The sequence below is a fragment of the Triturus cristatus genome, chromosome 7, assembly GCF_964204655.1.
Source record: "Triturus cristatus chromosome 7, aTriCri1.1, whole genome shotgun sequence".
In the NCBI taxonomy this organism is placed as follows: Eukaryota; Metazoa; Chordata; class Amphibia; order Caudata; family Salamandridae; genus Triturus; species Triturus cristatus.
In genome coordinates, this window is record NC_140590.1 from 1,682,734,476 (window position 1) to 1,682,806,564 (window position 72,089).

Genomic DNA, 72,089 nt, shown 5'->3' on the forward strand with positions numbered 1-72,089 from the left:
TATTTCCTTTTTCTCTGGACATGCTATGCTGTTGAAGTTAGTTTCATGGAACGTTAGGGGATTAAATTCTCCTATTAAAAGACAAAGAGTATTAACCCATTTGGCCAAATTAGAAGCTGACATAGCGTTTCTTCAAGAAACGCATCTCACTGATGTTGAATCGTTGAAACTAAAGAAGGGATGGGTAGGCGAAGTTTACTTTTCACTTTTCCACTATTTGGGATGCTTTTAAAGCCTCAGCAAGAGATTGTATCATACATTATGTTTCCAACAAACGTAAAAAAAGTGCATTCGCACTACCACACTCTTTCAAGTCATAAAGGAACTAGAGCATTCATATTACACTTCTAATTCTAAAGACGTTCTTAACACTCTTTTAAAAGCTAAACTACAATTCAACAAAGAATCTGCTGATAATGCCTCACTATATTTGTTGAAATCGAGTGCAAAATTTTATGGAGGTAAAAATAAAGCAGGGAAAATTTTGGCTAATTACCTAAAAACTAGGAATAATAAACTGTATATTGAATCTATTTATGATGAACAATCTGTCCTAAAATTCAAAGATGTAGAAATTCTGACTGCATTCTCTTCATTTTCCAAACCATTATATTCCTCAGAAACTAACTCGTCACAACTATCAATTTCGCAATTCTTCTCTACCATACAAAAACCTCAACACAACCTACCTAATCTATCCTCCCTGGAGTCTGACCTAACACAAAAGGAATTGTTGGAGGCTCTTCAACACCTTAAAAAAGATGAAGCACCCGGGCCAGTTGGCTTCACTGTTGAATTCTTTCTTCATTTTTCCAAGTTATTACTACCTAAGTTACTTCTTTTGATTAATTCTTTTGGTTTTGAAAACAATTCTGTTGGCTCTTTTTCAGAAGCACATATTTGTCTTATTCCCAAAGATGGCAAAGATTTAAGGTATTGTAAAAATTATAGACCTATCTCTCTTGTCAATATCGATTATAAAAAAAATTCCAAAGCGCTAGCCCTACGTTTAGATTCCCACTTACCACATATATTAGGCAAAGAACAGTCTGGCTTCATCAAGGGTAGAGTTATCACTGATAACACTCAACTTTTTTTCAACATCCTTTCTAAAACATCGCATTTAAAAACCCCTCTCGCAGCAATAGCTTTAGACGCAGAAAAGACGTTTGATAGAGTTGAATGGACTTATCTGTTCTTTACTCTTAATTGGTTTGGATTTGGACCTAAGTTTATTTCCCTAATCTCTCTTCTCTACTCCAATCCTCGTGCTGCTGTCTGCGCCAATAGCCTAATATCTTCATTTTTTGACTTAGGCAGAGGAGTACGTCAAGGTTGCCCCCTATCCCCCTTTCTCTTTGATTTAGCAATAGAATCTTTTCTATCAAGAATCCATCAAAATCCACATATATATGGTTTTGAAACACCAACCTCTCACATTAAGCTCGCTGCATCGCTGACGATATTTTACTCTTTATCTCAAAACCAAGTGATACGATTCCTGCTTTTTTAGCAGAAGTACAATCCTTTCTAAAACATCGCATTTAAAAACCCCTCTCGCAGCTTTAGACTCAGAAAAGACGTTTGATAGAGTTGAATGGACTTATCTGTTCTTTACTCTTAATTGGTTTGGATTTGGACCTAAATTTATTTCCCTAATCTCTCTTTTCTACTCCAATCCTCGTGCTGCTGTCTGCGCCAATAGCCTAATATCTTCATTTTTCAACTTAGGCAGAGGAGTACGTCAAGGTTGCCCCCTATCCCCCTTTCTCTTTAATTTAGCAATAGAACCTTTTCTATCAAGAATCCGTCAAAATCCACATATATATGGTTTTGAAACACCAACCCCTCACATTAAGCTCGCCGCATACGCTGACGATATTTTACTCTTTATCTCAAAACCAAGTGATACGATTCCTGCTTTTTTAGCAGAAGTACAATCCTTTTCCTTACTCTCAGGCTACAAGCTAAATAGCGATAAGTGTGAGATTTTACCTTTGAATAAATTTACTTTTAAAGCGGATTTTGCCCTCTCTCGATTTATATGGAGCCCTAATCACATCAAATACTTGGGATTGCAATTTACGCCAACAGTTTCAGATACAGTAAAGCTTTGCATGAATAACTGCATTCAAAAACTCACGGAACTTACCACTAATTGGCACCCTCTTTATTTGTCCTGGTGGGGTCGTGTGGACACTATCAAGATGATGCTTTCTCCTATAGTATTATACACGATCTCCAATATCCCAGTTACCATCTCTGCTAAATTGTTTAAAAAAATCAACTCAATTTTAACCTCCTTTTTATGGAACAAGAAAAGAGCCCGTATGTCTCTATCAAAGTTATTTCATCCTAAAACGGAAGGAGGAGTTAACTTTCCTAATTTCCCTGCTTATCAAAAAGCCTTTTTATTACATCAAGCCTCTTATTGGTTGCTTGACTCCACTGATGATTGCCCTTTGTGGACGTCAGTTGAAAAATCATTTTTATACCCTTTTTCTTTTCAAGAATACCTCTCCTTCTCACGTACACCCCAATCTGTTTCTACCACTATAATTAAGTTCACTTACAAACTCCTCAAGCCATGTCACCCTCCAACTAATAAGACTTTAGACTCTTTTCTCAATACTACTATATGGCACAATACTTTTTTGTTAATACGCAATAAACCCTTTCATTGGAAATCATGGAGGCAAAAGAGTTTAGTTTGGATTTATCAATTATTTACACAAACGGAATTCATATCCTTCCCCACACTCAGGCAATTATTTGGGTTACCTGCCTCTTTCATTTCTAAATATTACCTTCTTAAGCAAGCTGTGCTAGATGCATGCGTTCAATTTTCCAATACAACCATTAATGCGCATACTCCTACTACATCTCCAGACTTACTTACCTTACTGCACACTACACCCAAAGCATCTATTATATATACATTTTTACAATGCACTGAAAGTATTAGACATAAATCGAAAATAGAGAATGCGTGGGAGCAGGATTTTGGCACATTGTGTCAAATTCCTATGTGGAAAAATATTTGGGGTAAGATAAGGAAATCCTCAAGAGCTGCAAGTATTACGCAAACACTGTTTTTTGCATATAATAGGCTGTTATTATCCCCGAATACTTTGAGCAAAAGGTTTTCTGCAGTACCAGATATTTGTTGGACATGTTCATCCCCACATGCTGACTTGCTTCATATGTTGTTCTCCTGTTCACTTGTACAAAGCTTCTGGAAACGTGTATGGTCTCAAATCAATTCGATTTTTGAAATGTTTCTTTCTCCTTTATTAACGTTTTTTAGGTAGCCTTCACCTGTATGGCGCAATCATACACTTAGGGGCCGATTCCGAACCTGGAAAAAGGCTGTACGAATCGTTGTACGGAGCGTTTTCCCCGTACAACTCGTACCTGGGAAACTTTTCTTACAACCTAGGAAGTACGATTCGTACTGAAAGCCTTTTTCCGTACGAATCGTACAAAAGACCATACGGTTAAAAAAACCAACGATTCTGATCCGGAACAGCTTGTACGCGACGTCCGTACGTCTTTAAGCAGCGGTTTCCGGCCCAGCAAGTACGATTCGTCCCTACGCACTCCGTACGGCTCTTTTCTTACGGGAGCCAAACACAGCCGGAAAAGCAGAGTCCTACGCGAACCGCTACGCAACGCAGCCCCGGTACGCGACGTACACGCCATGAACCCCATCGTACGTGTCATCCCGGTCCTCTTAGCCTACGACCTGGTGCACCTGACCTGACGCACACGCCGCAGAAGGTGAGAACAACACCCAGGGGCCAGGGTGGGGGTGAGGGGCACGAAACATACCCCATACCCAAAGCCAAACCTATAATATGGAGCCCATACATTACCACCAGGGTCTGGTCACTTGGGGGGGGGGGGCGTGTCCAGCAACCCCTGCGTACCGCAACAACGGAAGTGGATGTGCACTGTGCGTTGCACACGTACCCCTACTGCACCAGTACAATAGTGATACGGACTGTACACACGCAATGATTGCGGGTGTACGGTGCGTTTCACACGTACCCCTACGGCACCAGTACAATAGTGAAATGAAGCGTACACACGCAATGATTGCGGGTGTACGGTGCGTTTCACACGTACCCCTACGGCACCAGTAGAACAGTGATACGGACCGTACACACGCAATGAATGCGTGGGTACGGTGCGTTGCACACGTACTCCTACGGCACCAGTAGAACAGTGATACAGACCGTACACACGCAATGAATGATTGGGTACGGTGCGTTTCACACGTACCCCTACGGCACCAGTAGAACAGTGATACGGACCGTACACACGCAATGAATGCGTGGGTACGGTGCGTTGCACAAGTACTCCTACGGCACCAGTACATTTGGGATACGAGGCGTACACACGCCAGGAATGTGGGCTTACGGACTGGCCCTGCATGTTACCTTCAAATTGGTGTGTGTGTAGGTCCAGGCCAGCATTGTACTGCTCCAAGGGGGTGAGTGGGTGCAGAGGATTCCCAGCAGTGGCCAGCGATATGGGGGTGGCTGCAGATCAATACCAGCAGTGTCCACACATATAGGGGTGGGTGCAGAGGACTCCCAGCAGTGGACAGAGATATGGGGGTAGGTGTATATGACTCCCAGCAGTGGACAGAGACATGGGGGTGGGTGCAGAGGATTCCCAGCAGTGGACAGAGACATGGGGGTGGGTGCAGAGGACTCCCAGCAGTGGACAGAGATATGGGGGTGGGTGCAGAGGACTACCAGCAGTGGCCTGCAATATGAGGGGTGGGTGCAGAGGACACCCAGCAGTGGACAGAGATATGGGGGTGAGTGTATATGACTACCAGCAGTGGCCTGCAATGAGGGGTGGGTACAGAGAACTCCCAGCAGTGGACAGAGACATGGGGGTGGGTGCAGAGGACTCCCAGCAGTGGACAGAGACATGGGGGTGGGTGCAGAGGACTACCAGCAGTGGACAGAGATATGGGGGTGGGTGTATATGACTACCAGCAGTGGCCTGCAATATGAGGGGTGGGTGCAGAGGACTCCCAGCAGTGGACAGAGACATGGGGGTGGCTGTAGAGGACTCCCAGCAGTGGACAGAGATATGGGGGCGGGTGTATATGACTACCAGCAGTGGACAGAGATATGGGGGAGTGTACATCATAATCAGATGACCACACCTACATGTTGGTATGGACGCATCCCTAACTTTGGACTATGATGATAGTGCTATAACAACACATCACTGACAGCAGTGTCCCACTCCCAGGAGGATGGATGTCTTTCACACACTGCATGACACACCACATGTGTGTGTGAGGACATATAACACATGCATACCCACCCATGGCGGATGCAGCACAATACACACCATGATATCATGCCACAAGACTGTATAGTCATGTAACTGCCTACATAACTAAGATAGCCAAAGGGAACACACACTGTCACGCACATCCCAGGAGTGATAGGAATGTCCAGGTGCTGGTCCAGCCACCAAGATGTTGTCTCTCATGGAAGGAATAGGGTGGAATTCCCCTACATACAATGCCCACAATTGTGAGTCAGGTGGCCAAATGCCCTGCATAACAAGTACCATTTGTGTGGTATGCCGTGATTACACACATGCACAGTGCTGAAAAGGGGGATTTTGTACCTGAAGGCATTCCTACATACTCAAAACACAAGTACAGTGACTAGCAAGGATGACACAGACGATTCAGCAGGAGACATCAGTGAGCAGGCATGGCCATTGTTGAAGGGATCCGTCACCAACAAAGGAAATGTTGACACAGGTCAGCACAACAATAGTGCAACTGTTTGCAGGGAAGATGTCAGGTGCCACAGAGGAAGGAACACTCCTTGGGACAATGTCTCAAAACAAAATGAACACACACTACCAATGATTCTTTGCAGACACATTGTGATGGCACACAGATACCATGGTCCACCTCATGACCATCATACAAAAACATTTCTCAGAACCCTAACACATTACCAGAACACCAACTCCAGGAGTCTCATCACCAACATCAAGTACCTGAAATGCAATAGTGTTGAAAGTAAAACAAAAGGCTTTATTCAGCACCAAAAAAAAAAAAAGACTATGTACAGAGGCCAACGGCCAGTCCATATTTCAAGTCCAAGGGGGGACGTAGGGTTCCGCGTCTACCCCTAGCTTGCCTGCACAAAGAAACCTCAAAGTTTGTCGACCGGAGGGGGGGGGTCATCATCTGTGGCAGTACCAGGCACCGCAGGGACAAGAGGGGGAAGGGTACGTGTGGTGGGTGCAGGGGTGGACGTCTCCACCACAGGGGGTGGGGCAGCGCCGAAGGTGGAGGTGAGCGTGGCGCTGCACACTGCTGCTAGGACGTCCAGCCTAACCCCTGCACCTGAGGATTCCCCAGGGTCAACGGAGGGTGTGGTGGGTGAGGGATGGGGTGCAGCGCTCTTGGGGGAGGGGGTCGACACAGTGGGGGACTCAACTCCCGTGCCCGGGGACTTCCTCGCCCACTTGTGGGGTGGTGGCTCAGTGGGGGCGAGGTCCAGCCCACCCATAAAGATCTGCTTGGGTGAGCGTTTGGCAGGGGGGCCAAGGGGAGTGGTTTTGGAGGAACAGGGTTGTGAGGACTGCGGATTGCGGACTGCGACTGTGGCTGCGTGTATGTCATCTGTCCCCAGACCCTGTGGGTGTGCCTACATCCCCCTGAGTGTGCGTGCCAGGAGGTGTGCGCTTTGCCTTACTTGGGGGTGTGCTGGCTGTGTCTGGTGGGGTGTGTGCCCGTGAATGTCTGGGTGTGCGTTGGACAGGCATGGGAGAGGGAAGTGTGGATGGGTCCGGGGTAAGGGGGGGGTGAGAGCGCTGCAGGAGAGTAACTGCTGCCGTCAGGGAAGAGTCCATGGACCGCAGAATCCTGCGTTGGTCAGACATCATTGCTGACATGCCCTCCATGAACGACACCATCTGTGTGAGCAGTTTCATGTGTCCATGGAGGACATTCAGCACCGATGCCTGCCCAACCTGCAACTGCCGCAGTATGTCCACAGACTCTTCACTGAGGGCAGCAGGGGTGACAGAGGCAGGGGGTGCGGTGCCTGGGCCGAAGGAGACATGGTGGGCCTCTGCACGGACAGAAGGGACGGGAGCAACTGGGAGGGCGGAGATGGTAACGGAGGAGGCGGAGATAGATGTGGGGATGCTGCCAGGTGATGTTGCAGCCTCCGCCTCCCCTTGGAGGTCAGCGGCGGACCCGTCGGTGTCGTAGCTGGTATCGCCTCCAGACAGGTCCTCCGACTGACTCCCCTCGCCCTCCGTGCCACTGGCTCCTTCAGACTCTACAGCACTGGTGGCACTGTCGCTGGGTCCCTCCTCCAGGTCCGTGCAGGTGTCTCCCTCTGTTGCGGATGATGATGCTGTGGGCAAAGAGAAGAAACCGAAATGCATCAGTCACCTGTATACATCTGACACATGAGCACAAAAACAATTGGTCACAGTGCATATCAGGCAATGCATCATGAGTAACAGCTAGAATACTCCGCACATATGTAAGCCCTGTACTACCCAGTTGGTAGACCCACTATGCCACTTGGACACAAGGAAAAAAATAACACGCCAGGCCACAACTCGAATGAGAAATACACTGAGAAGCTAGTGTCTGTGAACCGGTGAGCACAGCAATACAATGAAGTCATGCCACCTCTTGTTTACCCTGAAAGAAACAGTAGTGGTGCACCCAAGGTAAACTAACACACCTCAATACTCAAGGTGTCACCACACTCAGAGACCTGTAAGTACTTTGGAACACAAAACGAAAAAATTTTGGTACCTTGCGACTCACAATACTTTACACAATCGACATGTTTTGAATGTGCCAATTCGCCATTTCGTGAAATGAACACTCATGTGCCTGCATGAAATATGTCTCACAAGGCAGTGCACACAAAACTACATTTACACTGTCATTGAAGAAGCTGGCACCTTTTCTAAGAAGTCACTGTTAGAAATAAATGGTGTTGCAGAAAGTACATATACATGGGCCCACTGAGCTCTTGATGTCTTGAGACTCGTTAGTTTGTATCACCAACAACAAAGGAGTCTCACAAAATCAAAGACCACTGTGGGAACATGTATATGGAGAATCTGCCACACCATTTAATTCTAACATTGGCTTCTTTGAAAAGGTGCCAGCGTGTTCCATGAAAGTGGAAATGTTGTTTGGTGTGCACTTCCTTGGGAGACATCTTTCATGCAGGCACATCAGTGTTCTTAACACAACACATCAAATTACCACATTTAAAACATGAAGAACTGTTGACAAGTGCTGTGAGTGCCAAGATAAAAATAAATTTGAGTAACAACTTGAATTATGTAAGTTGTCACATGGCCATCCGTCACCTGGGCTTGCAATTGGGTTGCAAAAAAGCATAGCTGTACTGTGGAGACACCCTCATGGCAAGCCAGAATGTCCACACAGATGTCAGCACACAAAGTCCAAACTGCGTTGCATCAGAACCACACACAGATGCCAAAAATGTCTGAGCAGGAATCATGTTTTGAAAAAACTGACACAGGCTGCAAAGCACGAACATTAAGCACTGGCCAGCATCACAGGGGCACTGCACGGTGAATCTTTGTACAGCCAATTCTCACACACAGGTCAGACCTGGCAAAGAAAAATCAGGGTTGCCCATGTAGGCCTCTCCCGCACAACCATCCATACCTGAGTCAATGTGATTGATACAGATCAAGAAGTGACACCTCTTATTCAGGGTTACAAAAACTGTGCAGCAAAAATTGCTACATCTACACGACATCACCTCCTGGGGCTGGCAACACATATTTGTGACAAACAACCATCAACAGATTGTTGTGAATAGCCACACAGGCACTGCCCAGTGTGAGTATGCACAAGCAACATGGTGTATCCCTGTCCAGTGGACACATGTAGCACACATTTGAAAAATACAAACTAGGCCAGGGAACAATGCCACAGAAGCAGACCTATGCTGAACCCACAGAGAATGTGCACAGTGTTGGATGACACACATGATTAGGAGGCCAGGGTGTCTCAGGGGACTGTAGTGGGCACACTGCTCTGTGTTCCTGGAATGAGCTGACTGTACCACGATCAACCGTCATGGCACTATGCATATCACCCACTCATGCACATCATATCTGAGGCCACAACATTGGTCATGCATGGTGCAAGGGTGTTCAGTTGAAACCTCACACTCCTATGTTGAGAATCATCATCAGTGCCAACAAATATGGACCTCCAACATAGTGAACAGGTCATGGCACAGGCAAGGTACCAACACAAGTCACAGACCACCCTCCCACATGATGCAGAAAGCAATGTGCACTTAGATTTACTGGCACCCTAGATGACCATGTGCAAATGTGATTACACACAGACCAGGGGACACATGTCAAGGAGGGGAAGGGATGAAAAAGAGCACCAGGTGACATTGGGGAACAGAAAATGCACTGCACATATAAACTCTGGGAGTGTATCCAGGCTACAGAGCACTTCCAAAAGCTGGTGACACATAACACAACAAACAGCCATGTACCTACCCCCTCCTTGCTGCAGTCTCTCCTGTAACTGCCTATCGAGGTCAGGGAAGACCACCGCCAGGACACGGGTCATGTGGGGGGGTCAGGCGTCGGCGCCCGCCGTGGGGGCGAGGAGTGTCGATCCCCAGCTGGACCGGGGCGATCCGCCGGGTCCAGCACCGGATGTCCTGCCACCTTTTGCGGACCTGTGGCAGCTGTGACTATGATCCCCCGCAGATCTCACGGCCCTGACGATGTCCCGCCAGATCTCCCCCTTCCCGTAGGCAGTTACCTGTCAGGATGACAAAGTGACACAACATCAATACACCTGCTCCATGTCCCAGGGACACACATTTGAACATCTTTGAAATGTTGAACAGGGCATAGGATGCTGACAGGAATTGCATCATTCACAATAAGAAATTGGCCTGTGTGCAAGCCCCAAAGCACTACATGGCATTGAAAGTCAACAGGTGGCATGAGGGGTGCGACACACTCACTGATCATGCCACACACTGTGCAGCACATGCAACAGCAGGCTGATGGCCAGCACGTGCCAAGCAGTCACATGTCCCACTCCACTGACGCACCCTCAGTAGACTAGACAGACACACCCAGGCACAGATCACTCGCCTGTCATTGACAACAGCGGATACAACCCTCACTCTGCACATGTGCCACTTGCCAGTGGGGTGTCACAGGTGTCGTGCTAGCTCTGCAAGTCAGACACACAGCATGTTTACTTGTCACATCAGATGGGTAGATCTGTTGCCTCTTCCATGCAGCTGTGGTGCAACACTTCACATAGACACTCACCCACATGACAAGGAACATTCACACACATCAATGTCCATGAGGTCGTACACATCATTTGGACACTCTCACCACAGGTCCACTCAACTCATACACATCTGTGGGTACAGTCACCTGTCACACCGGGGGGACCACTGAATCACCTCAGGACAATAGGAAAAAAAGCCACCAAGGGTTTGCCAGGCTGAATGTGTCATGCACTATGCAATCAAAGTCACAGTAAGCACAATGCATGTGAGGAGTGCACACAGGAACTACATCATTCTCTGCATGAGAGACATCAGCATGTCCCCCCCCGGGACCCACTATAAACAACATTGCATGTGTGTACCACCTGGACACAATATTGACAGTCACACAACAGGTGCATAGGCAAAGGTAGTGGAGTCAGCACTCACCTGCTCCCCTGGTCTCCCATACAGCTTTGTGTACTGTGGGAGGAGGCAGGCCAGCAATGGCTCATTCTCCTCCAGGGTGAATGGCTGGGCCCTCTCCACAGTATGTGACATGGTCCAGAGGAAGCAGAGACAGCAGATGTGTGGTCGACTCGAAAGTTGTGCAGGCAAGTGCCCTCTCATGGGTTCTGGCTGCCTTATATCTGTCTTGCTGAGGGGCATTCATTTTGAGGAGTACATAGTGATTGGTCAGACTCATTTGCATCGTACGTTTACTCCAATCCCTTTAAACATACACCAATGACACGCATTCGCATCCTTTCAAATTTTGAGCATCATGTCAAGTCAACAACAACTTTGCAACATTGTATTTTGTGGCCAACTGACTTTTCCAGGACACCTGATGGACACATTTCAACTGAAAACTCAGTATCCATGACAACCAGCATGCATTTAGGGCCTAATACTTGTCCCCTATGTGTCCCCTATGTAATTTTGAAATCCACACACAGGTACGGTGCGTTTCACACGTACCCCTACGGCACCAGTACAATAGTGAAACGAAGCATACACACGCAATGAATGCGGGTGTACGGTGCGTTTCACACGTACCCCTACGGCACCAGTACAATAGTGAAACGAAGCATACACACGCAATGAATGCGGGTGTACGGTGCGTTTCACACGTACCCCTACGGCACTAGATGTACGGTGCGTTTAACACGTACCCCTATGGCACTAGTTGTACGGTGCGTTTCAAACGTACAGGTACGGCGCCACTACAATAGTGATACGAAGCGTACACACGCAATGAATGCGGGTGTATGGTGCATTTCACACGCTTACAATGGTAATACAGGCGTACACATGCCAAGAATGGAGGGCTACGAGTCGCACAAGGATGTCCATCAAGTACTTGTCATTGCATACTTTCATGTGCAGGCCCTAGGTGTGGCAGCCAGTGATATTGCACAGGTCATCTCAACTAGTTGCACAATTGATGTGTGATGACCTGTGGACACATGTCATATGTGATGGGGCACTATGTGGCACACATCACCTTGACACTTGCCACATGTGTGTCTGTAGTACAACTGTGTCCTGCACAGCAGCAGTGGGATGGCACAGTCATCAACACATGCACCTGTCTCCTGATGACAGGGACAGGGACCCTCTATCAACTGACATGTCACGATCAGCGTGCCCCTTTGTGACTATGTCAGATGTGTGTCATATGTTCCCATGGGCTTGCTGTCAGTGTCCCGTCAACTGCATCTGCTGTTGGTGCATCCAACATGGGTCTGTGTGGAGATGGGCATGGCACACATCTACGCACACCATGCCACATGTGTAATCCCACGGCTGTAGGGTCTGTGTGCATCGGACATCATATTTTCCCAGGCATACATGTCTGCGTTGTCTCAATGCCTGTGTTTTTCTGTTGTCACGTGTACCCCTTCATCGCAATGTGTTTGATATGTACATTTGACATTCCATGTGACCTGTGCGTGTGCCTTGCAGTCAGCTGTCTGGATGAGATGACATCCTTCCAATGCAGCTATGTGGATGTGTGTCACTCCGGTGATATCTCTGGCTGTTCACTCAGACTGGCCCCCAGCTCATTTCAGGGCATGTCATGTAGACTTGACAATCAACAGGTGTATCTGGCTTTTCGTAGGAGTGCCAGCAAGCTGGCATATGTGTCCTGGATGTATTGCACACACCACACTCCATAGTTACCTGATGTGTAGTAGCAGTTTAGCATGTGCTATGTTCATTGACATTGATGTTGGCCGACTCTCAATCTTCATTCTTCCAAACAATGTCTTGCAGGGCACCGCCTGTCCCAAGACAAATGCCAGACTTGGCTGCCATGAGGGAACGTGCCTGCATCCGCCGTTACAGATTCACTCGACAGTTGATTGAGGACTTGACAAACAAGCTGGCACCACACCTCCAACCGCGACACAGGTATCCTACTGCGCTGACCCCCAAGATGAAGGTGATGGCAGCCCTACATTTTTTTGCCACAGGTACGTTTCAATTGACCATAGCTGATGTTGGTGGGATGTCACAGACAATGTTCAGCCCTGTCCTGCATGATGTTTTGGCAGCCATGTTGGAACACCTTGATGAATTCATCAAATTTCCAACTCCTAAGGAGTTGACAGATGTCAAGGGTGATTTCTATGCCGTGGGAGGGATGCCCCATGTAATTGGGTCCATTGATGGGACACATGTGGCTTTGGTACCACCATAGGAGCAAGCCTATCGCAATAGAAAACATTACCACTCAATAAATGCCCTTGTGGTGTGTCTTGCTAATATGCTGATTTCCCATGTCTGTGCATGTTTTCCAGGATCAGCACACGATGCCTACATCATGAGGCGTAGCAGGGTGCCACAAATGATGCTGCAGCTGCACAACGAACGAGCATGTCTTGTTGGTGGGTATACTCTGTTTGTCCTGTGTGTTGCGGTATCTTTGGCTCTTACAGCATCTCCTGACCCAATTATTTACATGATGTTTCCATGTAGGGGACTCTGGATATCCCAACATGCCATGGCTGCTGACACCTCTCCGCAACCCAAGAACAGCTACAGATCACCGGGACAACAATGCACACGGGCAGACCAGGCGAGTGATTGAGAGGACGTTTGGACTCCTGAAGAGCCGATTCCGGTGCCTTGACAAGACAGGCGGGTCCCTCCCATATGCACAGGAGAGGGTCTGCCAAATCTTCCTCGTGTGCTGCATGCTGCACAACATGGCAGTTCAGAACGCAGTGCCACTCATCCTGGATCCAGATGAGCAGGAACATCCACCCGTGGAGGATCAAGGGCTTGGTCACAAGGCTAGTGATGAGGAGGAGGAGGATGATATCCGGAGTCAGCTCATACGCAACTTCTTCTCATAATGGTGAGTCACTGGGTATGAGTGTGCAAGCTTGTAGCATTGAGTGGCATGTGTTGCAATGTGTGTGTCCAGCTGACTGAATGCAAAGTGACTTTGATGTGTGTTCTGATGTGTCACTTGAGTGATGATGTCATGCCACACAGTTTTGCAGAGAGACTTTCTTTGACATTTGCATGTGTCCAACATTGTTCATGTTTCGAAAATTACCATGTGTGCAGCGAGAATTGTTTTAGGTGACTTCTTGTGAGTCTGTCAATCCCAGGTTTTTGCGCCTGTTGTCTGCTCGTGTCATCGTTGTCCTCCTGCTATTCCTCATGGGGATTGCAACGTGTACTGAATCAGCGTTCCATGCACGGACATGTGGAAATGTCAGTTTGGGTAAGGATTGCAGCAAGGCTTTTTGGTGGTGGTACGGGTTGGCTATGTGTGTGGACTGCTTCTGTGCATGTTGTGGTACCATGCATACATGTCTTCTCACCATGGAGCATATCACATGTAGCATCACTCCCATGACATGATAGTCACCCTTCTTGTCAGTCATCTGTAGTGGAGTGTGGAGTCTGATAAAGGCATCAATGTGTGTAAACCTTGCCTCTGAAACATTGCGGATGCTACGGGTGGACATAGTGTGGGACATCACAACAACAGGCTCTATGGGGAATTGCAGCCTCTCCGTGTGCAGCAGGATGTGTTTGGTTCATCCCCTTAACTTGTGTGCCAGTTTATTGGAATTTACATATCCGTGTTGTGAAGGGGGGGTCCAGCGTATGTCCCAAATGTTATGTCAACTGACCTGTGAGTCTGTTCATATGGATGCATTTCCCTTTGTGTGTGTTTGTGGTATAAAGGTGTTCAGCACAATCCAAAGTGCCTCATCTCTGTCACTGCAGATCTCTTGCCAGTTTGCATGCCTCATCTATGGCATCATTGTCAAAGATTGAGCATATGGGTGTATGTGTACTTCGGCAACATGCATGCAGTTCTTCATGGCTAATAATATGTATTGTGCATGAAGTACCTGGTTGTGTATGTATTTGTGCAGGTTGCTCCCCACAACGGGACGTGAACACCTGCTGGTGGTGTATCTCCTGTGCGCAGCTCGGCATTTTGTTGCCTGATCCTGTGGCCGTCCTTTTTTCTGATTGTTCATACATTTTCTCGGAGTGACCCATGAGTAACCTGACACTCCTTCCTTTACATACACCTGTTGCACTGTGCCTTTCAGACCTCCTTGTCTTTGTGTGCTACTTTTTGCCTAGTTTCTTACCCCTTCCGCATGCTGCTGCCTCACCTGCGGCACCGCCCCACCGAGTGTCCTGATTCTGCAGCCCACATGCCTCCAAAATGCTCCTCCCTTCCCCCTACACCCATTCTAAAAGCAGCCAACAGCTTGTCTGTGCCACTGTTGCGCCAACGCCGTGCCAAAGGCAGGACCATCTGCGCCTGCAATGTGCACAGTGCATGACCCTCTGGTCTTTGGATGACCCATGTCACACAACAGGCTCATGCTGCAGCCACCCTCCAAGCAATGTCCTCCAGACAATCAACCGCCTGCTATCAGGCAACCCCTAAGCGCACACACGACACCTTCGCATGCTGAGTGTGCAACTCCAACTGCCCCGCCTACCAGACCCTGTCAGAACAACCACATCATGTGCCTCCTACTCAACACCCGCTCCGTCCACCAGCACGCTATTGGACTCTGTTACCTCCTCAACACAACAGCCCCACACATCACCTTCATGACAGTAACCTGGACAAAAGCATCCTCAGCACACAACTTCTTCATTGCCATCTCAGACGGATACAAGATCACCCGCAGGGACGGCACCAACAATCCCGGAGGATGAATTGCAATTTATTCCCAAGTACACCCTCAGAGTCACAAATCCAGTTTTGCACCAACCCCCTGGCAACCGTCAGAGTAACACTCATCTACAGATCTCCAGGCCTACATCCACATTTCTGCTAAGCCATCAACACGTACATCTGCACGCACACCCTCACCTCCACAGGCTACATGTGGCTGGGGGCCAGTAACTTCTTGCTGGAGGAAAACCACACCACCATCCATCATTGGTCCATCAACATTTGCATCCACGTCTCCGACAAACAACACACCCCGCTACTGATCCCCCAAAGATGCTTGATGTAAGTCACCACAGACAAGCTGTGTGGGACACTCGAACCAACACCACCGCCACACCCTGCAACCTCACACACTGGATCAGCAACTGATCCAACAATCTTGCCACATTGACGGACTTTCCTGGGAAGCACAACAACAGTTAAGCCACCTGGGACAAGGCAGACCTACTGGACTCATACAGATCTAGCCGGACTCTTGTGCAAACCTTGCAACCCAAACAACCATCAGTTACCTTACAGCCCTGGAAAACGCCACACACAGCCATCACCATATCATCAGCATGGACAAGTAGAGATCCTTCAGATAGGGCCGAGGCACCAAAACACACGACATCAAGGAGCTCATCAGCATTGTGAGTGAACTGACAGCAGATCTCCATCCAAAAGACACCCCACCCTTGCAAGGCAGATCAAATCCCTTGCAACTTTATACCACTGCAAGCTCATGGCCATACACGACAGCCTTGGCACACAGAGGCAGACAGCACTATTATCCGCAGGACAAACCCCCCTCAGGTTCTGGACTCCCGTCAACAGCAAATACGCCACCTGCCTCATGTGCACCATCCACTCTGGCTCTCCATCAGGCCCCTTCCCACACAACATCTCAACCACATCATTCTCCATCCTTGAAGCCCACGTGCAGCGCATCATGTATGTCTCCTTTGAGTTTGCCACATTCCATGGGAGCTGGAGGCATGCAGAGTCCCAGGCCCTTCTAAAACAACGGACGGCAGTAACGCAGGATCTCCTTCAACATTACCCTGCTTCCCTACCCAACAAATGTCATCAGGAAGACACTCAACGAGCAACTGACAAACTTCCTCCATGCAAACAGCTCCAGGCAACCGGCACCAGACCATCTTCCACAGTAATCGCACCACTGCAACCGTCATCATTGGCACCACCAACAACAACTTTGCCCTGCTCAACAATGGTGAGACCACCCCCCTTGACCTGTCAACGGCATTCTACACCATGTGCTACTACACTGTCAGCTCACACATCTCCAACACTGGTATCCAGAGGAGAGCCCAGGATTAAGGCAACAAGTAGCTCACCAGCAAGGCCCAGGGAGTCGGCCTCCACCCTGCAGCATGTAGTACACTGGGGTCATCTGGCCCATGCCCCGGGGCTCATCTCTCAGTGTGACGATCTTCAATGTCTCCATGACCCCCCTCTCCACCATCACATGCGCACACGACCTCATCATCATCTCGTATGCCATTGACACCCAGCTGCTCCTCAACCTCACCAAAGACCCAGCCATTTCCAGATCCAACCTTCAAGAAGGCATGAGATCCGTTGACGAATGGCTGAACATCAGCCACCTGAGGCTGGACTTGGACAGGACTGAGGTCATCATCTGAGGATTGTCCCCTTACGGCTGGGTCAACTCCTTGTGTCCCACCGGCCTGGGCACCGCACCAGCACCCTGTGGCCACGCACGCAAGCTGGTGTTCATCATGGACTCATCGCTCACAATTACCATACAACTCACCACCATCTGTACCTCATGCTGAAACACCCTCCGCATGCTGCAAATGATCCACAGATAGATTCACTCAAAGGCAAGACAGACTGTCCCCCAGGTCCACAACACCAGCCGGGTTAACTACAGCACCGCCCTCTATGGAGAACATCAGCAAAACTGCAGGAGAACTTGTCCACATCCGGGGTGCATCCGCACACCTCATCTTCAACATCCCCCGCCCCAGCCACATCACCGTCCACCTGAGATAGCTACAATGGCTCACTGTCTGCTGCAGGATCACCTTCAGACTCCTCAACCACACTCAGGAGGTAAACCACAGCCCCAGACCCAAAACCGACCTTGGACGTCTGTCATCCAACACCCCGTTGGCCCAACTTCATGCAGCCCACCTTGCCCTGGCCACCATTCATCACATCCACAGAAAAACTGCATGCAGGAGATAGTTCTCCCACCTCGCCAAACAGACATGGGACTCCCACCCCGGGCACCTCCACATGACACATAACCTCTACACCTCCATGATACTCTTCCAAATTGGTCTGTCTGAGCAGTATTGCAAGCCCCCCCTCAGCAGCTGGAGGCCCTCACGGGTGAGTATTGGGCTCCATGTCTGTATTTGATGATACATTGTGACCCATGTGTGTCCTCGACCGGACTTAGATCGCAGTGTATGGATGGCTGGAGTTAGTTCCACACTCAGGCATACTTTGACATATCCCCACACGTATGTTGTTGGCTCATGCTAAATGACTGCAACATAAAATTTCATTTAAGAATTTTTTTATTATAGGTTTGGTGCGTGATTTGTGCACAGAAAAAGGTGCGATACAGGGACCATAGAATCCAAAGTTCACAGGGGGAGATGGGACCCTTGGCATTTGAAGTCAGCAGAGTCCAGACCACAGTGTTTGGCATCATTGGTCAGACTGTGACCAGCAAGTCCATGTGGCAGATGATGTCAGTCAATGATGTGATGCTGTCGCACATGAAGGCCAGGTTCCAGGCCAGGTGACCTGGGAGATGTGGATGTGCCGCTGCCTCTCACGGTCTTTTCCGTGGACGACCCACCTTCCTCGGGGGACCCTCAGATGCAGGCCTTGACGATGCTTGGGACGCTCCGTCGGACGAATCCTCCTCCCTCCCTGTGGCTGGTGGTGGTCTTCACCTGGTGGCACAGGGAGGGTTGCCCATGTTGTCGGCGATCCGACGGAGTGAATGGCTTATGTCCCTTTGCACCGCCAGGTGCTCAGCCAGTCTTGCCTCCATCCGTCCTTCGTGTTCTTGTTGACTGGCGTGTTGCTCGGCCTGCTGGTTCTTCATCTCTGTGAGGGTCACCACTACCTGGCTGAACTCCCTGGTGTCACGCCGGTATGCGTCCATGATGTTGTGTATGTGTGACATACCGGTCCCTTCAGCTGGTTGGTCAGGATCTCGCCTTCGCCTGCCTCCACTCCCACCACCCCTGCCCACACGAGCCTGGGATGCCGTTGTGGGCACATCAGGTCTATGGGACACCTGAGGGATGGCAGTGGCGGTGTTGTCTGCCTCCTCCTGAGTGCCCGGCACACCTTGTCCTTCCTGGTCAGACTGGCTCAGTTGTTCACTGTGGGCAGGGCTCCTTGGTGTCTCCTGGGATGTGGCAGGAATGGGGGTGGTGTTTGGCACAGATGTTCCTGAACCAGGTGCTGCAGGGGCTTGGACAGCAGAGGGTCCAGGTCGGTCGGGGTCATCCGCGGAGTGCTGAGAGGCGTCGCTGCCGGTGGGATCAGGTTCCTCCCGAGCCTGGGACTGTGATTCTTCGCCCCCATTGTTGGGGGGAGATTCATCACGTTGCACTGTGTGTGAGAGACAGACAATGTTAATGCTGTTTCATGCAACATCCATGTTTCATACACATTCAAGTTGGCACTGTTCCTCCAGGTAGTTGTATGTGCCTAGCATTCTCCTCAATGTTCACTTGTGGATGGGTATGTAGTGGGGGACAGATTGATATGTTCTCCTGAGTCTTTGACATGTAGATTTTTGGCTTGGATGCTTCTTCGGCTATGTATTGGTCTTGTTATGTTACATGTCCATTGTGACAGTGGGTAAATCCATTGCCTGTCCCGGGGGTGTCTGCTTGTGTAAGGGGGGTGTGTAACAGGGCCTGCTGGTGGGTGTAGTGTGATTTGGCACTGGGGCTTCCAGGTGATGTAGCTGTCCCCCCATGGAGCAGGCTGCCATGACAGTGAGTGTGAGTTCCGGTCCTAGATATCTGACCTTGTTGTCTTGGTGTTTGTGTTTGCACTGGTCACAGGAGGGCCTTGTGCTGCCTACACCAGGGCCAAGTGTCAGCTATGTTGTCAGTACTTTCCCAGTCCCTGTGCATTGCGCATGGTGCATGGGTATGTACCTGGGCCATATGGGATGAGGGCAATTGTGTCTGATTTGGAGTTCAAAAATGCGTTTTGTGACACCCACCCTCCCAGCATACCGGATATCCATTCTTTTGTTGGTGCTTTGTGTAGCATGGGACATAGCATGGCCTTGCTTTCTCAATGGGGCATACACATGTTATTGACATTAGCGTTGTTTTTGACTGTGGTTCTGGCCGGTGAGGGCTTGGGGGTAGTTGCGTGCATTTGGTGTAGTTGGGGTGTGGATGCCATTACCCCCATGCAATGTTCCCTCTAATTTCTTTCCTCTGTGTGCGGCAGTGGAGGGTCTCTGTGCACTGCAACCATGGCTATGTGCGCCAGGAACCACACCACGCGTGTGCGCGGCGCCAAATGTTACTCAGAACGTTTACTTTAATAAGTGAAAAGATGGTGCATTTTCACACATACAGTGCCACAATAAGTGTCTTAAGGGCAGTTTCCAAATTCGATAAACACGCCATGACATGAATTGGTTACACAGGCAAGTACACCAAGTTTAGAAAAGCACAAGACTTGAACGGTGGTACCAGCATAATGTTTGCAAAAATAGAAAAATCCTAATGGGAAGGTTGGTGCTGCATTTCGCGACTAACTTTCCAGTGTTTGGTTTTAGTTCACAGCCTGGGGCTCCTGCTCCTGCCAAGGCTGGACTGGAAACTTAAAGCTGCTCTGGCAAATGTTGGCAGACTAGTCCCTATACAGTGCACACCAAGTGAGTCTGACCACTACAAAGGGGGCATTGGAGGCCTCTCCCCCAAGAAAGTTTTGGGGGAAAATGTGCATTTTACAACAAATTTGTCATTATATATTGAATTGAAATGATGACATTACTATGCACCAGCATACAACAATCTCTTGTCAATCTTCATTGATTCCCTCACTACTACCCTCCAACAGTGCCTCTCATCTCTCCAAAGCCCTACTGTCACATGTATTTAATTTGTTTTATAGCACCTTTCATACCACTGTAGGTGTCAGAGCACTTTACATCACACACATACAGAGAGAAAGAATCATACGTCTGTAAATCAGTGACTAGAAAATGTTACATAAGGCAAAGGGAACTACAAGGTGTAGGATTCACAAGTCATCCATACTGGTAGGCATTCTGTAAGAGTGCTTGGTCTGGAGAGCACAAACTCAGGATTCAGAACATAACACAGGGGTTCGCATTGACTTTACTAATAAGGATTTATTTCTAACCAAACAAACCTTTTTAGCAGCATCGGGTTAATGAAAGACTGTGAAAAAGCATAACTTACTAACTTGCACCACGCGTTTGCTTGCTGCTCTTTGATGTCAGTTCATAGCTGACTGTGCTAAATGCGATTGGAACTTGTGAACTGCATAATAAAAAAAGAGTATCTGTAGCAAAAGTAGGAACTGACTGAGCTATGCACAAAACAATATACTGTTTTTTTAAAAATGCGTGGCATATTAACAATCTGGGCTTCCTGAGATGACTCAAAGCTGCCACTGGACAAATGTCATTCATACTGGTAGGCATTTTTAAAGAGTGCTTGTCTGGAAAAGCACAAATTCAGGATTCGGAACATAACAGTGGTTAGCATTGACTTTCACAATAAATATGTATTTCCACCCAAACAAACCCCTTTAGCAGCATCAGGATAATGAAAGACAGGGAAAAACATAAATTACTAATTTGTACCATGCAATGTGTAAGCAGATCTTTGATGACAGTTTTTAGGTCACTGTCCTAGATTATGATTGTCTCTTATGAGCTGCAGAGTAACAAAAGAATCTATGTGACAAAAGCAGTAACCAACTGACCTATGCACATAAAATACATGGTATGCGTTATTTGCAGCAGGTATATTAACACTCTGTGCTACATGAGATTTTAGGTGGGGGGGGAGGAGGTGCCCTACTTGGGTTCTAGCTTGGATGAGGAGGGAAGAAAGCAGGGCATTTGAATTAAAACCCACCTAAAATGGACAGTCCAATAACCTGGAATTCACTTCTGAACCATTAAAGCATGCAAACAAAGCTGAGAACCGTTATTTACTGTTCCTGTAATTTTAACCTTGCTTTCACCATATTTGTATGGCTTTGTGTGGGCTTCACTGGTCCAAGAGCCATTGTAATAAATGACCCAATTTACTAAAAGGTATCCGCCCATATTTATTAAATTGTTTGCTTCCACTGCTTTTTAAAATTGGCATAATAACTTGAAAAATGGCTGTTTGTACTTAATGAAACTAAATTTTTTCCTCTTCGTTTTTCATGGCACAAAACAGAGCAAGCGTTTTCTTAAAGCTAAGTATTATGAGAAATAAACACGGGGAACTGCAATTGTATATCATCATGAATTAAATTTTGGAAACAAGGTAATACGAGGGGAAAATAGCCGTGAAAACCAATGTAAACAAAAACAGGTCAATAGATACGAATAGGTAGCGTTGAGTACCAACACCGCAGAGCATCAGGGGGCACAAACTAGGAAGTGGGGAATGCAGACTGAGGTACAACTACAGGCTTTGGAATATGTCAATATGTCTGTGCCATACTGCAGAGACCAATCCCAGGACTGCTGTGCAGGGAAGGTTTGACTGCTTTCTTGAAGGAATCTTTGAGGTACAGTTTTCCTGTATTTACGCCATGGATTATGAAAGCGCGGGCCCCACTAGGCTGATCTTAGGGGAAACCTGTTAATGCTGGTCATCATATTGGAAGTCATGGCCTTACCAAATTTAAAGGTGGTTATAGGAGGGAGTTTCCATCAGGTAACCAAGAACAATCTGAAGTTCACGAACTGTACAGTTAATCTCTCCTCCTGGGTATTGCTGGCGCTATGCCAAGTGATAAATTCTGCCACTGCACCACTCATATCAACTTAATCGCATTATTTGCAGAACCCAGTTAAAGGCATTGATTAGTGTTTGGGATTAGTGTTCTCACTACGTTAAAAAGAAAATAGCAAAATTCCTGCTGCTATTGGAAGTTTGCTTGACTATCTGCCCATGTCAACTGCATGGCTCAAGTCAGCTTCTTCTTGTCTACGCCATCGCTTGGCTCAATATTAATCATTCAAGTGCAGCATAAGTTGTACTGAAGGCTCAAGTGAGGATGGTGTATATTTTAATTTCTCACCTTTGGTATTTAAGGCACTTTTGAAACTTTTTTTTGTTGTTGAGAAACTATGCTTATTTGAGGCATTTTGTTCAAATTTGTACGTGTTCATAGACACGCTCAATGGGAGACACTACGAATGAGAGGCACATACATGGGGCCTGAGAAATACAGCCACGGAGACACCTAGCTTGGCAGACACAAGGAAGGAGATTGGAGACTCACACACTAGCCGTCCCAAGCCGCCACAAGCCCCCCACCCCCCACCCCCCCAAGCCGCCACAAGCCCTCAAGCCCCCACAAGCCCCAAGCCCCCTTACCTGCACTCTCCACGACTCCTCGCCGGCACCGCTGAAAAAAGTGCCTGGTTTTCGCGCCGCTCGCTTCTTAAAGCGGCGGCGCGGCCAGCGCCTCTCCGCCGGGAAGTCCTGGAATCGTTGTGCGCGCTCCACATCCGGGAGTGCGCGGTGACGTCGGGGAAGGTGCGCGCGTGCACGCGCGCACGCCTTAAAGGGAACGTAGCCCCCATGTTACATAAGTTGTTTGTGTACTCACCAGGCTCTGGAACTCCTTGAAGTCCATGTACTCCCACCGGCGGAAGCAGGGCCATCACCTTCTCCTCCCAGGGATGGAAATGTACTGGTCTGCGGGCCCACCACCTCCAGTGATGTTGCTCTGGGCGTAGTCATCATTCATTTTTTCACTTGACCGCCCTCCGCAGATCGTACCACCTGGCTTGGCAATCAGTCCTGGTCCTCCTGATGGGTGCATTCACCCTATCGACGATCCTCTGCCACAGGCGTGATTTTTCAGCTATGCTGGTCTGTCTGACCAATGTTCCAAACAGCTGTGGCTCGACTCTGATGACTTCATTGACAAGGATCTCCAGCTCCCCCTTGTGAACTTTGGATTCTTGTCTTTGGGCATGGTGTGGGGTGAGGGTGTGGATGGTTGTGGGTGTGTGGGTCTGAATGTGAAGGTGTGGGTCTGAATGTGAAGAGGGGGTATGTGGGAAGGAGGTTGTGTGAAGGTGTATATGTTAAGGTGGATGGGTGCAGCTGTTGGTGTGTGCTCTCTAGCTGCAGTGAGTGTTGCAAAGGCTCATGGTTTGTGTGTGTGGGCCCTTTTTATTGGTCCATTTGTGGGTGGGCCTCAGTTTGAATTTTTGGTGGGTGTGTTATAAGGGGTGGTTGTGAGTTTGCCCCTCTGTTTGCCTGTTTGGATGTGTCCAGGTCAGTCATTTCAATTTTTTGTGCACTGTAGACGTGTTTTGTGGTGTTGTGCGAGTCAAATAGACCCTCCTTGTGCTGTTTTACAGTGTCCATGGTTCAGTACAGTACAGAGGTATGACTCGTACAGGCACACACCCCCATGCGTTGTGTATATAGGGTGCGTACACCGACATTGCGTTTGTAGAATGCGTACACCGAGATTGCGTATGTACGGTGCGTACAACAACATTGGTGCGTACAACAACATTGCGTATGTACGGTGCGTACAACAACATTGGTGCATACAACAACATTGCATATGTACGGTGCGTACACCGACATTGCGTATGTACAGTGCGTACACCGACATTACATATGTACGGTGCGTACACCGACATTGCGTATGTACAGTGCGTACACCGACATTGCGTATGTACGGTGCGTACACCGACATTGCGTATGTACAGTGCGTACACCGACATTGCGTATGTACGGTGCGTACACCGACATTGCATATGTACAGTGCGTACACCGACATTGCGTATGTACGGTGCGTACACCGACATTGTGTATGTACAGTGCATACACTGACATTGCATATGTATGGTGCATGCACCGACATTGCGTATGTACGGTGCGTACAACAACATTGGTGCGTACAACAACATTGCGTATGTACAGTGCGTACATACGCGATGTTGTTGTAAGGTGCATACATATGCGGGGGGGGTCTGTACGACTCTCACCCGGGAACAACTTTTCCCGGGATAAGAGTCGTACAAAGTTCGCTTCGTACGGGTAAAGTCATTCCCCGTGTACGGGACGTTTTCCGTACAATTCGTAAATCGGAAAGCCGGTCTGGATCGTACTTGTACGGTCGGACAGTATTTTTAGGCTTTGTACAGAAAAGTGTCCGGGTCCGTCTCGTACAACTTTTCCAGATCTGATTCGTACGGATAGGGCAGATCCGTATGTATTTTTCACATACGAATCGTACTTCATGGGTGGGACGGGACTTGTACGATTCGTATGGAAAAAATTACGGACACAGGTCGTAAAGGACAAAAAAATACAGGACCGGAATCGACCCCTTAATGTTAAAGTTATTGATCTGTTATTGGCGGTTGCTTTTCAGCAAATCACTAGGAACTGGAAAGACTTCACAAAAATGTCATATAAGGCTTGGTGGTATGCTGTTTGCCATAATCATATGATGGACACTTCCTTTGTTTATCCTGTGCATATGGCTATGAAACGTAACCAGTTATGGTCACCTATTACGTTGTACTTTGATGCAAGTACTAAGAAATCAAATGATGAAAATGATTGCCTGGCGGGGGACAACACAGGTCAAGAATTTACAACCGAAAGCTTACATTGAACCAATAACAGTTGCCTCCACACCCCAACGTTTGTTGGATAATCCTCCTAACTCTACCTTTATCCCAGTTATTTCCAATAATGCCTCTATGAAGGTATTGTCTTGGAATATAGCTGGGCTTAGGCCCAAGAAGGGTGATATTTCTTGGGTACACTTCCTTGCTAAACACCATATTATCGCTCTACAAGAAACCTGGGAACCCAATGATGGTTTTTATCTTGATGGCTTCATCTCGTTTTGCAAACACGCAATCCCATCTAATATGGGTAGAGCCAAGGGAGGCCTCCTTTTAATGTTCAGTCTCAAACTTTGTTATAGGGCCAAATTGATTGATTCCCCATCACCCCACGTGTTAGCAGTGGAATTGACAGGAAAGAACCTTACCACCCTGTTAGTGGTGAATTTTTATAATTCCTTTTCCAGGACTCATGAGACCGAACACCTCTTGGCCTTAGAAGACCTAGTAAAAAATGATGGGGAAGGCAGCCAAGCTTATTATGACACGCTAATTCTGGGGGATTTTAATACCCGAAAATGTTGCCTTAACTGTCCGCCAATGTTGGAGGAGGAAGACGATTCACAGTGGTCAAACCACTTTGAGCACACACCATCAGGAACTTTCTTAGAAGGCCTGCTCTCCGTGTTTAATATGCATTGTTTACAACAATCCGATAAGTCTGCCCTGGTTCCCAACTATGTAGGTAATGGTAGCTCTAGTATAATTGATCATATTTTCTTATCTACCTTATTAACTTCGTCTGTACAGACTTTTAACGTTGTCTGTAATTGTTTTAGTGACCACAACCCCTTAATATTGGTTCTCCTCCTCTCTTCTGTCTTAAAAGGGGGGGCTGCGAACCATATTACTAATACAAATATCAGTACCAAAGACCAGGCGCGAAGTTTGAGGTGGGAAAAGATCACTCCAGAGAGCTTCCTGGAGAACCTGTATACCTCCTGTGCTTTGGAGTTCCAAGTATGTATGGACCCAGCACTACAGGATAGAGTTACCCTAGATGCCTTTGATATCATTATTAAACCGGCGGGCTCTAATCTAGTGACTAAAACTAAAGTGAAATCCCCAAAACTAAAAAGGTGGTTTACTTGCTCAGCCGCCCATAAGGAGTTAATGAAGGCTGTTAAGCAAACACCGAGGGACCCAATCCTAACCAGGAGCTGCAGGAAGGTGTATAAATTAGGAGTTTACGAGAGGAAAAAACAACCAAGAGAGCATGCCTGGGAGGAGCTTGGCCAAGCTAGCGTCCTGTCTGATAGCTCCAGATTTTGGTCTATTGTTAACAGTCCCCTTTTTTCAGATGTCTCAAACTCCAGCAAGGATTGCATAATACCTCCAGAGAAATGAGTCCAGCACTTTGGCAATATTTATAGTAACACCAATCTAGCAGAAGCCATGGGACACACAGTTCCCGGACTAGTTAGCTCCCCTCTCCATCTCAGAACAGATGAGATCTATAAAGCCATTATCTCAACATCGGGGGGAAAGGCCCCTGGCCCTGATGGGGTACCAGCTGACCTTTACAAGGCAGATCCCAAAGTCTGGGCCAAGATATACACATATTTTTAATGTCACATGTGCTTACGGCTTCCCCCCGTCATGGGCAAAGGCAGTCATTGTCCCCATTTTTAAAAAGGGCCCCCGTGATGATCCGGCATGTTATAGGCCAATTTTGCTTTTAGATTCTGCGTCTAAAATTATGGCTAAGGTAGTTCTGGATCGTCTCACAGCCTGGCTTGATCAAGCAAATGTTATTTCCGATCTCCAATATGGATTCCGGCAGGGGAAAGGGACACTAGATCAATGCCTGAATATCCATTTGGTGATCAGGAAGTACACCATTGCCAAGGGAGGTGTTCTGCATCTGGCCTTCATGGATCTAACCTCAGCTTTTGACCTTGTCAATAGGTCTAAGTTGTGGTTGATCCTTTGTGATATAGGGCTAGATGTAGAACTGATCTCCTTCCTGCATACTGCACATGCTAACACCACGGCAGCGGTACGGTTTAATAAAAACGGCAGCTTGACAGATTCTTGGCCAGTAGGAAGGGGGGTCCGGCAGGGGTGGTTTTTGGCTCCCCTGCTATTCACCCTATACATTAATAAATTGGAGGACACCTTAATATCATGCTGCAAGGACATACCTAGGGCAAGCACCAAAATGATCCCCGCATTGCTGTACGCCGACGACGTGGTCTTATTGTCTAGAACTGCAAGGGGCTTGCAACAACTTTTAAATTGTTTTATAGATTTTATGAATTCACTAGATTTAATCACTAATTTTAAGAAATCCCATGCAATGTCCATTGGCCCTCGAAAGGCAGCCAAGGCCAAATTTTATTGTAATGGGGACGAATTAACTAAGGTACCCACGTTCCCATACTTAGGGGTTCTCTTTGATGACCAAGGTACATGGTGTGCGCAACGAACACTTAAAAAGAACGTTCTAGCTAGAGCGACTGGGGCCACCCTGGACTTCGCAAAAAGATTAGGGTCAAAACCCCTCCCTGCACTTTTGAAAGTCTATAACGCAAAATGTATTCCCATGGCTACGTATGGATGTGATATTTGGGGCTACAAGGATGTGAAGAGCATACAAGTGGCAGAGAATAATTTTACGCGCAAACTTCTTGGGGTTCCTGTAGCTAATCCTGTTTACTGTTTGCATGAAGAATTGGGTATGGGGTATATTTCGGATCAGATCGCAGTGGCCCCATTGTTACGATGGCTCATAAATTGGGGGTGCAACCTTCCCCAAATTTAAACCAACGCATAATTTCAGATTGTACTGCGCTAGAGAGAGCCCTACACATCCCTTAGCTGAAATACATAAAGGAAGAGACAAAATGTCTTGGTTGTCCAGAATTATTTTTGACCCCGAGGCCCCTGGGCAAGACCGCGATCAAAGACTTTAAACGGCAGTTTGTGGATAGGCGGAAATGCCTCAGGGAGGAGGAGGAGTTAGTTAAACCCTCGGTGAGAAGGTACGTTACATTGAGCCTAGGCCCGCAGCTACAACCATATTTATCTTATGTCAGCAAACCATACCATCACTTTGTTTTGACAAGATTCTGATTAAATATGGTTCCTTGGCTGCCGGCGTTCCCGAGAGGATATTCAAAACCTGAAACATTAAAACCTTGCCCTTGTGATAACTTCTCGGAACAGGATACCTTGCACCTAATGTTCTACTATGCTTACTATGATTCTCTGCGCAGGCAGCACATTCTCCCTTTACTTAGAGATTGTCAGTTTGCCCAAGTGAGGCCAGCCCTGCTCTATCTACAAATGCTAGCCTCATCTATGGTTTGCCTTGGGGTCGCAAGTTATCTAGCCGGGGCCATTAGATATAGGACCAGACTATCGCTGTAATAGCAATCCTGTGTTGCTTGCGGGTTCAAATATGTCTTCTTTTTTAACCAATACCTTGCATTTTTAAATGGGATATTAACTATGGACTTGGTCCACTATTCTAGCACAGTGCACTTTATATGATATAGGGGCATATGCATCAACATTAGCATTTGCGATTCCTTATTAGCGAAAAATAAGGATTCGCTAATAAGGAATAGCAAAAGGCTATGCATGTAGGAATCGCTATTCAAATAGCGATTCCTTAACTTTCCTTAATTGCTACTAGCAAATAGCGAGTAGCAATTAAGGAATGCCGTCCCAATCATTCCTATGGGCCTCCAGGCCCATAGGAATGAATCGGAGATTGCATGAGCAAATAGCGAGTACCAGTAGGTTCTCGCAAATTGCTCATGCAATTTCAAGGGTGCAAGGGTGTCAAAATGACACCCTATAGCACCCCTGAAAATGATATGTGCACATATGTTGCACACACACATGCTCTAAGGGCATGTGTGTGCGCAACATGAAACTTTGAAAAATGCACAAAAGTGCATTTTTCAAAGTTTTTGCAAATTACCATGCAGTTCATCTTCATGGTAATTTGCTCCCCCTATTAGCGAAATCGCTAATTTTTTAACTTTGATGCATTGCATTTAAGGAATCTCACTTTGGGATTCCTTAAATGCAATCGCTATTTAAGGAATCGGTATTTAAGGAATCCCTATTTAAAGAATCGCTATTTAAGGATTCCTTAAATTGCGATTTTTGCTTTTGGGTTGATGCATTGGGATTGGGTATTTTTAACTTAATACCGGGAGCTATTAGCGAATCGGTGTTTTACCGACTGGATTTTGGGTTGATGCATGAGGCTGATAGTTTTTTAAAGGTTTCTTAATATGAATACTGTGACTGTAATGCGGAACGACTTTATTGTAATGTATTTTGATGGAATGTGTATTTTTATAATATTGTACGCTTTTATGACTCTTGGCTGTCGAATAAAGTACTTTTGACTGACTGACTATCACCAAATTATAAAAATGATTATAATCACAGTTCAATATATAACATCAAAGTCAAGAGTAAGAAAAAATAGACCAATTAATATATTACTATATTTGTAGTATATGAAAAACATTCATGGAGGTTTAGAAACTTCCTCAATTTGGGGATTATGAGAATATGCATTCATAGCAGAAATATCTAAAAATGCAGTTATGGGTTGCCAAAGGGTGTCACGCTTAATAACAAGGGAAATTGGGGAGAGATATGCTCTATCTAATCTGTGATTGTAACAAACCACATACCACCAGGCCCAATACGATACTTTTGTAGAATTCTTCCATTCCCTTGTGATTTGCTGAAAAGCAACGGCAAGGAGTAAGTCTATTATGTAAAAATTGGTCACCTGGGAGTCCCAATCCTCAGAGACACTCCCTAAGAAAATGTTAACAAAAGTAAGGGGGACTTGTGTATGAAATATGTCATTTATTTGCTGCCAAACCTGCGTCCAAAATGTGTAAATATGTTGACAGTAAAAAAAAAACGTGTTTTAGATCCGCATTGTTAGATGGACAAGACCAACAAGAAGGGGAAAGAGTTGGATTTATCTTGTGTAATGAAAAAGGAGTGAACATAATTCTGTTATATATATAAAATAATGTTTACGTAGTGTTGGCTGCTCTGGAAGAGCTTCTTATTTTCAACCAAATCTCGTTCCAAATATGGATAGGTAATGTAAGCTGGAGATCCACCTCCCAGAGTAATTTTACCTCTGTTCTATCTCGATTGGTTGGCTGAGCAAGGAGATGTTTATATAATTGTGAAGTAGAACGGATAGATTCCAAAATCGAAAGTATATTGGGTGGAGGAGCTGAAGATAGGGGAAGAGATACAAAATTTTTGTAACCAAATTGAATTCCTGTGATTAAAGAGTTGAATTTAGATTCCCAAGAAGAAGGTAATGAAAAACGCATTTGGGCAGTGGCAAAAGGAATACAAAGATCACCATGAAAAGGTTGAAAAATCCAATGAAGTCCTTTAGCATGCCAGTCTTTCCAAAAAAACAGTATTATTGTTCATTTGAATATGTTGGTTGTACCAAATGGAGGATTGCAAGAATTGGTCCTTAGGGGATTTGTGAGAATTGAAGAAAGGTTGGAAGAATTTTGAGTTGTTATTAAAAATAGGAACGGATAGAGACAAAGGTCTACATGAAAAGGATAAGAATTCTTTAAAGGAAAATGGATGGAAAAAAGTATTTTCAATATTGACCCATCGAGGTAAATTTGAGGCATCGTCCTCCTGTAATAGGAAAGCAGATTACTTGAGGAAAAATGCAGTATGGTAAGAATAAAAGTCCGGGAAGTTAACACCTCAAATAAACTTGGGTCTTTTAAGTCTCTGAAGAGACATACGTGTTTTTTTTATTGTTCCATAAAAATGTAGATAAGATGGAATATATTAACTTCTATTGGGAGTGAGGTATATTTATAGGGAGATTGGAAATATAAAAGAGAACTATAGGGACCAGCATAATTTTTATTACATCCAAATGGCCCCACCAGGATAAAAACAGGGGATTCCATCAGGAAGTGAGATTTTTCAAACTTATTCGAAATTCTTTTAGATTCAGGGATACAGTGTCTTTAATAGTAGGCATAAACCATAAGCCAAGATATCTAATTTTATCAGGCTTCCAACGGAAATTCGAAGTGGTATAATCAGCATGAAAACGTAGTATATTTAGGGGAAGGATTTCACACTTGTCCGTATTTAATTTGTATCCTGAAACCAAAGCAAAAAGCTGTACTTCTGATAGAAATGCTGGAAGAGAGGTCTGTGGCTGTGAAAGAAAAAGTAAGATGTCATCGGCATAAACAGAGGCCTTGAATTGATTATCACCATATTGAAAGCTGAAAATTTGGGAGTTTGTACGAATCTTTATCAGAAATGGTTCAAGAGTGAGAATGAAAAGGAGAGGAGAAAGAGGGCAACCTTGTCTAACACCACAATATAGGGAAAATGAAGAAGAAAGAAAGCTGTTAGCTAAAGGCCGGCTTTCATGATCAAATGCTTTCTCAGCATCCAGGGAAATAGCTGCTAACAAGTGTTTATAAGACTTGGATTTACTAAGGACATTGAAAAATAATCTAATGTTATCTGCAATATGACGACCTTTAATAAAACCACATTGTTCCCCTCCAATTAATTGAGGCAATAATGATTCCAAACGTAAAGCTAATATTTGTGCAAAACCTTTATAATCTAAATTGATCAAAGAAATGGGACTGTAATTTTTATATAATGTGGGATCTTCATTTTCTTTGGGAAGGTGGCAAATTAGAGCATCCTGAAAAGAGCCTACGGAGGATTGAGAGGATATGAAGAATAGGAAAAGCTCATGTAATTTAGGAAGAAGAAGTTGAGAAAAAGTGAGAATAAAACTCAATGGTAAAACCATCAGGACCCGGTGCTTTACCATGTTTAGTAGTACAGATTGCATTAAGGATATCCTGCATTTGAATTTCTTTATCTAGTGAAGAGAAATCCAAGTTAAGGTGGGAAGGAGGATCAATAGAAGATAAATATTGCTGGATATTATCTTAAGATGTGGGAGAGTCCGGTGTATAGAGCTCCTGATAAAAACGGTTACATTCAGCCAGAATGTCTTCATTCTTATAGAGCATATTATTAGATGAGGTAAGAATCAAGTTGATTTTGTAGCGTTCCTTTTTTATTTTAAGATAATTGGCCAAACGCCTCCCCGATTTATTTTTACCTCCATAGTACTTCGCAGATGCTTTAAGTATAAATGAATTTGCATTATCTGTGGTCAATTTATTAAAAGCGGATTTTAGTTTAAAAAGAGCATCCAGAAAGGGGGTTTTATCGAGGAAGCAAGATGGCTGTCGGCTGAGGTGACCGCTGCAGGTTGCGGCACCATGACTCAGTAAACCCAGATAGGGATATATGAAGTGTCTGGGAAGGAGAGAATGCTGGCCTGGCAGACTGGACGCATAGGTGTCAGGCAGAGTGCACGATAACCGCGGGGCAACTCAAACTGTCCTCCTCCTGCTGGAAGCTAAGTATTGCCTTGGAAGCAATTGTTCACCCCGAAGGTCACTTACCGGGAAACATGAAGCTGAAGCCTGCTCCACCCAGGGCTCAGGGAAAGGTATCGACATTCGCAATGGCCAGCTCTGGGACAGAGGCTGCTGGTGTTGGGGCTCTAATGACTCGCATTGATGCGGAGCCAGGAGCTGGAACTCCGCGATCTCAGGGACGGCGAGGGCAGGGCGTGAACCGGAACGAGCTCACCTTGGAGGGGAAGGGGAAAGGCGGAGCTGTGCGCCATCAACATCTGCCCGGACATACAGTCGCGGATCTGCTGAGGGGTTCGAAGAAGCATACCGCGCTCAATGAATCAGGTGGAACTCTGATTGCAGACAGCCCGGATGGGAGCATGGAGGTAACGAATGAATCCGTGGTGAAAGGAGGAATCCCCACGGACAGCGGGAGTGCAGAACTTGCAAACCCAGGTACCTGCCAACAAATGGCATGCAGCGGGAGCGGAGGGGGAAATCAGACAGGATCTAAGGGGGCAAAAGCAGTAGAGGAGGGGGGCAGCGAGGCAAAAAAAGATGATCTATTAGACAATGACCCCCTCCAATCACAACCACATTCAGAAGCAGAATCTGATTGCCTCCAACAAATGAATGATAAACTGGGGGCACCCGTGATAGAAGGGAACCCCATAAAAAGAATGGCACTTGAAGCCGCACCACCCCTGCAGCACAATTTCAGTTTTCTAGGTGGGATAGGGCTGGACACAGCACAAAGTAGTAATGAAAGCCGGGCAGGGAGAAAAGGGCTTGACTCAGAAGCTGCAGATTGCTTCTATTCCCTGTCGGATGGTACTTGTTCAGCAGATGAATCAATTTCGCTGACAGACTCTAGTGGAAACTATACTAGCGAGGTGGACTCCGCAGCAATTCTGCGCAAAGCACCCAGAAGGTCTAGCCAGGCAGAGAAAGATGCAAGGATGAAAAAAGGAGAGCAAGAAGACTTGAAATGGGACTATTCTCCAACCTAACAATTGGTTGGTGCTACTGCTGGAAAGTCAGATGCCGAACTCCAAGATAGTGCAGTCTCAACGCTGGATGTCATACTACAATCAATTATGTCTCACCGTGAAGAAATAAGGCAAAACAGCAGACGTTCGCAGTCGGCTCTTTGGAAAATGCAAGGATCTGTTCGCAAAGTTGCAAAACTTTGCAATAATATCAGTGAGCGGCTAACTGAGCTGGAGATGTGAACTAGAGCCCTGGAGGATGACATCTCAGGTGTTCAGATACAATTGGAGGTGCATAAGGCTAGACTAATTGACATCCAATGGAAGCTGGAGGAACAGGAAAACCGGCAACGGCGCAACAATTTGCGCTTCTTAGGTACCCCAGAGGGTCGAGAAGGCACCGATATGCGACTCTACATGATTGCTGTGCTGAGCAAGGCATTCCCGGACCTGGTAGGGTGAAACTGACAACAAGAAGTTCAACACGCTCACCAAGTTTCCTTCAACATGAAAAAAATAACTGGAGCAGACACAAAACCTAAAGCCATCCTGGTATTTTTCGGGACCTATCTACTACGGCAAAATATCTGGGAAAAGTCTAAACCAGATACCAAGCGAAAGGTAGATGATGTTGCCTTCTTCGCTAGGTCGGACTTCTGCCACATTACCGTCGAAAGGCGCTGGAGACTGTGACAGATGATTTCCCCCTTTCAAGCTAAGGGTGCCCAGGCATATCTGATGAACCCTGCTAAACTAAAGATAGTAGTAGGAGGCCGCTCCTACTACTATAATTCTGAGATTAAAGCGTAGGAAGCTCTGGCAGAGCTAAGGAGATGGGGCGGCAAGGGCATGATGCTAGACAAGGGGGGCAGTAACATAGAAACAGTACTATCAAGTATTATGGTAAATCCATTAGCTGTGCTTTAACGGAGGGGGCTAAGTGGGGGGGTGGTTGGCAGAAGCTAAATAACAATGGCAGCAAGTAATGTGAACAATTAATATGGGCTGTAAAATGTACTTGGGTTAAATATGAAGATGATCTGCTCGTCTCTCTGTTTCTTTTTTTTCTTTTTCTTTTTGGCTCAATCTTTATAGTGAATTACTCAGCCAACGTATTTCCATTGTTTCTTTTTTCTTCTTTGTAATCTCCTTTTAGTATAGCAATTGGGGTTGTACTGATCATGGTTATGCACTGCTTCATCGCACACACAGACCTTCGGTCTGGAAGCTTCCACCGTGGAGGATAAGCATGGGGGTTAGGGATTTTGGGGGAGGGGGAAGAGCAGGTAGGGGACGTAGGGGTGGAGGGACAGAGGGGAGTCAGGGGGTCAGGGAGGACAGGGGGAAAAAGGAAAAGAAAAGTCAGGTATAAACACTAAAGATGAAAAAAATAAAATTGAGGAATTTAACAAGAAAAGGTCAATAACGAGGAAAGCTACAGGTCAATATTGATAGAATTAGGATTTGTTCAGTCAATGTGGGTGGGTTAAACGATAAGAACATGAGAGGTAGGGTTTATTAAATACTTAAAACTATTAATGCAGATGTAATCTACTTACAGAAAACTCATATCCCTTGGAATAACAAAAGCACTCTTGAGATCAGAGGATATAACTTTGTGATATGCTCTACCCAGACCTCTATGATTAGAGGAGTAGCTAAATGGGGGCGTTGGGCAATCATACAGCTAGCAATGGGGGTGACAGTGGGGACTATATACGGGTCAAACCAGGACGATCCTGAAGTTTGGGAAGAACTTGAAGTAGAGCTTGTCTCCTGGCCAGAGCCAGTGGTTGTGTGTGGCGACCTAAACATACATTCAGAGACGACCAAAACTCAGAACCAGAAATACGGAGGGAGGAAACCCAAAGTATACAGGGCAATGACTGCCTTTAAAGCTAGCCATGGATTGATTGATGTATGGGTGGAGAAAATCGCGAGTGACCCCGGATATACCTACTACTCTCCCCCCATAGGAGGTATGTGCGTTTAGATTATTTTCTAGCCCCATGCAGAATGCTAGACAAGATGGAAATTAAAAAACGATCACAACTCTTTTCGGACCATAACCCGCTTTTGCTGGAAGTAACAGGATTGGGATGTGACAAAAAACAGTGTCTGGTCATTTGATAAAAAATAGCTCGCTAACGAAGAGTTCTGTGCCCACATAAAGCAATGGACTACAGAATTCTTTGATATTAATGGGTACAGCACCTCGCGTCGGATAGTATGGGATACTTCTAAAGCTGGTCTGAGGGGAGAAATTATTAGCTATGTGGGGCAATGGCGGAAACAGTGAAAGGTAGAGGTTGATTCAACAATAGCAAAACTGGCGGAACTGGAGGCAGAGCATGTCAAATTGATTAGCAAGGGAGGACAGGAAGACTTAGTCAGGGATCATATGGTAAAATTAGCTCTAGTCAAGACCAAAATCAACAGTTTCTTTCAGGAAAGGCTAGCCCAAATATATCAAGCATATCGGGGGGAATTGTATGAATATGGTAAGACAGCAGGAAGGCTATTAGCACTGTGATCGAGGCAAAAGAGCGTCAGGAATAACATTCTAAACATCAAGAACAGTAATGGCCAAAATGTGACTGGTTCGAAAAAGATCATAGATGTTTTTGAGGAGTTTTATAGAAGGCTATATCAAGCGGACTATCTAGAATTGAGCCCGTCAGGTCTAGATGCTAGGTGGCCAGCACTAACAAGAATAGATGAAGCTATAGCTCAGGAGCTGGACAAATAATTGACTTTGGAAGAGGTCCAGGAGGCTTTAGGATCCCTCTCTGTGGGGAAAGCAGCAGGCCCTGATAAAAATCCCACTAGAAATGTACAAAATCCTTGCACACTAGATCGCTCCAATTATGCACGACCTATTCCTAGGTGTGCAACATAGCGGGATACCGCCCTCATCATGGCAGGGAACAGACATGGTGATATTTTTTTTAAAAATCGTCCGATTTCACTCATGAACTCCGACGCTAAGATTTACTCAAAAATTATAGCCAAACGGCTACAAGGGCATTGGTATCACCAAGAGGCATTGGTATCACCTTGGCAGCATGGCTTTGTCCCAGGCAGGGGGAACACAGACCACATCAGAAGGGTCATTGCAATACTTGACATAGCAGAAGTAGAATCTAGCGAGGTGCTGTGGTCCTCCTGGACACCGAGAAAGCCTGCGACCGAGTATCGTGGCAATATCTGTGGGGTACCTTTGTAGAAAGGGGACTTGGCCCACAGTTTGTGAGGGCTATTCAAGCTATGTATTATAAACCTTATGCCCAGTTGCAAGTAATGGGCAGTGCGTCAGGGAGGATCAAGATTGCCAGAGGGACACGACAAGGGTGCCCCTGTTCCCCTATTTAATTCGCCTTTTATCTGGACCCATTCATCAGCCAAATTCTACATAATCAAGCAATTAAGCCCATAATTACTAAAGGATAGGAAACCAAGATTTTAGCGTATGCGGACGACATTGAAATAATCATGTCTGAACCAGATACGGCTATTAGGGAAATAGAAAATATGGCTGATGAATTTGGGAAGAAATCTGATACCTTTTGAATAGGGGGAAAACTCAAATCATTTGCTCTTCCCATTGCCAGTTACAAGATTCCCATCAAAGTGAAGTGGCTACTTATTTAGGGGTAAATATAACAACGTGTATGGATACCCTTTGGTCGACCAACATTTACCCTGTAATGGAAAAAGTAAACTTGGAACTTAAATGGCTAGACAAATGACATCTTACAACAATAGGAAGAATTAATGTTATAAAAATGAAACTTTTTCCCAAAATACTATATCTTCTTCGGGCAATACCCTTAGAATTGGTAGAAGACAAGATAAATAAAGTTAATGCCGTGTTTACTAACTTTATTTGGGGCTATCAAAAGAGATGGCGAGCACTGAAGCTTAAGACTCTCCCAAGAGAGCATGGCGGATGGGGAGCCCTTAACATCTTATTCTATTATTGGGCCATTGCTCTGCAGCAGATGGGTATCTTACTTCTTCCAGAGCACGTCAAAGCTGAGGTCCTGGGCCTAGCCACAATATACCAGCTATCTATAGGAAATAATGCAGAAGGGCTTTTCGTAAGACAACTTGAAACCAAGTTACTATAAAAAAAAAATGTGGTTTAAGTGCGTGAAGGGGACCTGGAAGGTCTGGAAAAAGGTTAGCAAGATCTTGATAATTCCCAGGGATAATAGATATACTCCACTGTGGCTCTCAGTTGTACTACCGGAAGTACTATATGATGGTATGGCGAGGAGTTGGGAACAGGCGGGTATAGATAGGGTGGTAGATCTATTTCAGAACAATGATTATATCTCATTTGCCGGGCTCGTGCAGAGATTCGGTATCAATAATAATACACAGTTCAAGTATATGCAGATCCAGAGCAATATAAAAAGTCTCTCCAAGGTTTTTATTAATTTGGATAAAATTACAATGTTGGAAATCAGCAAGCGACAGGATAGTAGGATAAGGGGGTATTATCAGGAACTAATCAAGATCCTCTCAGATGACATGAAAAAACATAAACAAAATCACCTTATGTAAGCATATATTTACCTGACATTTACCAATAACATTTTTTACAAAAAGATCTTCCAGAAAGGATTTAGAACTTGTACAGTAGCAGGAATGTTCTAATTGCTTAATACTGTAATGAGGGATTTCAAAGTACTTAAAAATTATTTCTTTTGCGGGATACAAATGAAATAATGAAGTCTCTAGACAAAGCTTTAAAAGCATCCCATATAATTTGTGGGGAGATAAGTGAATGCTCATTTTCAAGAAAAAAGGTATTAGCAAAGGCTTTTAAAACTTTGTGTAAAATTATGATCTAACAGGAGAGAATTGTTAAATCTCTATCGTCTAGTACCATGAGTTGGAGGGAGAAGATCTATGTTTAAAGATACTGGGGCGTCATCTGAAGTAAGTATTGGACCTATATCTGATTGAGTGATGTGTTGTGCAAGGGGGTGAGAGAGAAATATATAATCTAATCTGGATTGAGAACAGTGTACCGGGGAGAAAAGGGTATATTCTAAAAGGGTAGGAATGCAAAGTCTCTACGCAGGATCTGAACCTTCCTGCCCCTTTGGCAGACCAGATATACGTAGGTTATTACGCCTGTTGTGGTTTTCAAGGTTTTCAATTTGTTTTTCAAGAGATGAAATTTCCGATTGCATTGTGGGAATCCGATTTACCACAACTTGAATAGTCAACACGTTGTTCCACTTGCACAACTTTGTTTTCCAGGTGTCCACTCATCCTCCAATGCTTGTAGGCGATTATTAGTTTCCCCTCATATGAGGACGAAGGGCACAAATTTCCTCCAGAAGTAAGTCCTATAGATGTGGGTGGAGGAGAAGTGGCAGGAAATGGAGGGTCTTTTTTAATTCATTTGCCAGACGAGAGAGTAGAAGAAACCGATGATTTGAGCAGAGGTTTTGACGTTTGAAGTGGAATGTTAGACGAAGATGTCGAAGTCCCCACTGGGGGCAGTACGGTACTGCTAGAACCCTCTTTCATGTTGGACTGAAGAAAATTGAAAGGATTATAATCTTCGAGCAGAGATGACGAAGTAGGAATGTAGTACGTCTCACTGGCTTTGTTCTCCCCATAAACAGACAGCAGTCGCATACAGCGAAGTTATTTAAATAGTATTGGGGGAGATTAGTAGACTTGTGAGAGAAAAATATGTTGTAGTAGAATTCAGTTCATGTATGAACACATCCTTCAAAATGTAGTTCACTAAAAGCCAGTAGAAAAACCTGTCATATGCATTCTAGTTAAAGAACCATGTTGACACGAAATGTGTTGAAATTGCCATCCCCACATCTCCTCAATAAGAAATGGTGATAGGAGATAGGAAATGCGTATCAAAATGATACGAGGCAGTGAGGGAACCAACAAAAACTGAAGCGTTGCGAGGAGAGCAGAGATTTCGGCATGAAACTCAAAATGGCGACCGCGAGTCCCGTGAGGGAAACGAGCCGCTCATATTCAGTGAAGCAGGAGCCATAAAACTGCTCACCGGCTGACAGAAATAACATCATTCAAGTCAGGCGATCTTCATGACTCAAAGGGACCCAATTTTGCGGCTGGAACTGCGGTCGGTCCGAGCGGAGGTCGAAAACCCTCCCGAGATGCCACAGAGGGTCACCGGAGAGCAGCCATCTTCTCCTGGTGTCAATCCACGCCCCCTGGTTTACTGACTTAATGAAAAAAAAAAGATGTTTATGACCATCCCAGGATTTTCCCATAAACTAATTACCAATGCAGTGTACTGGTTTGTACCATCAGGTTCTAGGGCATGTCCTAAGCTTCCCCAAGAATCCGCAAAGTCCAACCTTTTTTGCTGGAGGGTGGAATGTGCAATAAATGCGTACATGTGCTAGACACCAAGGAATTGATCCTAACTAGTATGCCCTGTCTGGTGACTCAAGAATTTCCCCCAAATCGGAGGCAGCACACATGGATTTCAAACTTGCTCTTTCCTGCTTAATCAAGACTATCCCTTAAAGCATGGTCACGTGGCTGGCCAACACTAAAATTTCTCCTGCTTCAAGTTTTAGTGGGAGACAAATAGGGCCATGCTGCAAGTCCTTGCCACATGCTAAGTGGATAAGGAATGTGAACTAAGTATCAGACCTAGTGTCAGGTGTCCCTCGAGATCATCTTGAGCCTAGACTAGGTTATTTAGAACCTTGGATTTCTCTGAAGTTGCACCAGGCACTATTATGGGTGACACCTGTAGGGTGATCATGGCTTTTTTAAGTTCTCGGCTTTGTGAATGGAAACCCAGGAATTTCTCCTCAGGTCTGGGTTCTATAAATGGGTGACCTAGGAATTACTTCTAGGCCCTGTACTGAGCGAATTTGGAATCGTCAGGTGACCCACAAAGTGACCCTAAATTCATCAGATGGGCATTCATACTTTTACCCATGTTCTGTGTGGATTGTTTGCTGAACCATGCTCAACCACCTCTTGGTGAAATTGTTAATTTACTATTTAATTCTAAGTCCTTTATTTTTATCCAGGAATTTTCCCTATATAATTGACCCCTGGTTTCTATGTTGGGTGATTCAGGTAGTTTATCCAAAATTCTTGGCCTTTTGTTGTGCAATCCAAGAACTCCTGTCAAATGCTAGATCCACATTGGGAGATACAGGAATTTGAACCATTCTTACTCAAGGTGACCTAGGAGTTTCTCCCAAGTTCTTGACTTGAGGCGCGTGACCTAAGACGTTTCCCGATGGACTGTGCCCTGTTTTGGGTCAACCAAGACGTTGCTCATAGGTCTGCGCTCTTTGCTTGGAAAGCAAGGAATTTTCTTTTAGCTTCATGCTGCGAGTCCCAGGAATGCCCTCCTGATTCTAGGTTGTATGCTGGGTGACCCAACCATTTAGAAAATTCTAGAACATGTGCTGATTGACAAAGGGATAGCTCCCAAGTGCCACATTCTATGCTTGATGGCCCTCAACTTTCCCCAAATGCAATGCGTTTGGCGAATGACCAGGGATTTTCCTGTATGTATGTATGTAGGTAACATATTAGGCGACCCAGAAATTCCCTCTACGTTCCAGCACTGATATTGGCTGATCTATTATTTAGCCCTGTGTCTGGACTTTGTCTTAGGTGATCTAGAAGATCTCCTAATTGATGAAAATCCCTCTCTGTGTCCAGATGAAAGCTGTATTATCTGCTACAGACCTTCCTAGTTTTTCTCACAGACTTTGATCTAGAGTATAGTGACAAGGGAAAAGGCAGGGACAAAAAAGCCTGCAAGAATTAGATTCATTGTCAGGGAGTGTCTGGTGGTGGATTAGAGGCATGAGGTGGAATTAAGACAATGCAGCCTTGGTATTCGACACCCCAATCTTTGATGCCAGCCGCGTACTTCTAAACAAAAGTTCCGGACCCGGTACTTATTCCTTTACAAATTAAGCACTAACAGGTATATACTAGTCTGGTCATCTTCCAGATGTGCTCACCCCAGCAGGATCACTTTACCTACATAATGATGTCCACATTAAAGCTGTAGGCGATACTCCACAAGTCTAAGAGATTGGCTCCTTTGCAGTGAACCTGCCCCCTTCTGCACATCTCCATGCTGAACCCCACACTTACATAACACCCCAGTCCACTGATTGATCCAATCCAGCTTCATCCCAAAGCAGATCTTTTCCTGGTCCTCTCACCCTGGATCCACTGCAGATTTAGCTGGGGGCTGTGCAGGAGAAAGAGCCAAGTTGGTTCAACGCCTGCCAAGGTGAGGGATCTCCTGGGCACGGGGTGCTGCCATCCTGGCAGGAGCATCCCTGGGAATCGCTTGTTGACCTGCTCTTTGGTCGGGATGGACCATTGCCCTGACATTTTGTTGGCCTGGACAGACAAAGGGTCATTTGCATGGTGGGTCAATATCTGCAAAAAACACACCAGGGGTGTATTTGTAAAACATGGGTGGTGCAGGGCGTCTGGTTGTCTGAGGAATTATAAAGCAACACGACCAATGCTTCTATAAGGGAATGGAAGGCCACCACCAAAAATCATCCATGCTAGCTGACACCAAAGAACGAAAGGCCATCCGCGGGTTTTCGTCTTAGAGTATGATGTTGCAAGGATGGTGCTTAAAGCACCAAGCATCCTTGCGCCATTGGTGGTGACAGAACCCTGTCCACCACCTTCTAATGGGGTGAAGGACCACTGCAGAGTCAGTGTCCACCTGTCAGGGGGAGGATTGTCAGACCACCCCTTGGAAATACAAGGCCTTGGGCTGAGCGGGCGAAGAAGGGAGAGACACCCCGGAAGGAGGAAGAGTCCCAGAGGAGAGAGACACCCCGGAAGGAGGAAGGGTCCCAGAGGGGAGAGACAACCCGGAAGGAGGAAGGGCACCAGAGGGAACGATGGACGGTCCCATGCGCCCCTGACTTCTGCCACAACGGAAGGTAAGACGGACTCAAGTGGACTTCATATGTCATAATGCGAGGCCTAGCCATACCATACCTTTGTTTCAAGTTCTTGCACCCTGAAACTTCTATGCTCGATAGTTAACTTTGGAACATTTTCAGGGCTCCACCTCAATAAATTGAGTAAATGAACCTTCCTCGTTTTCACACCTCTTACCTGAAGCCCCCTGGCTCCCAAAACCCGGGTGTGGATCTGGGCGCACAGCAGCATGGCGCCGAGGGTGGGGGCAACTCCGAACCAGTAGCTGTAAAGATGCTCCACACCAGTATGTAGATTTAGAAGGTTTATTGCGAGCAAGCAGGTACATCCACTCAACAGCAAGGCTTCTCTCCAACTGCTACAGCTAAACTCTAGAACACACGGAGGCCTACAGCATTAGTCACCATAGCAATGGTTACCATGATAGCTCTGATGCCACATTTCCTCTCTTTAATAAAACAAAATAAACTAGAACAATTACATATATAAGAAAATACATTCTTAAAAATATTCAGCAGAAATTAAGAATAGTAATATGAAAATGCCAAGACTTAGAATGCAAGAAAAATCAATTTGCAGAAAGTACATAGGATACAAAGCGGAGCTCTACCCCCTTTCTTAGCAAAATGAAGAAATAGTTACATAGCATTGCTTCTGTATTTCATCGGTAATCTTATCGCTCTACCAACACGTGTCATCTTCCCTAAGCTACAGGAAGGTTGTATATCATCACTAGGAACAACCCTGACAGATTGAGGATGGGAACTTTTTTGATTAGCGACAATAGGCATCAGTAACTTCATCCCACATCCAACTCATCGAGGAAGAAAGTTTTTCTGCTCTTTTATTGTGGCTAAAGTTGCCACACTTAGACAGTATGTTGTAATGCCAAATTTTCCCATCACTCAACTTGTCAGACTTGGAGTAAGGCTTGACTACTTGCAAAGGTGCCGAGTAGTTCCTCTGTCCCTTTTTTACCTTAGAAGCGAGTTTCACCTTAACACAATCCCCTTCCTTCAGGATAATGTCACAGGTGTTGTGTGTTTTGTCAAAATGGGCTTTGCAGGTTTGAGGCATTTTTCTTAAGTTAGATCTAACCACAGCTGGTGACCATTTACCACATGTGTACATGGTGTTCCAAGTAACACTGTCTTTGGTAAAAGGTTCTCTGCCTCGTAATAATCTGAATGGACTATACCTAGTACCTGTGGGTGTTATCCTGTAGGCCCAAAGTGTGCTTAAGAGTTCCTTTTCCCAATTCTTACCTGCATTCAATGATGCTTGTACACTACCCATTATGACTCTGTTAAATCTTTCTACAATATCATTTCCTGACGGATGATATACAGAGGTTTTCTTCCCACAAATCCCATTTCTTTCCAAGAATTTTATGTACTTCTCAGAAGAGAATTGTGGTCCATTGTCGCTTAGAATGTTCTTGGGAATCCCTTCTCGCAGAAACACACTCTCTAAAAATGTGATGACCTGTTTCGTGTCACAGTTTTCAGTGATCTCAATCTCTGGCCACTTTGAGTAATCATCGATGACTACAAGAATGTGCTTATTGTGGCCTTCTTCATCATCAATGGGACCTAACCAATCAATACTGAGATTTTCCCAAGGTAGATCAGGAAGGAGTCTGGTGCCAAAGGTGGGTCTGAGCATCTTGACAAATAGGACATTGTTTAACAGATTTTTCTGTATCTCTGTCCATACCTGGCCACTAATATGACATTTTGATCCTGGCTTTTAACTTTAGGATGCCAAGATGACCTTCATGATTTAATTCTAAGATTTTTTATCGTAATGTTGTGGGAACAACAATTCTCTCTCCTCTGCAGATGTACCCAGAATTGTCAATAGATAGTTCATTTTGTATTTCGTACATAGCTCTTAATTCTCCTTGACTTTCATTTTTGCTGGGCCATCCTTGAGTGATGAAGGATGCCGCTTTACTCACTAACTCATTATGTAAATACTCAGTGTCCCATTCATCCTTGGTGATAGCATTAGTATTGTCATATACTACAGCCACGTTGAAATCATCCCAGTCAGTTTGTTCAGAAGTTTCATAAGGTAAGGGAGACCTACTGAGGTAGTCCGCTACCTGATTTCTTTTCCCAGGTAGGTATTCAACATCGTAAGTGAAATCTAAGAGTTTCAAATTCATTTTGGCTATTCTTTGAGTGGCCTTGAGTACACCTTCTGAGGTTAACACTTTAAGCAACGGTTTATGGTCGGTACAGAGAATTAATTTCGTGCCCCACACAAACTGCCTAAATTTTTCAATCGACCATACAGTAGCTAGAATTTCTTTCTCTATCACCAAATATTTCTCTTCTGTTGGAGATAGTGATCGAGACGCAAAAGAGATGGTCACTTCTTCACCTCTGTCATTGATTTGAGATAGTACAGCTCCTAAGCCTTTGCCACTCGCATCAGTGGTGGTGATACTTCGTGCAAGATTGTCAAAAGCTTAGAGAGGAAAGGCATAAATAAGATCACTTTCTATTTTTATAAAGTCATCTTCAAGTTCCTTGATCCAGAGAAATTCTTATTTTACCTTAAATAATTGTCATAAGTTGTAAGTCTTGGTGGCAAATTCTGTACGAATTTGGAGTAGGATTCAGCCATGCCAAGAAATGATCTTAGTTCATCTTTTGAATTGGGTGCGGGCGCCTTTCTGATGGCCTCAATTATGCCCTTTTTAGGAGAGATCCCATCACCACTTAGTTCATGTCCCAGGTGTGTGACCGACTTCATCCTATATTTGCATTTCTTTAGTTCAGCAGTTAATCCTTTCTCGGATAAAATGTGGAGAACAGTTTTTAGTCTTTCATCATGTTCATCCTTGTTACGACCCATGATTAAGATATCATTCTGGAAGTAAGTTATGCCTTTTAACCCTTTAAATAGTTTGTGCATTAACCTTTGGAACACGGCAGCAGCAGAAGCAAGGCCGAAAGGCATTCGCACGAAGCGGTAACATTCAAATGGAGTTATAAAGGCTGTTAGGCTTCTGCTGCTGTCATGTAACTGGATTTGATAATAAGCAGATGTTAAATCTATACTCGAAAACCACTTAATGCCATTAGTCTGTGCCAGTAACTCATCAATTGCGGGTAAGAGGAATTTATCTACTATGATGTTTTTGTTGATATCTCTCTAGTCAATGCATAGATTCAACCGGCCATCAGGTTTGCACGCTACAACTAAGGGAGCGAGCCATTCTGCACTTTCAACAGGTTCTATTCCTTTTTTCTAAAGTGTCCATTTCAGCCATGTCACCCTCTCTTATACTAATGGGTATGTTTCTGGCTTTTAGACAAACTGGTACAGCATTGTCTTTGAGTATAATCTTGTGTACAAAACCACACAGTTTCCCCACGTTTCCAGAAAAAACACTAGGGAATTGTTTAACAATGTCATTAACCATGTTTTTATCTCTCTCTTCCAAAAGCATGACTTGGTCCTCCATTTTGGGATTTAGAATAATCCCTATTTCTCCCTGATCGATCCACCCTAGTACAGATGGTCCTTTTTCTGCAACATATAATTTGCACAAGGCGCTTCTGTCCTTGAACTTAAAAATAACCTCATCATAACCTACCATAGAAATCTTTTCACCAGTGAAGGTTACTGGCCGTATGTCAGGAGGCTTCAATTTCAGCTCAAGAACATTTGCAAATTTACTCTCCCATACATCTCCTTGAATGATGGTGTAAGGTGATCCTTCCTGAATCAGGTACAATTTGCAAATGAACACCTCCTATATTTACTTCACAAATCGGTTTCTTTTTTCATGTGGTACAAACATTCAAAACTACATTATCCGCATCATTTATGTCATTAATGCATAGGATACTATCATCACTAGAGGAATTTCCATCCTCAATATGTTCTTCATTTATGTCTTCAATACATCCTCCTACCTTCTTGTTGCCCTTCTTAATTCTCCTTCTGCAAACTTTTGTGAAATGGCCCATAGTACCACAAAAGCTGCATCTGGATTTCAATGCAGGACACAATTTTTCATTTGCATTATGGCCTTTGTACCCACACCTGTAACACGTTAGTTGTTTGTCATCTTGATATTTTTTTTTTAAGTTAGCACTTTTCTGGTTGACCTCTTTATAGGTGCGTTTGTCGAATTTCTTTCCCTCATTTATGTTACTGGATACCTTGCTAACAACATTACTCTCTTCATTGTTTTTAAGTGCGGCTTGTGCACACCTTTTTGACATTTCTCCTTTTTTAACGATGGCTATGATTTCATTCAAAGGTTCATCTCCATATACCCAAACCTTTCTTGAATGGCGGCATTCTTGGAGTGCATGACAAGTTGGTCTCTAATGAAACTATCATGGCGATTGCCAAAATCTGAAATAATAGACAATTTTTTCAAAGATTACATAATCTTCAACAGATTCTGATATATGTTGTTTCCTTTGAAAAAACTCATATCTACTAATTCCCACACACACTGTGGGTTGGTAATGTGCATCAAGATCTTCTAGAGCCTCCAAAAATACATTGGAACCTCCACCAGACCTTGCTTTTTTTTCCATTTGGTAGTAAATTCTAGATCTTTCTGGCCCTAAACTGTGTAACAGCATTTTCTTTTTCCTAGAGGGAGGGAATTCATCCTCACTCTCTTCTTCCAAAGCTGATATATAATTACGAAAATATTCTTTCCAGTCTAACCATTTCAATACAGGTTCGCCAGGACGAGTAAGAAATGGAACAGGGGAAACCAAACTTTAACCCTGAGTAGCCATGTTTAAATGTGGTTAAGCAGTGAATAATAATTACTTTTCCAATATACAATCACACTGTAAGGCACAATTAGTATGTAAAGTGACTATATGCATATAAAATTAATGATATAATGCTATAATGGCATATGCGTTGACATTAAACGATGTGCATATCATCGAAGATTGCTTTATACTAATTCCGGTATCAGCATGTAGAAAAATATGCACTAATACATGTTGGGCATATCACCGTCGAGTAATTAATTTAAAAATTCCAAAGTTACCATTGACTGGAACGGTTGTTGATTATGGGCATGACACTCCGGTCGGTGTATCTAAAACCGAAGTCTTCCAATGATACTCCGGTCGATGTAGCTAAAACCAAAGTCTTCCAAATACCTGTAAACTGCTCCGGTCGGCCGTTGCTAAGGACCAAGATTTCAAAATGGCCACCACACAAGATCACATTGCATAACCTAGTGTGATGACGCATAGGGCGTTGACGTGAGTGCGTAGAGTTCCTTGCGTCCCTTTGAGCATACATCACCAAGTAGAATTGAGCAGGAGTTGACGTCGCTTGGAATGGACTATATGGAGCTCTTCTCTTGGAACAGGGTCCTTGGAAACACAACAAGTCAGGTGACGACAATGAAATGGAACCATGTCAGTGTCACCGACGCTCGAAAAATGCGGCTGAAGAGAAGTTGCTTCAACGGTTACTCTTATTAGGTAACGATCATAGTGTTACCTTTTCTTGTGGCAACTCCGTTTGTAATTGCTTGTAAGTCAGCGTCAATAGTAGAGTGTTTCTTGAGGTGCGTATAGGTGAGAGTGGGCAGACACTGCAATTGAACTTGCTAGTAGTATTCACGAATGGATTCGTTTTTCTTGTAATTTTCGATGAACAGGATTTGTTCAGCATGTACAGCGCGTGAGAATTGTAGTGTCTTGAAGAGAGGAGCAGTCTCTCACTCTGCTTGCTCATAGACTGCTCATAAACGTGGGGAAAACAATTTGAGGGCGAGTAGAAATGAAAATGTAGTCTTGTAAAATCCTTGATGAGTCCAGATCCCATTAGTAGCCAAAATGTAAAGATGCTCCACACCAGTATGTAGATTTAGAAGGTTTATTGCGAGCAAGCAGGTACATCTACTCAACAGCAAGGCTTCTCTCTAACTGCTACAGCTTAGCTCCAGAACACACGGAGGCATACAGCATCAGTCACCATAGCAATGGTTACCATGATAGCTGTGATGCCACATTAGCACCCCATGGGCAGCATGAATGGAGGGCAGAGGCCCTTCCTGCAGCCGGGCGCCCCTGTGTTCAGGGTTTTTTAAGCCGCTGTTTATTGTCTTTACTTCCCTTCTGTAGCCCCGCAGGCAGTTTACACACACTACCACTCCATGTAAGGTAGTAGTGTTCCCCAAAATGGGTGAAAAACCGCACATCAAATTAAATAGAGTTGTTATAAATAGTCAATCAATTATGTATTCGCATTATCAATATATTATTAATGTAACGGGGTGCTAATGAAGCTATAAGCACTTACTATCCAAAAGTGCTGTTGGCAAGTCGACAAGACGACTTATCCACACAATTGTTTAGAGAAAATCAGCTTTTAAGCACACCCTTGTTTCAAAGTATAAGAAGTCCATCAATATGCCATTTAATCTAAAGACCAATATCTCATGATGAATGTAGAAATAATATAACGAAAGTTCTTGGAGGATTCACAATGTTCCACAAAAATCACCGGACAGGATGCAATAGTTATCAAAGTTTTCCAAAATTCTCTTCTTTATTGATTTGAGGACCCAATATCCAGTATTCAGACACGTCCGTCCAGTATCCAAAGCAGCCTTTGGATACTGGACGGACGTGTCTGAATACTGGATATTGGGTCCTCAAATCAATAAAGAAGAGAATTTTGGAAAACTTTGATATCCTGTCTGGTGATTTTTGTGGAACATTGTGAATCCTCCAAGAACTTTCGTTATATTATTTCTACATTCATCATGAGATATTGGTCTTTAGATTAAATGGCATATTGATGGACTTCTTATACTTTGAAACAAGGGTGTGCTTAAAAGCTGATTTTCTCTAAACACACTACAACTCGCCCGTAGTCTCTGTCCCGTAGGAGCCACCCGGTCTGATGGAGCGTCTCTGTTGTTATTCCCACTTTGTGGCTGGACACTGGTTTTATACTCTCTTTTCTCGGGCCATTTGCCTTTCTTACTTTCCAGCTATGTTTTTACTTCAAAGTTATCCCCTCTATGCTCCCCTCTTTTCTCTCACACTTGTTTTTCACCGAAGAAGACCCAATGTATCTCCCCACTGTAGTTTTGGACAGCATCAGTTTCACACAATAAAAATTCCACTCTCTCTGTCCGAATAGATGTATGTCAGGATGAGGTAAGTCTCTCTATGCTCAATTTGTCTCTCTCTTTACATCTGCCTCCACTCTGCAGCAGGCTCATTAACCTACCGAGTTGCCCCACGGGGTAGTAACTCGCAACCTTAAGGTAACATTTTCTACAGCAAACATATCACCCCCTCCTCTCTCACTAGAATTGAAACTTGGTATAATAAACATCTGTGTAAAGTAGTCGATAAGAGCACACTATATCTCTTTATGCAGTGCTTAATTTGAGCCGGAGCTTTCCGGTGCTGAGCACCGGCACTTAATTGGTTCCGGGGCTCGGCCGGCACCTAATTGTAAACACCACAAGGTGGCGCTGCTCATGTAATTTAGAGATGAGCAGTATAATACTTGTTTAGGGAAACAATATACATTAAAAAATGACTAAGACCTGCCTCCCCAGCCATTCCTTTAACTTTGGGGACCTGGAATAATCTGAACTGTCGCATTTACATGCAAGAGAGATGGTTAGTAGTAGTTTTGGCAGAGATGACATGGGGGATGGGTGGTGCAAGCTGCAGTGGCCTCCTGGTCAGAGCCCTAGCACTTAATATTTTACAAATTAAGCACTGTCTTTATGCCTCTCCTATATTGGATCTGTACCCGGAGGCAGCAGCTGGACTGGACCTCCCTCGAACTTGGCTTTATACGTTTCCATGGTGATACCCGGCCTAGTAGAGGGGGCAACCGTTTATGATGCGTGTGCAAACACACCTGCTGCATTTAATTCTCACAGCTGACACCGACCTCTTTTCCGGCACTAATTCCCTATTGGAGAGAAAAGACAGGCCCCTCGGATGGGCAGCGGGGTGCTCATGATGTCATAGTTTTAAGACAGAAGCGATTGTGGGTTCGCGAGGGAATGGGAGAGCTCATGTCCTCAGACACGTACCCCTCCGATGCCACAAACAATCTATTATGAAGAAGTGACACTGAAACGGATCTCAGAGCTGCCCAGCTGCACACACAACTGACCATGCTGGTATTCTTCTCGCCCCTCTACACCTGCCCGAAGGTCGGTCCTAGTCAGCCAGTTTCTTCAGGCCTCAGACAGCAGCGATATCTCCAGGATTGACTGACCTGACGGGCTCAGGCAGCAGAGCTATCACTGGAACCCCCACATATTACAAGCTCTGACTATAGCTACTTTTCCATTGACAAAGGTCTCACGGACGTGCAGCAGAGCTATCCTGCGACCCACAGATCTCACGGTCTCAGACAGCAGAGTTATCCCTGGGATCCACAGATCTAACGGTGTCAGACAGCAGAGCTATACCTGGGACCCATAGATCTCAGGGTCTCAGACAGCAGAGCTATCCCTGGGACCCACAGATCTAACGGTCTCAGACAGCAGAGTTATACATGGGACCCACAGATCTCACGGTCTCAGACAGCAGAGCTAGCCTGCGACCCACAGATATCACAGTCTCAGACAGCAGAGCTATCCTGCGACCCCCAGATCTCACGGTCTCAGACAACAGAGCTATCCCTGGGACCCACAGATCTAACGGTCTCAGACAGCAGAGCTATACCTGGGACCCACAGATCTCACGTCAGACAACAGAGCTATCGTGCGACCCACAGATCTCACAATGTCAGACAGCAGAGCTATCCCTGGGACCCACAGATCTCACGGTCTCAGACAGCAGAGCTATCCTGCGACCCCCAGATCTCACGGTCTCAGACAGCAGAGCTATCCCTGGGACCCACAGATCTAACGGTCTCAGACAGCAGAGCTATCCCTGGCTCCTATAGATCGTTCAAGCTCCCAGACAGCAGATCTATATCCAGGATACGTGCATTTTTTTCAGTTCTCCAATTCTGTTAGTGGGACTTAATGAAAATGAGATGCAAGGTAGGCATTCCCATGCAGAAACAGCCGCTAACCCCACTTCGCAATATTTACAAGGAATTCCTTGTATGGTGCAAAATCAAAAAAACTGCCTCTAACTCCAGTTAGAGGCAGTTTTTTTAAGACCAGAAAATAGCTGGTGTTAAAAATGATGCAAACACTTGGGGCCTCATTTCAGAAGGTTTTGGTGCTGGAGAGCGCTGCAAGGAATGTTGCTGCGCTGCCCTGCGACAAAACTACAGGGCAGGAATGCGCACCATTCATGCAAAGTGTTGCATCACTGCGAAAAAACAGCATTGCAACACTTTTCACTACGGCCTTCTTGCGACACCATGGATGCGCTGTATTTACTTACGGAGCTACATGTCGCAATCAATTACTGGAATCCTGACGTATCTGTCAGTGCAAAAGTCACGCATTGCTACAGTTGTGTCACAAGCATGACACAACTCCAGCAATGCATGGGGCCAGCCTATCCCTGTGGCACTGCGTCACCCTTACGCCTGCCATGAGGCAGGCGTAAGGTACTGACGCAGTGGCGTCCTACAATTGTTGTAGTAAAATCTGATGGATATTTTACTGTGCCACTCCTATGAGACTTTGTTGCATGGAAACGCCCACCTTGCATACATCATACCTGATGCAGATATAATGTGGCACAGGGCTTCACAAGGTTACGCATATGCCTAGGTGCATCACTTTGCAAATATGGCGCAACTTGGTGCAAGAATCACGCTGCAACTACATCAAGAAAATGAAGCACCAAAAGGGCTCATGAATAAGCCCCCCTGTCTTTTTCCCCTAAGTTGGCGCACAATAGCTGCCATGCGCCAACGCAGGCACCCGTGCGCCACGGGGCAAGGGTGACTGCATTACGGAATTGATTGATGTTGTGGCTCCATCTCTTCTCGAGACGTCTGCAGGTGGGGCTGGGTTAGTGGAGGGCGGGAGTGAACCAGTTGGCCTACTTGCAGTGTTTTTTGCCTGGTCATTTTTTGAGGGGTGCGAGGGTGTTGGTGCAGTTGGAGATCCATCAGTGGAGGTCGCGCGCTGCGGTATTGGCATCTATTAGCGTTAGCGGAGTGGTGGTGCTGAGGGAGTTGACAGGAAGTTCTTGGGTGGCCTTGATCAACCCGTGACGGGGGCAAACATGGCGATGGTGTATGGTGAGTGTGGTGAAGGCGTGATGTAAACAATGATGGTTGGTACAGGAGACTCCTGCGGTGTGGCTGTAGTTGAAGTTCCTGCTGGTGGAGAAGACGGGCTTGTGCGTGAGTCAGGCTATGTGCGTTGGTGTGGTGACTAGCTGCTTGAGTCCGATGTTGGTGAGGTTCCCCGGGAGGGGGGTGATGTTCTGGTCACTAGGGCTGTCCAGGTGGAACTTGAGTTCTCCGAGTAGGATGTAGTCAGTAGACGGGAGAGCCTGGGGTGCGATGAGGTCTACAATGGCATTGGTGAATGGGGGTTCATGGCCCGGGGGGCCTGTATATGAGGGTGCTGCGGAGGGTGGTGGTGGGGTTGGTCCAGATCTGGAAATGGAGGTGTTCCATGGTCACCGTCAGGTCATTAGAGTGTGTGATCAGTCGGAGTGTGCCTTTTCAAGACAATGGCAATGCCTCCTCCTGGCCGCTTGGGGTGGTCGGTGCGATTGGCGGTTGTAGCAGTCGTGGATGGTAATGGTGATGTCCGGTCTGTAGCAAAGGTTGGTCCAGGTTTCCATGAAGAAGGCGATGTCTGAAGAGGTGGCGTTGAGGAGGTCCCAGATTTCTGTAGCGTGTTGGTGGAGTGACCTCAAGTTGAGGAGGATGCAGTTGAGCCGGTCGGCTGCGCTGTTGTTCGGCTGGGCGGCAGGAAGCGCTGGTGTACTGATGTCACAGAATGTGCATTTGCAGTTTCGACAGGCGCAGGGTGCAAGAGAATTCTACAGTGTTGCTAGATGGCAGGTGTTGTGGCGTCCAGGGTTGATGGCGAGGAGGGTGCTGGCGTCGTAGCGGTGGAGTGTCCGAGAGGAAGGATCCTTGGAGCTGGGCGCGGTCCAGGGGCGGATGGACGCAGACGGGCTTGCCTTTGGCGCACCAGTGGTTTGCCCATGGCTCATGGCTGCACAGAGGCTGCTACTATGTAGTGCTGCATGGGGGATTGTACAGCTGGGAGGTGGGAAAGGACCCTGGACAGGACGGGGACACAGCAGGAGTGGGGATTGTAAATATATATATTTTTCATTCTTACCCCGAGGCCGGGTCCCGCGTCTTCTGTGCTCCTGCTCTCCTGAGTCTGCTTCCAGGAACAGGAAGCAGGCAGCCAGGCTCCCTCCCCAAGCCAATCAAAATGCTGCAATGCAGCATTGTCATTGTTCTTGAGCGCCGTGCCAAGGCGTTCAGCAAGGGGCTGTAGTGGTGGGCATGTTCTCCATGCAGGCTGTAATGCAGCCTTCATTGCAACAGGGATGTGCGTATAACTGCTTTGGGCGGCCTGAGAGGGCTGACCAGTCATTGCACACTTGAGTGGGCATACCACTCCACCCCTGCCCTGCTCCTTGGGTAGTGCAGCCCCACGCACCCTCCCGCCCACAAAGGAAACATAGCATGAGTACATCAGTAAGCTATCATCATGTTGTGTTTCCTCTTCTTGCACCGCTTGAAAGCAGTGGGGAGACGCTTTTACGCCACAGCAGATGAGCTGCCCCTGGGGGTGCGTCACCCACAGGTGCTAGGCCTGGGCCCGATTCGACCCCGGGCCTCCTCCGCTACACATCCTACCTTCTCCTCACCTGGGCATTGACACCGTGGTGCAATCCGCTGCACTCTCTCCAAATCTATGACTCAGCCAGCAGGAGCCTCAGCCAGGTGGGATTTCACAAGCCAGGGTACAGCAGTCGACGTCAAGTCCACTGGGGAACCTCCGGATGCAGGTGATGCAACAGGGCCCCCTTAGGCGTGAAGTTGCAGCGATCCCACCACATAAGTTTGACGCAGCTCAGGGGCCTCCACAGCATCAGGCCAGCGCAACATCCTCCGGCCTGTGATGCAGAGAGGCGTGGCTCACCATTGGTAATCACCTCTGTGCACCCCCGGTGCAGTGGCAGTGCATGGTATGCGATGCAGACCTCCCTACGTAGGTGCGCAGGAGCGCCTCTACCGTTCACAGCTCCAAGGGGCAGCAGGTGGTCTTCTCACAAAGGTCAGCAAAGTGTCGATGCAACCTGGCAGACTTCACCACCAGGTAAGGGTGATCGCCAAAGCCTCAATGTCTACCACCACGTGCCAGCAACTCCACAGCACCCCCGCATCCCACTCCGGGGCCCAGACGCAGACCCAGGAAATCCTTGGGCCTCGGGGACTGTCCGCGATTTCAGGGTTTTGGATGCCATGGTGTAGCAAGGAGTGCTCAATGTTAAGTGATGCATCACTGGTTTTGCCCAATGATGCACCTCTTTTCATGATTTCCCTGGATTTCCTCTTCCTCTGGGACTCTGGCTGGTCATCCTGGCTGTTGTGGGGCTTGGGAGGTTGTTGATTTGTGCTACACTTGGCCCTGGCTGCTCTAATCTGCATTCCATTAGTTTTGTTTCCTATTTTTCATTGGGTGTGGACTTGTAGCCTATTTTTGCCTCTGAAGGCAGAACAAGTCACACTGGGGTGACTAACATGAGTTTTTTACCCACAAATTGGCCTTACGTCAGTTTTCGCCCGCTAACGCCAGAATTTGTATCGCCTTCAACCTAGTGTTAACAGCAGTTTTCACCGCAGCTACCTGGAAGTATCGCCATGTAGCGACGTATTGTAAATACATCGCTAACAGGGCAATAGTTTTTGGTGATAGGCTGTTAAGAAAACTGCTGCTAATTAGCGTTAGCGTTAGTTAGCAGCAGTTCTTGTACATATCCACCAAAGATTTTACGGGCTCAGACGCAGATCTATCCCAGGAACCCACAGATATTACACACTCTGACTACAGAGCTATTCTTCCATTGACAGTGGTCTCACAGACTCTTGCAGCAGAGATGTCCTTGGGACTCACACATATTACAGGATCAGACAACTGAGCTATCACTAGGACCCACAGATCTCACAGGCCCAGACAGCAGAGCTATCCCTGTGACCCACAGATCTCACAGGCTCAGAGAGCAGAGCTATCCTCGGCTACCATAGATCTTCCAAGATCTCAGACAGCAGAGATATATCCAGGATACAAAGATCTTACAGGCTCAGGCAGCTGAGCTATCCCTGGGACCCACAGATCTCACAGTCTCAGAGAGCAGGTCTATATCTAGGATACAAAGACCTTATGGGCTCAGACAGCAGAGCTATCCTAAAGACCCAGAGATATCACACGCTCACATAACAGAGCTGCTCCTCCTTGGGCAGAGATCTCAAGCTCGGGCAGCAGAGCTGTTCATGGGACGCACAAATACAAGCTCAAACGGCAGAGCTGTCCCTGGGTCCCACAGATATTGAAGGCTCGCTGACTGACAGAAGAGCTATCATCATGACACAGATCTTAAAGGCTCGGAGCTATCCACAGGACCTATCTATATTAGAAACTCAGTCAACAATCGATATCACTGTGTCCCAACGAGCCCACAGACCCAGACAGCAGAATTATTCATCTGTGGACAGAGTTCTTACAGACTCAGGCAGCAGAGCTATCTCAGAGACCCACATATATTATAGACTCAGACATCAAAGCTATCTCTTGGGCCCACGGACCTCACTGGCTCAGACAGCAGAGCTATCCCTGGGACACACAGGTCTCACGGGCTCAGACAGCAGAGCTATCCCTGGGACACAAAGGTCTCATGGGCTCAGACAGCAGAGCTATCCCTGGGACCCACAGGTCTCACGGGCTCAGACAGCAGAGCTATCCCTGGGATCCACAGATATTACAAGCTCAGACAAAGGAGCCATTAATCCTTGGACAGAGATCTCTCTAACTCAGGCAGCAGATCTATCCTGCTGATGATCTCTCCGACTCTCAGTCCTGAGACAGCAAAGCTGTACTCATGTAACAAAGGCCTTCCATGACTCAGGGAGAACGATCAGTCTCCGGACAGCAGACTGCTCCGGCCTAGGACAGGAGGATATGCACGTCATTGCATTATACAGTGTAGCGGGTCCTCTGGTTCCACGGATGCTGTACATGGTCTGCCGGGCGGGGACTGAAATCCACAGCTTCCTCTCATCTCACCGCATGGAGCTAGCGAGCAACACGGAGATCCCCTTGCAGAGGCCACTGGACGCCTTGTCAGTTGTTCCGGTGGCCAGGGGTGGCGCTAGCAATATAAAAGGTGCAGGGGCACCGGGCCCAGAGGTGGCAGGGTCCACTGCTTCCTGATTATGGCTCCTTTTTAGGTCTCGCCTAGCGATGCAGCGCATGCGCTGCTCGCCTTGGCGAGATCTATTGTTGGTGATTTCTTGGCCGAAGGGGGACAGGAGATGTGCACGCGTACGGACAGGAGATGTGAACGCGTGCACATCGCCAGTCCCTCCCTGTCTCCTGCTCGCTGTGCCAGCGCGGAATACTCTGGAACTGGAAGTTTCTCCCCGCCAAGCTTGCGTGTTTGTGGGTGTTCTCGCAATCCGTTCTCACCTGTGACATGGTCCAAAATGTAATATTATCCGGGCAGGAATAAGTCTTTAAGGAGGGTGGAAACGGAGAACAGACTCACCCAAAATTGTTTGCGATGCAGGGGAATGGGTTTCTGTAATTGAGAGGGATTTCCGCATGCGTAAAGGTAGGTTACCTATATTTGTTTCCAAAAATACCCATATACGCATGTGAGAACATTGAGATTTACAAAGAATTCCACAACTGGCCTCACGAAAGTGTGATTGTCATCATGGTTTCCCGGCAGTACTCCGACAATCCTCTGCCAATTCCAAAACTGTTGGAAATTTACTCCTGGGTGACTTTTCTTCAGAATCGACCCTATATCTGTTGCAACCAGGTCAGCAGAGCGGTAGTAGAGGCAGAGAACCAGGTCAGCAGAGCTGCTCTAGAGCCAGAGAACCAGGTCAGCAGAGCTGCTTCAAAGCCAGAGAACCAGGTCAGCAGAGGTGCTCTAGAGCCTAGGAACTAGGTCAGCAGAGCTGCTCTAGAGTCGGAGAACCAGGTCAGCAGAGCTGCTGTAGAGCCAGAGAACCAGGTCAGTAGAGCTGCTTTAGAGACAGAGAACCAGGTCAGCAGAGCTGCTCTAGAGCCAGAGAACCAGGTCAGCAGAGCTGCTTTAGAGCCGTTGAACCAGGTCATCAGAGCTGCTGTAGAGCCAGAGAACCAGGTCAGCAGAGCTGCTGTAGAGCTAGAGAACCAGGTCAGCAAAGCCGTTGTAGAGCCAGAGAAACAGGTCAGCAGAGCTGCTCTAGAGCCAAAGAACTAGGTCAGCAGAGCTGCGGTACAGCCAGAGAACCAGGTCAGCAGAGCCGCTCTAGAGCCAGAGAACCAGGTCAGCAGAGCTGCTTTAGAGCCAGAGAACCAGGTCAGCAGAGCCGTTGTAGAGCCAGAGAACCAGGTCAGCAGAGTTGCTGTAGAGCCAGAGAACCAGGTCAGCAGAGCTGCTGTAGAATCAGAGAACCAAGTCAGCAGAGCTGCTTTAGAGGGAGAGAACCAGGTCAGCAGAGATGCTGTAGAGCCAGAGAACCAGGTCAGCAGACCTGCTGTAGAGCCAGAGAACCAGGTCAGCAGAGCTGCTTTAGAGCCAGAAAACCAGGTCAGCAGAGTTGCTGTAGAGCCGGAGAACCAGGTCAGCAGAGCGGTTGTAGAGCCAGAGAACCAGGTCAGAAGAGCTGCTGTAGAGCCAGAGAACCAGGTCAGAAGAGCTGCTGTAGAGCCAGAGAACCAGGTCAGTAGAGCTGCTATAGAGCCAGGTCAGCAGAGCTGCTTTAGAGCCAGAGTACCAGGTCAACAGAGCCGCAGTGGAGCCACAGAACCAGGTCAGCAAAGTTGCTTTAGAGCCAGAGAAACAGGTCAGCAGAGCCGTTGTAGAGCCAGAGAACCAGATCATAAGAGCTGCTGTATAGCCAGAGAACCAGGTCAGCAGTGCTGCTCTGGAGCCAGAGAACTAGGTCAGCAGAGCTGCTGTAGAGCCAGAGAACTAGGTCAGCAGAGCCGCTCTAGAGCCAGAGAACCAGGTCAGCAGAGCTGCTTTAGAGCCAGAGAACCAGGTCAGCAGAGCCACTGTAGAGCCAGAGAACCAGGTCAGCAGAGCTGCTTTAGAGCCAGAGAACCAGGTCAGCAGAGCTGCTTTAGAGCCAGAGAATCAGGTCAGCAGAGCAGCTCTAGAGCCTGAGAACCAGGTCAGCAGAGCCAGAGAACCAGGCCAGGAGAGCTGCTGTAGAACTAGAGAACCAGGTCAGGAGAGCCGCTGTAGAGCCAGAGAACCAAGTCAGCAGAGTTGCTGTAGAGCCAGAGAACCAGGTCAGCAGAGCTGCTTTAGAGCCAGAGAACCAGGTCAGCAGAGCTGCTGTAGAGCCAGAGAACCAGGTCAGCAGAGCTGCTGTAGAGCCAGATAACCAGGTTAGCAGAGCTGCTATAGAGCCAGAGAAACCTGGTTGTAATTAAGTACTAGTTGCAATATATACATTCACACTAGGATGTTTTTCTTTTTTTCTCTTTCTTTTTTTTCTTTTTTCTCAAACTTTCATAAACTTAGATGCTGTATCAATGGCAGTTAGCATGAATTTAGTTGAAGTTATGCGGCATTGTGGTGCGGTCTGGATGTTTAAGATCACTTTTTCCAAATGTGTATACGTCTTGATTGTGCTACTTCTCGGCTACAATCTGATGATGCTCTGAGGGTTATTTATACACCTTGGCTTTAAACTGTTTGCCAACAACGTATGTGCCCTGACTGAGGGATTTCCACTGCCACAGGACATTAAGGCCCAGGCGGATTTATTAAATGATGTATTAAATTCCTTGCTAAGACTAGATGTTTCTGGCTGTAGGTCCAGGTGTCCCGCGGATTCAGCTGCTCCTGGTTTCACAACCGTTTTTCAGTTGGAAGTATTCAAGCTTCACTGGACACCAAAAGGTGGCAATGCTAGAGATCAGGGTGTATATAATATCCCTACTTCCACGGATAGAGTAATCTCACAGTTACACGCACATTCACTCATCATACACTAGGGCCCATTTCACTAACATACGCTCAAATACTCTACCAGCAATAAACCTGTGGAAAGAAAACTCCTAAACACCCTGCATCTATATCGAGGTCGATAAGACCTGGTTATTGTGACTGCCCTTAAACATAATCTAAACAATCTATACAATAATAATCAAAATATAGTACTCAATAATTGACAAGAAATAATAACCAACACCATATTCAAAATTATAATGCTTTATCTAAAATTAGTCAAAGAAAAATCAATCAGAATAAATCATTTTTCTCATAGTTACCTATTCTAGCTAAATGTCAGAACGGGTCAGGACAAGTCTCTCGGTAAAGTCTCTCAAGACGAAGTCCTCTCGGCAACGAACCTCATCAACGCAGATTCGGAACGCGGCAAAAGGCAAATGGCAAGTGGCAAAAACCCTCTCTAGGCTAACAATTCTTATAGTAAATCAAACAAAGGAAAGATACATAAAAAGTTATAACATCCGTTGAACCGCTGAGCAGAGCGAGAAGGAAAGGATGTAACATCGCTACATTTGAAAATCTCCGCTCAGGAAAAATCACAAAATAAACAAAACGGAACAGGAACCAAAAAACACAACTGTATCTTGTGAATTCTACATTTCCTCGGCAATGAGATCATGGTTCAGAGTCTTTCTTTAAAGCTCCTTTGTTTTCCAAAGCTGCCAAGGACGTTTCATTTCACTTGGAGATCACCCAAAACTGCTGCTGTCCTCACGGAAAGTTTTAACCAGGCAAGCAAGGACTGTGGTCAGCTGACTTCAAGACCATTTTCAGCAGGGCTCTCTCTCGTCACAGTTTTCTACTCGAGGCCAGGCTCTACATGTCAGCCATCTTTATTTAGACCACCATAGGCCACAATAGACCATCTTAATTAAAAGAGACAAAACAACGTTACCACAGCATAGTGATTAAACAGTGTTAACCCCACTAATACCCTTATGTGTATATAATTATCTAGCTCTTGCAACATAGAAAAGCATTAATTCGAAAAGCGTTTCGTGCTTAAAAATAAACAGCACATAGCAACGTTTAAACATGAAAACATGCACGCTATTGTTAAACAGCACACTTATGCGTACCCACGTGTAATTCTCTCTTGTTAAAACAAACGAATTGATTAATATAAACACTTACACAAGACAAATAATTAATAAATTAATAATTAATAAATTAATATAACAAATAGACATGCCAGAGCTTCAAAACCCAGTTAATTTTCAAACTGAAAACTCTGCTCTAGCAGCAACACTGCTTAAGAGCAGGATTTTCTCTAAGATATATGTGTGCGCATAGAGTGAGCGGCAATCAACCGGCATCTTTAAAGCATTCTGCCAACGACATTGGGGCTTATACATAAGCCCTTTGCGCCACCGCTGCGTCACTTTTTCCCACACAAAAATTGAAGCACCGGCGGTGCAAAGGACTTGTAAATAAGCCCCATTGTGCCCATTTGAATGCAATAAAACAGTTACGTAACCTTCACACCGCGGAAAAGATGAACTAAAGCACCAGTTTCTAAAGTTATTGCTCTTTCCACAGTTACTGGTAACTCAAGTCTCCTGCCTGAGGTCTACTACATTTATTGTACTTTAAAACTTCAGGTATCAAAATGCAAAGTTGTGTGAGCTATTAGCCTTACACTGGCTGAACAACTGCCTCCTACCATAGGACTGTTACGAGTGTCTACAAATCTAAGATTGTATTTTGGGAAGTAGATGATGCATCTCATGCCTGCAACATAAAACAAGCCTTTGCTATGCAATAGGGCTGGCATTACTAAAAGTTTGAGCTATTGGAATTGCAAATAATAATGTTTGTTAGTATTTGTATTTTTTTTGTTAAAAAGTATTCCAGAATTGGCATAAGTAATGAAATAAAATCCACGTAGACCACCAGTACCAATACCACCACCAGTACCACCACCGCTACAACCACCACAAGTACCATAACCACCACTACAATTATTACTATTACTACTCTGTGGTGATAGTAATAATAATAGTGGTAGTTATGGTACTGGTGGAAAATTACTATTATAAATTACAACACCTGTTAATTTTTCAAAAGGCATTGCCATTTACAATACCAATAGCTCTAAAACTCGCAGTTGCGAGACCTATTGCATTGTAAATGCTTGTTACTACCATACCAGAGGATGAGTAGTCCATTCTCCTGCTGTACCCAGTGTGGGAGTGCGCACTTGGACCTGTTGTATTTGTTGTGATCCTATGTGGGAAGCATTTGGTTTTGTGAGTGACCAGACCGGTTCGCTTGTCTTGTTTTGGGGCGCCCGAGCTAGAAATGTGATGGAGGTGTGAGAGATGGGTGAGCAGCTTATCATTTTCTGGCAGTTACAATGTACTCTGCAGGTCCCCATTTACCATTTCATGGTGTCTATGATGTATTTAGAAGCTGATTTGCAAGTCTTGCTGTGGTGCTAAACTTGCTTGCTTTTTCCCTTGCCTTGTTGCTCTCGGTTTTCTTGGGCAGCGGCACGGCCTGGATGTGGGGCAGGACTCCTCCCTGGGCGATGGTGACTCTGCCCAGCAGCTTGTTCAGCTCTTCGTCATTGCGGGTGGCCAGCTGAAGGTGCCTGGGGATGATGTGGGTCTTCTTGTTGTCCCTGGCCGCGTTGCCAGCCAGCTCCAGTATCTCAGTGGTCAGGTACTCCAGGACTGTAGCCAGATAGACCGGCGCCAATCCTCTCGGCATAGCTTCCCTTTCGGAGCAGCCTGGGCACATGCCCACAGGGAACTGCAACCCGGCTCGGGAAGAGCGTGTCTTGGCCTTATCACGGGCCTTTCCTCCTAGATTTCCACATCCAGACATGGTGAGACACTGCAGAAACTCAGGCATAGAACACTGCTTTCAGTCATATACTTGCTGAATACTGCAGTTGGGTTTGTAAAGTTTTGAGTCTGGGAAGAGAGCAGGTAAAGGGAAAAGGAAAGTGCACAGGGGCAGAGATTAACCTGCTTAGTGCCTTAAAGGTGTAGATACTCCAGTTGAGGGCAAGGGGGACTACAACATCTAAGCAAGTGGATAGGACCAGCCTAGCCATAGGGGTGCTGTGTATGTGGGCACCAAAATGGAGGTAACAAAATAAGGCAGAGTTTGATAGACACCTGGTAGTGCTGTGGGACTTCAATAGATTGGTTCTTTGGATGTAAAAGGAATGGAAGGTAGCAACTTAACTCATGTATTTCATGGCTTTTTAGGTCCTGCCTACTAGCTAACCATTACGAGACTTTGTAGCTTACTGAGGGGGATGGAGCCAGTCCATTGCTTACCATCAATTTACTTCATCATCACTTATTAGTTAGCGTGTGTGTTTTCTTCCCTCTTCTTGTGTTAGTCTCACCCCTAGAGCATGGACACATTACTGTGGCCTTGCACTGCGGGCTTTTTCAGGCCCTACTTTTTAGGTCTTGGCTAAGACAACATATGTGTTGTTGCTTGCAAGACCTTTTGGCTTTTGACCTTTCAGGGGGTTAAGAGGTAATTCATTGATTACTATTGGTTGTCTCCATTGTCACTCATTTGCTTGCTTCTTATTTATCAACTTCGGCTTCATCTTCAGGTTTGTTCGTCTTCTGGAGCATGGATGCGTGACTAGTGTCCTTCCAATGCTTTCTTTTTCAGGCGCATTGTTTTTCTCCTTTTCTTGAGTGCTGTGCGATTTAGAGGTGGACAAGACCCCGGGCATACGTGCAATTCCCACTGAATTGCATTCTGTGTTTGCCACCAACTGTCATTCAAATGATTTGCATTGTATATGAGCTCATACGAAGATGAGCAACTAGCCCCTACTACTAGAAGCTCCCTTATCACCTCAGGTCCTAAACCAGGATGTGATGTAGCAGATAATGGTCAATACAGCGCTATATCTATCCTTACCTCAAATGATAAAACCTGAAGTAAACCCATGGCAAACTGATACTTCTGATGTCCCAAATCCAGGTCATGCGGACCAGAGTGGGTTCATTCCAGGGCGCGGGACTTTACTTAACACACAGTGTCTGTGAACTATCCTCGAACACCTAACACCGCCCTCGTTCAGTCTGCCCATCCTTAGCGCTAGAAAAGGCTTTTGACTGCCTGAACTGGTGCCATATGCAGCTGGTTCTGGGGAGGTTTGGCTTTGGGAGACATAGCTTAGAGTGGGTAAAAAATACTTTACTTTAACCCGACTGCCAGGGTTAAGACAGGATGCAGCTTACCACCCCCCCCCCCCCCCTTAACCATCTATAGAGGCACTCAACAGGGATGCCCTGTATCTCACTTGCTGTTTGCAGGGGGCAACTAAGCCTTTTGCTGGAGGGGGAATCCAGGTGGCCAGAACAACCCCCGTTATCTTGCTCTATGCTGTTGATCTACATTAAGGATTTGTTGGTCGACCTTAGCACAATTGAAGAGTTTCTTGAGCGATTTCATCGGGTTTCTGGGCTAAAAAGTAACTGGTCCAAGGTGGAGTCCCTATTCTATGCCCCCGAACGACTCCGGTGGCAGTGGGTGTGGGCTCTGGTGCTTTGAAATGGACAACTGATTTTGTCAAATACCTTGGAGTGAACATCTATCTCTAAGACTGATATTTTGGAGGGCAACTTGGACACGTGCTCACTAAAAGCACTGGTTGGCTTACATTGCCCCTGTCAGTGGATGGTTGGGCATCAATAGCAAAGATTTTTATACTGCCTCAACTTTTATACCATTTCAAGAACCTGCCTTTGATGTGTTAGAAGTAGCTCTTCAAACAATTAGAACAGCTCTTGTGCAAATACACCTGGGCCACAGGCAGATGCCCGGTGGTACTGTCCACACTTCAGCTACCTACAGGGAGGCTTGGTAGAGTCTGATTTAGAGCAATACCTTGTAAACAATCTTCAAGATAGTTGGCGGATCACTCCCTGGATTGCGACAATGACCATAGGGCAGCTCACCTCTGATGCTCCATGGGTGGCACTCTCCTCCAAACCTCAAGCAGTACAATGTTCAAGCCTCGCAAGCTCAATGGTGACAATGCTGCAGTCTGGACTTATTTATTTATTTATTTTTAAACAGATTTTATTGTCAAATTGCACATATGCCGCAGGGCCCTGTACCCCAGAGGCAGCTGCAGTATCAGATTGTACATAAGCAAGAAAGCAACTGACCTTTTCAAAGGAAGAAACAAAACACCAAACATAGTATGACGATTAGGATATTAAGCCCCCCCCCCAACACCCCTGAGTTGCGCAGTCTGGTCTTATTTTGACCTGAACACAAAACACCCTAGGCGGCAGCTCGTCCGCTGATGGGCATTCTCATACATATGGGATGGATTACACTGAAAACTGTAGTTCATTGGTCCAAAATTAATATTACTAGAGTAGGAGAGTTGTTGCAGGGCGGTACCCTGCTTGACTTCCAAACACTAGTAGAAGTCTATGGAATCCATTTAGGACAATTTATAGTTTACAGGCGGATGATTGTTGCGCTTCACAAAAAAATTTCTTAGTCCTACAGGAACCCAAAGCATGATTTATGACAAACTTTACACACTGGGAGAAGGGCATACATTATTATGCTGGCTCTACAGAGCTCACTGCAATGGTCTACCATTGAATTGAGGGCACTCTGAGATAAACTGGCGACACGTCAGGAGAGTGTTCAGTAAGAAGGAATCAGATAAGTCAATACCCAAACTAAGTCTTGTGTAACTCAAGATTCAAATAAGTACAGTACTATATGTTACATAAAGTCTTCACCCCAGGAAGGGTGGCTAAGATACCCATCATTTTTACCTTAGATGCCACGGCCCGGAGGCCGGATTTGCCCTCATGTGGACTTGCTCTGTGTTGGCACAATACTTGAGTGATGATAGGGAGATCCTCACATACTACAGTGGCGACAAACATATTGAACACTGCAATGTGCCCATTGGGAGCCTTTAAACTCTCAAAGAAAGACAAGGTGGTGGCAAAGTTCTTAGACCTAGCCAGCGGAGGAGCATCGCCCCACTGCTCTCTGAGCAGTGCCAAGGAAAAATAAAATGATAACACTTGTCACTTTGTTTTTAGTATAGAGCCAGGTTAGGGGGGCAAGGCTGTGTTCTCGTCAGAGGGAGGAGGAGTGGTGGGTACTCTCAAAGTGTGCATGGCGGTTTGGCTGGCCGTCTGGGGCCAGCCAAACCGTGATGCGTACTTCGTATTTCTCCACATGGCTGTGAACCGTAGCCGGGTGGAGAACAGTCCCAGGCACTGCCTGAGCAGCCAAACAGGCCACTCATACCAGTGACTGCGCTGCTGTCATGCTGGTGACAGCAGCGTCATGATTGGCTTAGGGGAACCTTTCTGCTGCCGGGAGCAAAGGACAGAGGAGATGTGGCTGCCGGCAACCATCAGGTAAGTAGTCTTTTTTTCTAACCCTGCCTCCCACCATTCCCTAGCAGGCCCCACTGGACCTAGCCCTATTGTCAGCTAGAATAAACTTCACCATAGCATGGAAACCAACTGCTCCCACCGTTGGCACAAAATAGTATAACTCTCAGGGCATCAGCGTCAGGCCGCTTGCTCCATCACAAAGAACGCAAAGGGCTAAGGAAATGCCCCATTGCACATGGCTAGCACCAACCGAGCTAATGCAGGCAAACAAACAATACACTTCCTTCAGCCTTTATGTTACGTCAATCAATCATGGGAAGGGCAAAAGCGGATGGTTGCTGGATGTTACAGGACCACTAGCAAAGATCCTTGAGATGGCAGTTGATGCTAAGGACACGGGGAACCCTACTGATCCCGAGATACTGCCTGGGTAGGCTCAGCACGCAATTTGCCAGGTGGGCAACACCAACTATGCCATATGTATGGAGTGCACTGAGTGAATCCTTATGCGCATAGACCCGAAACCTTTGGAATTGGCTTCACCGGAAGCTGGGCCTGTCTCCAACGGCCTCCTTTTTGGCAACCCTTTCTTCAAGGACCTGAGAAAATTTGTCAATACTTTCACAACCTTAAACAAAGCCCAATCCTCCTTCAAAAGAGACTTTCAGTTCAACCATTTGGCCAAGGCAGAATGCCTTCCTCAGAGGCCTCCAAATGTGGGTTTTAGGATTACCAAAGCAGCTTCTGGAAGGACTACAGCAGTGGCAGTACCTTCTACCCCTAACAGAAAGAAACAGGAGGGCGCCCACCACCCCACCAGGCGGTCATAGACAAAGATTTAGAAACTTTTGGGCAAAGATGCCATTTCCCTCGCATCCCAACATTCAAGGAAGTATTTGCAGTACCATCTTCTTGGTTCTGAGTGAGGGGGGTTCCTGAGGGAGGGGGGGGTGTCCACAGGCTGGTGCTCAACATCAGAATTCAACAGATGGGTTTTTGTTGCAGTACCTCCCACTTTTTGCCTGGTATTTGATGCTACTTTGACTGAAGTGTACTAGGTTCCTGCTAACCAGGTCCCCAGTACCAGTGTTCTTTCCCTACAAACACTTCAATTGTTACCCCAGTTGGCAAACGCTTCAGCAACTCTGTAAGTCCCTAGTGTAGGAAGCTGGCCATGTCAAAGTAATGTATTGTGTGCACAGAGTCCAGTGGATTCCTTTATCAGAGGGTAGTGTTAAGCATTTATTGTACACACTCAGGCAAGAAATGATGTCACACACTAAGAGACTGAACGCTGATCAATTGTTTGTATATCAGAATATTTATTTAGTTGTATTTTATTTTTAGAACCAAGCAGGACTTGGTAAGGGTAGGTAAAATTGTACTTTTCAAGAATATGCAAGTTGGATGGAATTAACTTTGTCACAGGTTTGTAAAACATTTAAAGAAAGTTGATACTTATTACTTTGGGATTACTTTTTATATTACTTTTTCAACTCACGATGTTTGGCCTAGATAGCACACTGGGACATTTTCTAGACCAAGGTAAGTAAAACACTTTTGCATTAAAACACAGTTGCTTAGGTTCCTATACAAACACAACTCAACACTTAACTTTTTCATAGGAAAACAATCAATGCAATCCTATGGAGGAAAAGGTGGTTATCGGTTTGCAGGTAAGCAATCGGTCTTGAGTTTCTGGGGTTAGAACAAGGGTTCCCCCAGGGTCAAGGATGCACTCAGAGGTAGCGCTAGAGGGCGCACGGCAAGATGGCTGCACATTAGTGCAGCTCTGCCGGCCGATCCGCAATCCGACTAATATCCTGACATAAAAAATGCAGATTGGAAGTGCCAATAGGGATGCAGTGATAAAATAAGTGGCCCCTGACGGGTTTGAGCCTGTGGCTAGCTTTAGCAGAGCCGTTATCTGCGGGGATCCTGCTGTGAACCTGGTGGGCTGGAAAATCAACATGGCGGCCGTGGACATCTGTGGCGAAATGCTCTCGATCCGATAGACAGCTGCGGACTTGCTGTTCTAAGAGCCCACATGTGAGCGGCAGGGAGCCTGCTGTGCTGGCAGGACCCGATCGGAGAAAGAAGGAGATTGGGGCCTGGCGCCGCCTATCACTGTGCGGAGGCATGCCCCAATCTTGTCGGCGGGACCTATTCTGGTTGAGAGGTGGGTCGGGCTTGCCCTGCTGAGCTGCTGCTGATGGGTCGGGTGGCGGAAAGGGCCAGACTATCAATACGCCCCACAGAGGAAGAATATCTGTCTGGGAGGTATGAGCTGCAGCGGAGAGCGTGCGTGGCGAGCTGTACCAGCTGTCACGCTCAGGCCCGTGAGGGCTGGGACATACTGCGGACTATTTGTGCTACTGAGGCCCACGGCCACAATTGGGCTGGAGGATTGCTGCGGCTGAGCGGGATCCGCGGGAAACCCTGGATGAGAGAGCATTGAAGTGCTATACTGAGGACATAAGGGTATAATCAATTGTTGACAAGACAGAGGCTGCAGCGGAGCGGAGTGTGCCCTGAACTGGTGTTGGATAATTGCTGTAGAAGCTGGTGAGATTGGCCAGCGTTGGCAAGCCGGGTGAACAGGTCTCTATTTGAGGTGACTAGGTGGAAGCTACAGATAGTGCGGCCCCACTGCTCTGATACCAGGCTTGAAAAGGCATGGTTTACAGTTGCTGACAGAGGATCGTGCTCGAGGAGCTACTTGGTGAGATTGCACCTGAACTGAGATGTTACCGCGATGTTGCTGTCTGCGCTGTATGTCAGCCAGTGGATTGGGTACGGTGGACTGTGTGGAGGCGAGTGCAGACAGACTTCATCACAAGAGAACCAGCAAATATGAGGAAAACCAAAAAAATCGCAATCCCATCTCACGTTCTAGAAGCGAAAGCTGGGCAGGTCGCAGTCGAAGCACGCATCGGACTCGGAGGCGGATGCCCCAGCGGAAGCTGCCCCCTCCCTGGAAACCACACTTTTGGCTATACAGCGGAGCCTCTAGTCAATTGATGGCAAGATTGATGCCCTGAACCTACAAATGGACCATATGTCTGCGAAATTGGAAAAACAAAACACCAGACTAGGGGAGGTGGAACAGAGAGTCTGCCCAGCTGAAGATGAACTGCATACGGTCTCTAGTAAATCCCTGGATATGGAGAAGGCGCTGGCGATCTTCATTTTTCGCCTGTATGATTTGGAGGCAAGGTCTAGAAGAAACAACCTCAGAATCACCAGGCTGCCAGAATCAACCAACACTGGTAAAATGGAGATCTTTGTGGAAGTAATGCTTAAGGACATATTTTGTGCGGATAATTTATCTTCGATGTTAATAGTTGAACGTGCACACCGCTCGCTAGCGGTTCGTCCGATCCCTGGTTCACCGCCGCCCCCATATCATAGCTCAGTTAATAAACTATAGGGATCAGGACTTAATTTTGCGAATGGCCAGGGAGAAGGGTTCCATCAGCTATCAAGGAAATGCACTGGCCTTTTTTCCGGACTTCACGACAGCAGTGCAAGCAGCCAGGGGAGAATTCATGCCAGTAAAAAAGTTGCTGATGGCAGAGTAAATCCCTTACACTATGTTGTACCGGCTCGCCTTAGGATTGGCCCAGAGGGTGCCTCCAAGACCTTCACCAACCCAAAATCTGCATTAGATCACACCAAAACTTTGAAAAAACGCAGACGAGAAGACTCGAACGACCCTGATGACGAGGAACAGTAAATCTCAGATTGTGCTGTGCTATATAGGAAATGAGAGGTGCTGACCTGTAAGGTGCTGCCTGAATGGCTATGTCTGCAGTGTGGATTCACTGTCTACGGGCTGCACCTTTTCAAGTAACTGATGATTTCATTGTTGCCCTGCAGTCCTGGAACTATGACTGTGATAACATACCGCCGGTATGGGAATAGATCGGCCACCTCCCAGCTCAAAGGGAGGCAAAATGCACTCTAGGGTTCCCCGATGGGTGTGCCCTGTTTGGTTCTTTTGATGCTATGTTTATGGGGGGGTCGCTCTTGTTTGATTGGGATGTCTTTAGCAAGTTAGGGGTGAAGAATTGGGCTGGGGGTTGGTGGGATGGGGGTGTATCGGCAGGTACGGCACAGAGAAGGTGCAGCCTTTCAGAAAATATAATATCCATCTGTGGAAAGGGCGGGGTTATCTAATGTTGGAATGTTAGTTTGCAGGTCCGGGTAGTACTATAAAGCTTTTAACTTGGAATGTGCGCAGGCTAAATAACCCCAAAATAAAATTCGTAATGCATTAGCCTGGATGTGCAGATCGCTTTCCTCCATGAAACACATCTTCCCAAATACACTAAAAACAATGTGGGGGCTTGATGGTCTGGGGTGTGAGTGGCGGTATTGTATTCCTCCTACTCTACATCGTTTACTATGCGTAGGTCTGAGGTGGATGAGCAGGACAGAGTAGCAATAGTCATGGGGAAACTGGGAGTCACAGCAGTATTGCTGGTTAATGTTAATGGGCCAAATACCGATGACCCAGTTTTTTTCAATAATGTATGGTGACGTATTTCCCTATTTCCTCCCGCAGTTGTACTTTGGGGTGGTGACTTCAACATATGCATGGACACTAGCCTAGACCTCTCACAAAGCGATGTGGGGAGAAGGCTGCGCAGGTACTGAGCCACTTGGCAAAAACACTCTCAGATCACTCCCCTGTGATGTTGAAGCTGTGCGTCCCAGGGTGTGCTAGACCCCCGTTTCAGTGGAGGCTACAAGCAGTCCTCCTTGACTGACCCTGTTTTCCGGGCCACAACAGGAAAAACCATTAGGAACTTCTTTGCACAAAATGAGGGATCAGTCGACAGTGCGGGGAGACTTTGGGAGGCTTTTAAAGTGACCATACGAGGGGAGTGCATTGGAGCGCAGGTGGGAATCCTGAAAGATCTGCGAAATAGAATCCGGAGGCTGGCAGCGCAGATCTCCGTGCTGGTGAGGGAGTATGAGTTAAGCCCCACACCTGATTTCAGAGTATAACCAAACAGCTGATCAAAAGATCCTGCATAGCTCTAGAAGGTATAAAGCACATTATAATGCTGTTGCGCAACACTCCACTTTGGACATTAGAGGGATATTCTTACATTTTTTACACCAAATTATATGGGGATAGACCCTCGGTTAGCGAAGCAGAGATCTCCAGTTATCTGGAGGACATCGCGCTTGGGTGGCTCTCTGAGGGCCAGAGAGAGTATTTGACGCAACCTTTTGATGTGGAAGATGTGAAGGAAGCTATAACGTCCCTCCCCACATGCAAAGCCTCAGGCCTTTATGGGTTACCTAGTGAATTTTATAAGGCCTATATTGAGAAACTGGCACCAAGATTGTTGGATGTATATGCTGAAGCGTACGAGTCAGGTACGCAGCCTCCACCTGTGAAAGAAGCGCTTACTATCACATTGTTAAAACCTGAGAAGCAGGCGAATAAATGTGAGTCATATAGGCTCTTGTCCTTGATTAATATTGATACTAAGATTTTGGCAAAAATATTTGCGAATAGAATGCAGCCATTGGTCCCAATGCGGATTCTCCCAGATCAGTCGGGATTCGTCCCCAAGTGATCAACTGCACACAATTTACGAACCATCTTTGCAGTGTAACACTATTTGGATTCGGACTTTCTGGCGGTTGCGGTGCTGCTAGATGCAGCAAAAGCCTTTGATTCCTTACAATGGGGGTAT

At 46.2% G+C, this 72,089-nt stretch overlaps 1 protein-coding gene across 1 annotated transcript; it reads right to left on the reverse strand.

Moving 5' to 3' along the window:
• Positions 1-18,227: 18,227 nt before the first annotated feature.
• LOC146812712 (uncharacterized) lies at positions 18,228-47,996 on the reverse strand. Its single transcript, XM_085614615.1, has 3 exons — positions 47,881-47,996; positions 43,017-43,210; positions 18,228-19,164 (listed from the first exon to the last, which is right to left on the reverse strand). The coding sequence occupies exons 2-3, from the start codon at positions 43,165-43,167 to the stop codon at positions 18,491-18,493; spliced, it is 825 nt and encodes a 274-aa protein (XP_085470741.1). The 5' UTR covers positions 43,168-43,210; positions 47,881-47,996; the 3' UTR covers positions 18,228-18,490.
• Positions 47,997-72,089: the final 24,093 nt, after the last annotated feature.

What these genes read in the sequence shown, in the direction of transcription:
- LOC146812712 (XM_085614615.1), bottom strand. Translation starts at nt 43,167, where the DNA reads ATGTACCTGCTTGCTCGCAATAAACCTTCTAAATCTACATACTGGTGT. An exon ending in TGGGAGCCAGGGGGCTTCAG is followed by an intron (nt 19,165 to 43,016) that starts GTAAGAGGTGTG and finishes TCTCACACACAG; the next exon opens with TGCAACGTGATGAATCTCCC.